The sequence below is a fragment of the Artibeus jamaicensis genome, unplaced genomic scaffold (genome assembly GCF_021234435.1).
Source record: "Artibeus jamaicensis isolate MK-2021 breed Jamaican fruit bat unplaced genomic scaffold, CSHL_Jam_final contig_64, whole genome shotgun sequence".
Classification (NCBI taxonomy): Eukaryota; Metazoa; Chordata; class Mammalia; order Chiroptera; family Phyllostomidae; genus Artibeus; species Artibeus jamaicensis.
Window position 1 is genome coordinate 9,963,982 of NW_026521911.1, and position 63,329 is coordinate 10,027,310.

General features: G+C 43.0%; 2 protein-coding genes across 2 annotated transcripts; one reads left to right on the forward strand and one right to left on the reverse strand.

The window, feature by feature from the left end:
• Window positions 1-19,769: 19,769 nt before the first annotated feature.
• Window positions 19,770-21,711, reverse strand: FAM181B (family with sequence similarity 181 member B). The gene has a single exon (XM_037130472.2). It carries the CDS (start codon window positions 21,508-21,510, stop codon window positions 20,233-20,235), a length of 1,278 nt encoding a protein of 425 aa, XP_036986367.2. The 5' UTR covers window positions 21,511-21,711; the 3' UTR covers window positions 19,770-20,232.
• A 9,188-nt stretch (window positions 21,712-30,899) lies between these two features.
• Window positions 30,900-60,510, forward strand: LOC119038061 (calponin-2-like). The gene is given in 4 exon segments (XM_053670733.1): window positions 30,900-31,044; window positions 59,752-60,048; window positions 60,051-60,266; window positions 60,269-60,510. Coding segments are annotated over 4 exon segments (900 nt in total).
• The last annotated feature ends 2,819 nt before the right edge of the window (window positions 60,511-63,329 follow it).

Sequence of the window (63,329 nt, forward strand, 5' to 3'; positions counted from 1 at the left end):
ATCCAGCACCAGCACATCTTACACATCAAGGGCACACCAGCCTCTCTGGGAAATATTCTCCCCCTGCCTGACCACATGGCTCTCATAGAAGTTGTCACGTCAGCACAGGATTTCATCTCCTCCATCAGCACCATCTCTGGGAAGAGACTCCCTGCTAACAAAAGGAGTGTGGCTTTGCCAGACCCTGAAAGAGAACCATAGTGGAATTCACCTTGGTAAGAAATAAATGTGTGAAGTAGTAAGGGACAATCTGTTACACTGTAAACAAGTCACTAGCTGCTCTCGGCCTTTGTCATTTGCAACAAGAGATAAAAGAGCAGCCATTTGGTGGCCTACCTTGTGTCAGGTGCCATACTTGGCCTTTTACACTACCACACACACTTCTCTCAGCTACTCAGTGAGGCAGTTATTATTTATTCTCATTTTTCAGATGAGGAAGTAGAGGCTCAGAGAAGTTAGGAAACTTGCCCAAGGTCACACAGCTGGGAACTGGCAGAGCTTAGAGTTGACCCTAGGTTTGTGTAACTCAAAAGTACAGCCCCTATACCCCACACATTGTGATCTCTTAGAAGTACCACACAAGTTCATGAAAGAGCACACGCGAAAGCCCCTCCTGGCACAGCGTATCACATTGCAGGCACTGACTAAATAGAGGAAAATGAGACTACAGTGGAGGAGTGGCCGTTGGATGAAAACTTGCACAATGGATTGTGCAGCCCACTGCTATCGTATATTCTAGCCTGTTAGCAAATATGGTTAACCTACGGCGAACGTGGAACGTGCTCCCTTACCTGGATCTGCTCTCCCAGAAAGATCCTGTTCAAGAGGCAGTTTCGGGCGCTCGTAGACCCAAACGCCCGAGGACTGTTGCGTGAGCACCCTTGCTTCCTCTGTCTCGGGTGAGAAGCTCACAGGCCCTCCTGTATTTTCATCACCCCCTTCTGGTCTGTGATGTATGCTCTTAGAATAAGCTATCTGTTCCTGGGCCACTAACTGCCTGAGTTTCAGGAATTTCTTCTGTGGTCACAGGAAAGTCGATGAGTGCTCGCTCACGCCCGCCTCCACTTCCTTCCCAGGTGCAACGGAGGCGGCACGGCCGGAGCGCTGGCGTTTTGGCCACAGGTTTATGTAACCGAAGATAACGAAGCTTCTCTGAACTCACCAAAGAAAGACAGTGAAGGGAATTATCTTAATGGCCCACACCAGCATATCTGACACCTGGAGGGAGTCATTTTTCAACAACCCCTTCTCCACAAAATAAGTGCATTTCCAAAGCTAATCATAAAATTTTTTTTTTTAAGTGGGACGATCACACAAGGAGGGCAAGCGGTGGGACCTTTCCTTTCTGGCACGATGTATGTACATTCATGACAATGAAAATTAAAACTGAATTACATGTTAACGTTAAAAAGAAGGTAAGTATGAGTTAACTCTATAATCACCCCGGCTACTTTGTAGCGAGGGCCGTGAGCACAGGCAGAAATGCGTCCAACAGCGTGAACTCCACAGCCCTTCCAAGGATGATTTGCACAGAGAAGGACAGAACTGAAGTACCCCAAGTTCTGTTTCTTTGTCTTTCATTCATTGTGCTGCCTACTGTTAGTGTGAATCTACTGCTTAAGTGCAGAAATCCGCAGGACGGTGGGGAGCTGTGCCCAAAGTAGGCTAGAGCCATTTCACACCATTATGAATTTCCATTTGGGGGGAGGGCTGACTGAATAATTGAAAGGTCTGGGAATTAACTTCCATGTAAACTACAATTTTTAATAAAGGATAAGGAACAAAAATGTACTAGATGAAGCATATATGTGTGTGTGCTTATTAAAATGATTCAAACTCCACAATACGCACAGCAAAAGCCTCCCCCTTTCCCCAGGGACAAATACGTTGTAACTAACGTTGTTTAGAATTGCTAGTTTATGGTAGCAATAAAAAGCAAACCAGTGTCCACATAGCTTTAGCGCTGTTTACAAGTCCTCCCCAGAACAGCGCACCCTTTATTGTTTCCACAGCGGAGGCACCAACAGCTCTGCCTCCTTACACCACTGTCCCGGGCTCCTGCTGTTAGATCCCTGCTTTGTGCCACAAAGTGTGCTCATGCTTCGTATTAGCTCAGTCTTGTTAAGGGACTTCATGTACTCAGGACTGCACAAAGCACACAGTGAGGCCTCAATAATCATTAGTTCTCATCTTCATCACCATCATTAATCTCAATTAATCACTTAAAACTGGGCCTCGGAGAAGCTAAGTAACTCACGCAACGTGACCAAGAAAAGAGCAGAATCAGAATTTAAATTCCAGTCCCCTGCCTTCCAAAGTGAGCTCCGTCCACAATGCCGCCGAGTAAACGTTTGCAGCCTTGACGTTGCAGAGCAGAAAGAGGAGCTGCCCACCTGGGGTTCAGTCGGTTCCAAAAACTTCCGTCTGCAGTTAATTCCTTCTCACACTAACGTTTCATCACTCCCGACTATGGTATTGTGCTTTCCGGTAAGAAATAGGTTTTTGGTCTTCCTCCAGTTTCTGGCGCAGAGCGCCTAAAACTCCAGGACCGTCTTAAGTGCTGAGAGTTTATCAAGGTGTCTTTTGTTATGTTAATGAGGTGGCTTTTGGAAAGCACTCAGGGAAGGGAGCTGGTTGCCAGGGGAACCCCACCAGGCAATTAGAGGGTTGGAACTGCAGTCCCACACCCTGACCGCCAGGGAGGTAAAAGGAGCTGGAGGTTGAAAGCTTCCCCACTGGCCAGTGACGTAATCAGGTGTGCCCATGTGACAGAGCCTTCCTGAAGACCCAGAAGGACGGGGTTCAGAGGGCATTCGGGTTGGTGGGCTCGTGGAGATTCGGGGAAAGAGATGCACACGGACCGGACCTGGAGCCTCTGCACCCTGGCCCGCAGCTCGCCCTTTGCATCTCTTCCTGAGTTATACCTCTTTATATTAAACTGTTATTCCAGTAGGTTAAATGTTTGAGTTCTGTGAGCCACTTCTGTGAACCCGAAGGTGGGGATTGTGGAAAGCTCTGATTCAGTCTGAAGTACAGGTGACAACCTGACCACAGGGGGGTTACAGGGTTGGGGGGAGGGTGTCAGCCTTGTAGAACTGAGCCAATAGCCCGTGGCATCTGATGCTATCACCAGGGAGATAGTCCCAGAATGGAGTTCAATCGCAGGATACTCACCAGGTCCCAAGAATTCCTTGTGGATGTGGGGAAAGCCACCCCTCCAGTTTGGAACTGGTACCAGAACATATCGTCTGACATTCAGCCATTCATCTCTCTTTTTAGTTTTAAGAAACATGCATAGCATTTATTAGAGTTTGGCATTAAATATGCCTGTGATAACTGAAAAAATGTGTGTCCCCCGATTGGCTGCCAGCTGCCAGATGCAGGGTAGAACCACACCTGCCTTGCTCCCAGAGGGTCCCCAGCACCCCCATAGGTCCCAGAACATCATGGGCACCAAAAATGTATAAATGGCATGAAGAAGGACTGATGGCTGGAAGAGTTCTTTCAGATACATTTTCAGATTAAACTGGGTCCTCACAATAGGATCACGAGGTAATGTTTTTAAATGAAAAATAAGGAAATGAAAGATCCCATCCAAGGTTCCTCACTCAAATCACTGTCTTGGTGTTGCCTGCATTTCCAGGCCCCTTTGACCTTCCTTCAGACCTGCCTCGCACCCTGCATTAGTGCACTGCCTGCCTCCTTGGCCTCCATGTGTTTAGCTGGGGTTTCCTTGTCTGCATTCCCATCCGAGCTGAGAGCTTCACTCGGGCAGGAGCAGTGTCTAGCTGACTGTCTAACTTAGTACAATATTTTATGAATGTATTATATGTTACATATAATATATGATGGGGGATCCAAAAAATGGAATTATCTTCTGGAGAGCAGGCCCCTTGTAGTACAGGGTTCCCCCACCCAGTGAGTGTTCTAGGAACCCATCTGTAGCAGGGTACCAGCTGCCATTGTGAGAGGCTGCATTCAGCTTCGGTGAGTTTATTTTCTGAAGACTCTCACAGCAGTTGCCCATTTCATGATGGCTGGTTTGCAAGTGCACCTGCCCACAATATGCTGCGTGTTCAGCAGTTTCTGACCCAAAACAGCATGACCCCCATATCCCCTCCCTATTCACCTGCTCTGACCCCAAGCAACTTTTTTTGGTTTGTTTTCCCTGATGAAAAAGGTCCTCAAAGGGAAACATTTTGCCGATGTGGAAGAAGTGAAACAAAAAGAGGCAGAAGCAGTAAAAGCCATCAAAGTTGACAAGTTCAGAAATTGTTCTGAGCAGTGGAAAAAACATCTCAATAGGTGTACTGCATCAAACAGATAGAAACTGGAGTCTAAACATGTAAGAGTAAAAGCACAGTGTTTTATAAATAAATTCTGGGTTTGGGGGTCTTCCCTCATATATAAAATAAATATGTGCACAATAAATACGTGTATAATAAATAATAAGATAGTCTGAACCTGAGTCTCCTGTCTGCCTGCTGTTGGCTGTGTGTCCTCGAGAAATTCACACACTCAGAGCCCAGTTTGCTCCTCCACAAAGAGGGATGATAATGCCTCATTTGCAAAGTCACCAGAAGGATTAACAATGCTAGAACGTCTAGAACAGAGCCTGACACCCAGTGAGAGCCCAGCAAATGCTCAGTGCTGATTTCCTCACCCTGCTCAGCTGCAGGCACACAGGATCTTCTAACGGGAGGGTCGGAGCCACCAGTCCCTGAACTGAGGCTGGGAACCTCTGCCCCGTGTAATGGCCTTCTCCCCTCCTGGGGGAGGTGCTGGAGTTGCTCTTCCTTCCCTAAGCCTGGCAGCCTGTGCTCCCAGGGGAGTTCCGGACCCAAGTCACTAGACAGCCACTCTGTGTCATACCCTTCAATGCCCTTTTTATCCTCTTTTGCATGCCCCTGCTGATTTTAGGTTTCTGCTGACTCTTACAGTTTCTGCTCTACTCAGCTCTCTGTGTGTCAGGAGATTCCCACACTGAAATGGGGATCCATTTACCAAATCTCCAGGCAGACCTACCTGTGCAAGCTGCCAGGGAGGGGTAGAAAGATGAATAAAGCACAGGCCTGTCTCTGAGGAGCTCACACCCTGGTGGTGGAGACAGCCATGTGTGCACACAAAGACACCGCAGTTCAGACGGTGAGGGCCAGGATGCAGGATGCAAAGGCACCCTGAGGACCCCGAGGCCAGGGCGACCCACAGCCTTCTGACCCTCCTCTGAGAACTCCGTGTTGTAAGCACACTGAAGCTTCGGGAGAGGTGGTGTGAACTTTGCTCTTTTTAATGAAGAGAGGAAATTTCTGATGGGAGTCCAAGCTGGAGAAAGGATCCCCACCCACACCTGGTAGAAACACAGCACAGTTGTTTATATATCCACACAGTAGCTCCAGGCTTTGGTCCTCAACCCCAGTCTGTCACACTCCCCAAGAGGAGAAAGAGCCCTGATGGGGGACAAACGCTGCTGAATGAAGACTTCGGGACATAAATAGACCACCAGCACAAAAAAGATAGTGTCTGATGGGACGGGACAAGTCTTTTCCTGGCCTTGTCCATACCTCTGTGTGTTTCCAGTCTCTCTCTCGCTCTCCCTCCCTCCCTCCCTTCCCCTCTCCCAATGCCCCAGGTAGCTGGTGTGACGTGAGGGGCCTGGTGCCTCGTACAGCTCAGGTCCTACAGAGGTGGCGACATGGGAGAAGCTAGAAGGAAGGGCTACTCGGACCTGCCTCTAGTCTGGACAAAAGGAGACCTCACACTGTTAGGCAGTTTGACCCAAGCAGGGTAGATTCACAAAGGAATTTAGGGACCACAGCTCAGGTAGTAACAAGACTATTAAAAGAGCAAGAAATAAATATCTACTGTGTTGAATCATTACATGTTGAAGACATTACGTGGTCTTTTTGTTACCAGAATCTGGCCTGCACACGCTCAGTGTAAAACTGACACAAGGCAGAATGAGGTGAATGCTAGGCAGAGATAGGAGTCCTGTGCTTAGAAGAGAACAGATAAGGGGATGATGATATTTTCTTCTTAATATGTATTGCTGAGTGTTGGGAACCACTCCACTTGGTTTCAGGAGTTGTGACTGCCCCCCATGGCTAAGGCTGAGTGAGCAACCTCCAGAATGGGAACCACTAAGGAGACAAAGTTTGTCTCTGGCAGCAGCACTGCTTCTGCTTCATTCCCTGTGCCCAAGGCTTGGTCGGTTAGTCAGTGACAGGTATGACCCCTCAGAGGAGGGGCGACCTAAACCAGACACAATCACTTGGGAGGCCATCATGGAAGGACGGGGGGGGGGACAACCAAGAGGGAGCCATGGACCCTCATCCCCCGGCTATTCTGACACAGCCCGAGTCCCCATTTCCATCTGGGAGAAGCACTTCCTGGCTCTAATCCACTTAAGCCTGAAAACCTTGACTGGGAAGGTGGGGCAGCTCTTTGCAGGCTAGAGGGGGTTCCCAGTGATCAGGCATAAGAAAGAATATGTAAAATCCTGTGAAACCTGATTTGTTTAGAAGGCTCTCATTTAAATAATAAGGGTCCAAGCAAGAAGTTTGCTCCTCAAAGTTTTATGGCTCTTTAGCTATCAGACCCTGACTGAGAATAAGGCCTCATGAATGCTATCTATTGTTTGATCCTTACCTGTATTCTTGTGCAAACAAACCCAATAAAAACCATTGAGGAAGGGGCACATGGCCCTTCCCCTTTGAGGGATCGACCACCTTTTCTCCCCAAGCAGATCATGTCTTGGTAGATTACTTTCATCTGTGGAGGGTAGGGGGCGGGGGCGGGGACACCACAACACTTTACAGGCAAAATTGCCCCCACAGACAAGCATAACAGATTGTATCCTCACAATAATACCCTGCTTTCTATAGCTCAGGAGACTAGGCTTAGAAAAGTTAAAGAACTTACACACATTACAGAAGTAACTATTAAGAGCCACCGCAAAACCTATATAGTCTTTCCAATAACACCATGTCATCCCTTGCAGTGGAGATCAGAGACGGTTTGACAGGGGCTGGTATTTGAACTAGACCTGAGACAATGAGTAGGGGGAACAAATCAAGTATTATTGGAAACAGCCTAAGGTAGCCTACAGCTATCCCACTCTTATGCAGATTAAACTACACAGCAGTGACCTGGAGTTATAACATGGTGGCTACAATATTGGAAACAAAATTTGTTTAACTCACAAAGTGACTTTCGGGAGAGCTAACTAATATTCTTGATCTGAGCATGCTTTCTTCCTCTGTAGGCAGGTATGCAAGTCACTGCGGTGATGGGCCCATCTACCATCTGTCTGAGTAAGCGACTGCCAAAAACCAGGGGCCGAAGCTCTTAGCAGAGTGAGGACACTCTGCTCTTGGCAGCTGGCTTCAGCTTCCTCATGCAGAACACACCAATTAAGGGGACTATTAGGCTTCTGTTAGAATGCAGTGGGATTCATTAGAAGAAAATCTTGTAGACTATTTCATCCCAGAACATGTATTTAAATAACCCAGAAGAGTAATTTAATCAGAGAATTAAAAGCTCATTGAAGTAGATTCCAGAATAAAATTCTGTCAAAATTACATGGAGATCGCTGTCCTGGGGAGGGAAAGATGCCGAGTATCCTCTGCCCTCCTTTTTAATGGCCAGATGTCTGCAGTGATTCGTGGCTTAATCACTTTATGTCCAAGCATATAAGACTAATTTTCATTGAGTCTTTCTTGACATGATTGAACTATAGTCATATTATAGATCTCAATTCCCCCTCCCAGGGTTGCAAAACCATAAGGTCACCGGGGGCCTGGATCCCAAAACAACATCGATGACCCGTGTGGCATCAGCAGTAGCAGAGAGTAGACAGGCTCCGACTCTGTTGCAGGGAGTGTACAGGACGGCAGCTGGAGGTGGGAAGAGGCCTGGGGGAGTGACCCAGAATGAAGTCACCGTCCCTGCTCTAGAGCAGTCCAGAGACAGCTGTGGAGACCCACGGTGGGACGCGGTGTGGCCGGGGAGGACAGGTGGTGGTTCCCCCACGCCGGGTGCACCAGGCAGCTGGAGGAGGTGTGGTAACAGGCTGCCAGCCCCAGGGACTGTGTATGGGTTTCCTGCTGCTGCTGTAACAAGTCACCACATCTGGTGGCTTACCCTGCCTTGGGTATGATCTGAAAAAACTTTTAACTCACTTCTTGAAGTCAAACAATTTTTACTATTTTCCTCATCTTATTTATTGCTTTTGCTTGATATTCTATTATCTTTATTGATATTTTCTTTGGAAATAACTAAATGTAAATTTGTCAAAATAAGGTCAAATCAGAAGTCTGTCATTTTCCCTTTATTGAAATGTTCCAAAATACTTTTGGAAGTGCAGTTTAAGTACTGTATTAAATTTTATCCATTAAGCCATTCTCATCAAAAACGGGGAAGATACATGTTCAGAATTATATAGGCTTTAAAACTACTAAGTGTATTTCTGACAGGAAAGAAATTCAATTTTGACAAAGCATCAATAAGAAGTAAATGCCCTGCTAATAATTTTATACATCTAATGGGCTACAAGAAATTTCTACAGAAGGTTCTACTGTGGTACAAGCTCTGACCCCATCCCTTCTTTTAACAACAGTTCCGTGAGTGTTATGGCCATTTCTGGAAACCTTTCCTATGCTGAATAGCTAGCAATAATTTATCTCTTTACAGAAGAGACAAAAAAAACCATAAATATACCCACGCAACTCAAAGAAAAAGTAACCTCATGGAACTGACTTCCCATTAGCTGGACAAGAAAACATGGCCTCTCCAATGGAATCCAACATAAAGGAAAGTGTGATGGCCATTGAAGAGGAAGGAGATGTTCTAACCAGTTGCTTGGAGCTGAAAGTACCTTGCTTTTTGGAGACAACAGAATGGTGGTTTACCAGAGGGGAGGGGGGGGGGAGGGCACACTGGGGAAGGGGTCGAATATGATAATGGAAGGAAAGTACTCTTTCGGTGTAGTGGTGGTGAGGATGCAATAGAGAACACAGATTTTGAATTACGGTGTTGTATGACTGACATGTATATGATGTTATTAACCACTGTTAATACATTTAATTTTAAAAATAATAAAAATGAAAGTATCTTCTGCGATTTTTTAAAAACATATGAACGCATTGCCAGGGGACTGACCACATACCCACACACGCCCTGGGCCTCGGAAAGAGGCCTGAACTAGCAGGGAGCCCTAAAGATAGAGCTTCCTTGGCTTCGTGGTGAATCTGTCTCTAATTCACGTTGTTGGTCTGATTAGCCACAACCCACACCCGTGCAGGCTAAGGTAACTCTAACTCCTGAAACAAACCAACACGAAGATGCGTAATGGCTGGAGCATGGGGTTGGTTTCTTGCTCAAGTAAATTCCAAAAGAGGTTTTCTGCATGAATAGACACATGCCCTCCTGCAAATGAGGACCTGGAGACCCAGGTTCCTTCCACCTTTTGGCTCCACCTTCCACACCTGAATCCCAAGACTGCCAGGCCCATCTGTATGGAACCACAAACGGAGAAAAATGATGGGGAATCACAGGAGGGAAGTTTCATGGGCCCAGCCCACAAGCAAAGCATATCACTTCCACTCATGTTCTATCACCTGACACTTGATCACGTGGACATTTCCAAATGTAAGCCAGGAGCTAAGAGTGGAAACCCTGACTTTGTAGCAGTGCAAGTCTGCAGAGGTTCTGGTTTTCACCCTGTATCACTCTGAAGTCCAGTTTACAAGCAGACAAGATAGTTACATTAATCTCTGTTTGGTGGTTGCTAGGGCAGGCACAAGTTTCAAGAGAGTAAGAAAACAAATCCATTCCTGTTACCTCTATGCCAGCGAAGTGACCAAGAAAACATGGAGTCATTCTCATATGTCACCACTAGATGGCTCTTTAGATCTTTGTATTCCTCAAGTTCTGATGTGAATTGCCTTTCAGTGGAGCAGGATAAAAAGATTTTCCAGTCATCTGAGCAGCAATATAAATACCACTATTCTTCCTGGCCTCACCCAAAGAACGGGTCTGGGCCTGCCTCCACCTCGGGAAGATTAACAACGGAGAGAAAAGAGAAGTCAGCCTTGTTAAACAGAGCATGAGGGGTGCTCACTGGAGGCGGAGACCAGGAGCACTCAGGGCCTGCCTGGCCAGAGCTTCATCTCTGCCCCAAACGCTCAGCGGGACACGGCCTCACACAAACTCTGTTTCATCATCTGTGAGATGGAGACTATACACAATTGTAATTTAAGTTTCCTGCTTTTTCAAGTTCTTTCACAAACACCATCTACTTCTGACCCCTTAGCAGCCTGGTGAAGCCAGTACTAGGTGTATCTGTCCTTTGGCAAGTGGGAAAACTAAGGAACTAAAATGAAAACTAACCTGCCTAATGTCACAAGACAAGCTGGGCGTAGATGCAGAACTCAAGATTCTTCACATTGTTCCGCGATTTGCTGCCTATACAACATGGACAAGGCTTTGTCTCCCTTGCTCCTCACTAGGGTGTAATGAAGTAAGCAGGACAAATAACGTGATCAATATATTCACTTTATATAAAGGGAAAAACAGAGATTCAGGGAGGTGTAAGCAACCTGTCCATTTTGGCAGGACTAAGGCTATAACTTACATGTGTCAGATTTCCTCTTAAAGTCAGCGTTCAAATTTTAATAACAAACTGTTATTGCCCAAAAGGACTGACTTTGTTCAACTGCAGCCACAGAGAGTATAAATATTAGAAAAAATTTAATGTGTAGAACAGACCTTATTCCTCTCTCCCAATCAAACATGGTCCTGCGACTTGGCCCGCGTGGTACAATTAACCCTGCCTTTTGCACACTCCAGCTAGATGTCTTGACAGCTCTGTGGGGGCGGGGAAGGCAGAAAACTCGGTGAGAGCAGAGGAGCGAGCAGCCAGTCCTCCAGCGTCTGTGCGCCAAGACCTGTCACAGGGCACTACTTTTCACACCGGGCCCCTGCCCGGCCGCTGCCCCAGCCACTCCAGGGGTGCTGGGGAAGCGCGGGCTGTTTTTCAAGCCCTCCCCATCGCCTGAGATGATGCTGAAAAACAGCCAGAACTGAGGACTATTCTTCTCTCCAGGGTGTAAGATCAGGCCCAATTCTATGATTTACTCTTATGTCTGAAACTTTACCTTAGCCAAAAAGAAATGAAAATCTCACTCAGAAGAAATTATGACAAGCTGACTTGGTTTAGGATTGGAAACCATTAAATAACCAGTGGAACTTTGATCCACCATAGAGTCCAGATGAGACGAAAAGAAATCCACAGCTGAAGAGGGCTTGTGTGCTCCAGCCGTGCGACTTTCAGATTCTCTAATATTTGCTAATGCCTTGCACGGGGCAGATGCTATGTGAGAAGCTATTTAAATTGCAGTTCCTCTCTCGACCACCAGGGGAAGATACCAGGGCCCTCATATTAGAGATGACAACACTGATGTTCCAAAATGGTCAAATGATGACTTACCCAATGCTGGTAAATAGCAACTCTTGGAAATAACAACATTGACTATTGCCTGTGAGTCTGCTGTGTGTCTGGCCCATTGCCTGTAGTGTACACATGATTTCTAATCCTCATGCCAACCCTAAAATGCAGGGAATACTGTTATCCCCACCGTATGGAGGAGAAAACCCGCACTTAGAAAGGTTCAATGACTCTACGAATGGCATCGCTAGAAGAAGGCATGCCGTATGGCAATGCCAGGTCCAGGGGTCACAGCTGTGGCTCTGACAGTCTCCCCATTTTCCAGCTGGCTCTGGGCAGTTGGTGTGTGATAACATACAGGAGCGCTGGTAAGACCGTCCCGGATGAATTATGGCCCTGCTCAGAGAGAGGACAGCAATTAAAGTCATGCCGCAGCACTTCCTGTTTCCTCATGCCATTGTGCGGACTGGCTTTGTGGAGAATGGCTTTTCTTACAATGTTCTGGCAGCAACCCACGACCCGGCCTGTGCCAAGGTGATTCAAATTCTGTCCAAGTTCTGGGCTACCATTCAAATGTGTCCTGAGTTCCTCTGGGCCACTTTATCTCCTGACATGCATTGAAATCCTGTTGTTATGGGCAGAATCGATTAAGAGATCGGATTCTGAGCAGCCCTCTGCCCCCCTGGCTCGGGTTTGGGCCCAGGCTCAGTGGCCTGGGACTCCCTTCAGGCCGCCTCCTGCAGAAGGACCCAGAGCACAGGGAGCTGCCCAGCGCCTGCCCGGCCACTGAGTCCTTCGTGCAGGGTTGTGGGGGTTGTTTTTCTTTTGTCTTCTATGGTAAAGACTCACTCCACCAGTGCTCCTTATGGAACAGCCCTGGTGAAGGGGCCAGCTAGTCACAGATTCCTAGTCATTGTCAGCGGGGTGGGGCATTTTCAGTGCCAGAGCTTCCAACGACCTTTAAGTCCTGAGATTAAAATCCTGGGGCATCCACATCACTTCCTCCCTGGAGGCAAACAGACAAGGGAGCTGACCAGGAAGCCCAGGACTCTCCCTGCTCTCTGCCGAAGCCTCTCTAGGCAATGATGGTAACCATATTGGCTTCTGTTAAAAGGGTCTTTATATAATGCTGGGGTCTTTATACATGTCATCAGTGCAGTCACAACCCTACGTGATGTCACTACTGCCACTTGACAGAAGAGAAGACTGAGGCTCCGGTGTAGTCATCTGCAACATCCAGACCACCTCACTAACGCAGGCAGGACCCACCCACAGTGGCCTCTTCCAAAGGTAGGCAGTTCTTGGCTGGTACCAAGTTCTTGTCTGGTCTAGTCACCACCTGGACCAGGATAGTCAGGAATAGGAAATAAACTGGGGGCTGAGGGAGCCTGCCTTAGAAGTAAGGAGCCCCGGAGTCTTGGTCAGTGTGGGCTGCTACGACAAGAGCACAGCTGGAGGTCTCCAACTACAGACACATATTTCTCACAGTTCTGGAGGCTGAAAGTCTAAGGTCACCATGCCAACGTGGTTAGGTTCTTGGGCAGGGCCCTCTTCCTGGTTTATACAGGGCTGTCTTCTTTCTGTGTCCTCACACGGCAGAAAACTGACCTAGCTGTCTGGCCCCTCCTTATAAGGGCACCAATCCCATTCTCCACCCTCCATCCTCCTGACCCCAAAGGCCTTACCTCCAACCATCATCACGATGGGGATTAGGGTTTCAACATATGAATTTGGGGGGCACACAAACATTCAGCCCATGATACCCATAGCTCAGAGACAGGATTTAAAAGAAAAGGCTGAGGACTCAGGGAGATCCTTTGAAAGGGAGGAGGAGGTGCACCGGTGATGCTGGGTGTCTAAGGTGACAAGTGCCAGAACCAGTCCTGACCCAGTGCTCCTGGGCCCTGGTCCAGAGGGAGGTGATCACCTTCCCACAGAGCACATGGGCCCTTCTCAGCAAACAAGAGCTGCTGCACCAGCACGTCTATTCTGAGTAGGACTGGTTTTCGGGGGTGAAGGTCAGGGTCACAGCTACCTATACCGTATCTTTGTGCGAACTTTAAAGCCAAGAAGTCATCCTGCTCCTTGTGTGCACGGCTTGGCAGCATCAAAGTGAGCAGAGGTTAGATTTCAGTTCCCACTCCTCTCCTTGGCTGTGCAGGCTGCACAGTGTTCACAGTCTGTGCAACTCTGTGACCCTGCGTGGCATCATTAACAATGACTGTAGCAGATCTATCGGACCCCAGGTCTAGACTCACTTGAATGGCAAAGCTGGCCTGAGTCCCCTTTTCGGTCTGCATGTCTTTTGGACTGTGGAAGCTCTCAAGACTCTGGCAAGCTCTGGGAGGAGAGGGAAGTCCCTAGGGGCAGAGATCCTAAGACTCTGTGCAACTAAGACAGTAGGTGCTTGGGCAATTAAAAATAAAAGAAGCCTAGCCATAGTCGTTTCCAAATTATGGAGTTATTTCTAATAATTATACGACTTCTCCTGCTCGCTGCATGCTGTTCTGATTTTCATGACTTCTATGTTAGGTAGACACCAGAAATTCTCCTGGTCAGGCATAACTAATTTAGGTTTAGGGGTTTTTTTTCCCCTGCATAGTAGGAAGAGGACCTGTGGTTTATGCGTGGGACTCAGACAGTATGAGTCGTCTTCCAGCATCAGCTCAGTTCTGGGACACTGACCAAATAAATGTCAGGTAGGAAAGCAGTTTTAACCTGGGCCAATGGTAGGAAACAGAGCTAAATTTGGGCTCAGAGAGCAGGAGTAATAGCAATACCCTCCACGACTGCAGGCGTGGGTCCCTACCATGCCTTTGCCAACCCTAGCGCACATGGGCTCCCTGCAAACTCCTGCTTTGTCCGGCCCCCTCTTTTCCACAGGGCATCTGGCCAGTTGCTCGCACCTTCCTCGCACACTACTGCTGCTCTTTGAAGCTAACCAGAAGCTCTGTTGGGCAGAGATCCTGCATATTTCTATGTCCATCTTTCTCATCATCATATCCTACCATTTAGCACAGGGCCTGCCTTCCTGGAGGACTTCACAAAAATGTGTGACTGACTTTTCCTGGGACTGAGGGATTTCTTAGTGTGTGGAACCCTCAGTGGTAAAAATGGACCATCCTGGCAAACTGGGATAGTTAGCCACCCTAAGATTCAACACAGTTAAGGTTTGAATAGCAGGGGAGATGGAGGCAAAAGATGTGGATTCTCTTCCTGAGAGATTCGACTCTAAAAAGAAAAAGATAAGACTTCCGCCAAGATGGAGGCATAGGTGGAAGCACTGCGCCTTCTCACACAACTAAGTTTAAAACTAACAAAGTTTTAGCAACAAAAACGCAGCCAAACCACAGAAAATTGAACTACATGGAAGTCTGACAACAAAGAACCCTTCAGCCAAACTGGTAAGAGGGGCAGAGCCAGCAGCAGAGCAGGATCCGGTAGGAAAGATCCACCGGACTGACCCAAGCATGCGACCCAGGTGCGCCAGCAGCCATGGGCGGATCCCAGGTGTGGAGAAGCGGGCGGACCCACTGAGGGCACAAGGAGGTGGACCCACTGAGGGCTGATTGCAGTCACACATTCTCATGCAGATAAACTGGTGAAGGAACGAATAGTGAGATGGACCTCACAGGCCCCAGTGGCAGGAAGCAGCAGAGGGAACTGCCATTGCTCCCTCTCTGACCCCGCCCCCACCTACAGCCTCACAAAACAGCGACCTGGGTGGCCCCGCCCTGGTGAACAACTAAGGCTCCGCTCCTCATACATAACAGACACGAACAGATCAAAACATGGTTCAAGAACAACTCAGAGCCCCAGAGCCCATTAATCTAACCGACCAAGAAATAGCCAAACTTTCAGATGCACAGTTCAAAACACTGGTGATCAGGATGCTCACAGAACTGGTTGATTTTAGTCACAAATTAGAGGAACATATGAAGGCTAAACTAATTGAAATGAATGTAAATGCACAGGAAATCAATAGTGATGGAAAGGAAGCTGGGACTCAAATCAAAGGAGTGGACAAGAAGGAGGAAAAAAGTGACCAAACAGAAAAGGAAGAAGGAACAAGAATTCAAAAAAATGAGGAGAGGCTTAGAAACCTCCAGGACATCTTTAAACTTTCCAACATCCGAATTATAGGGGTACCAGAAGGGGGAAAGGAACAGCCACCAGTGGAAAACTTATTTGAACAAATAATAAAGGAGAATTTCCCCAATCTGGCAAAGGAAATAGACTTCCAGGAAATCCAGGAAGCGCAGAGAATCCCAAAGAAGTTGGACCCAAGAAGGAACACACCAAGGCACATCCTAATTATATTAGCCAAGATTAAAATGAAGGAGAGAATCCTAGAAGCAGCAAGAGCTAAGGGGACAGTAACCTACAAAGAACTTCCCATCAGACTGTCAGCAGATTTCTCAAGACACCTTACAGGCAAGAAGGGGCTGGAAAGAAGTATTCCAAGTCATGAAATCCAAAGACCTACATCCAAGATTGATCTATCCAGCAAAGCTTTCATTTAGAATGGAAGGACAGATAAAGTGCTTCTCAGATAAGATCAAGTTCAAGGAGTTCATCATCACCAAGCCCTTGTTATATGAAATGTTAAAGGGACTTACCTAAGAAAAAGAAGATAAAAAAGATGAACATTGAAAGGACAGCAAACTCACAGTTATTAACAACCACACCTAAAACAAAAGCAAACTAAGAGGACAGCTAGATCAGGAGCAGAACCATAGAAATGAAGATCCCATGGAGGGTTAGCAACAGGGGAGTGGGAAAAGGAGAAGGGGGGAGAAGGTACAGAAAATAAGTAGCATAGGCAGTAGGTAGAAAATAAACAGGGGGAGGGCAAGATTAGTATGGGAAATATAGAATCTAAAGAACTTGAGACACGTGGTCATAAACTAAAGGGGGGAAATGATGGGGGAGGGGTGTGCAGGGTGGAGGGGAATGAAGGGGGAAATAGAACAATTGTAATGGCATAATCAATAAAATACATTTAAAAAAAGAAAAGAAAAAAATGAATATTGCCTAGGAAAAAGGTAACAAGGTTGAGAGAGCTTTTCAATTTTTTATTTCCCCTCTTCCTTATTTTTAAACCATGCTAAAGGAGTACTTCCAGGATGAGAGGAAAAAGTGAGGGGTAGTGAGAGATAGAGGGGACACAGGATAATTGAAGGAGCAGCATCTTGTCCCCATGAAGCGGGAGGACGAGAGGCCAAGCTATGAAAGCAGAAGGTCCTGCCTGCTGGAGAGAAAGCCTCGTGTGTGAAAGTGGGGCTGGGAAATGGAGAGGGATTGGACAGGTGTTCCTCACACTGCTGGGTCATGGAGTGAGGAGAGGGGAATGGTGGCGGCTTGGCTGAAGATGAGCAAAGGCTTGGGACAACCACTAGAAGCTACAAGAAGACACCAAAACACACTCCGGGCACCAAGGGATGCCCAGCTGGGCTGGGCTGCTAACAGTGTAATTACCAATGAGGCTAAGATCCCTCGCCTGTCCAAAGTGACACAATGAAAAGCTTATTACAACGTATGTCTGGTCTTGAAAAACATCTACCATTACACTTATAAAGAAGAGCCTGTGGGCAAGTATGTGGCTAAACAAGAGATAAAAATACTTTCTAAGAGGCTGCAGTAGAAAATGACAAATGAGAGGAAGCAACACTAGGTTGAGCTCTCGGCAGGACTATTATCAGTGGGCGCTACTTACTGTGCGGCGGCCAGCGGCATGGTCAGGCACACACGCGCTCAGACGGCAGAGCAGCGTGGGGAGAAGATAAATCAGAGATAGGCAGCCGGGAGGCCACCTGGGGGCCGAACACCTATTATCGCCGTCCTGGACAACAGGGTGGTTCGGAACCTCGACATGAAGCCAAGCCTTGGCCGCCTGGGACTAAGAGCTACTCTCCTGCCGTTGGTGGGGATTTATACACACTCCATTCCAAATCCCCACGAAAACCCTTTGTGATAGTTACCAATGGAAAGACTAAGTCTTCATACAGTTAAATAATTGGTCTATGGCCGGTAAATTAGCCGAGATGTAGCTGAGGAGATTGACTGAGCCCCTTCCCTTGTTCTTCTTACTTTTCACTCATATACCAGTACGAATAATAACAATACTGAAGCACAAGCCTTAGTAAGAATTAAATGAGATCATGTATGTGAATGTTCCCGGCATTCCACCGATGCTGCTTATATATTCTTCCAGCATAGTGGCACTCAACTGGCAGCAGTTTTCCAAGGGACGTGTAGTAATGAGATGTTTTTGATTGTCACAACTAGAGAAGTGCTATTGGTATCTAGTGAGCAGAGGCCAGGGATGCTATTAAACATTTTACCATGAACAGCTTCCACAACAAAGAATGATCCCACCTGAAATGTCAACAGTGGTGAAGTCCCATGGTAGCATCATGCAAGGAACTAGGAACCACACAAACTAATAAAATACAGCAGAACCTCACAAGTAACAGGCGGGTGTTAGGACACTTGTAGATCCGGATTTTGAACCCACTACTTGCTTTTACCAAGTTATTTAACCGGACTGAGTTGTTATTCCAAATAGGAATAACAACAGTACCTACTTCATGGGACTGTTAGGAGATCCAGTGAGTTGGTGCTTAGCTCAGCGCTGGCGCCTGGAAACATAGTATTGGCATCACCACTATTAATGAAAGGCATGCCAGCGAGATGCTGGGACTGAGATCCTTTGTTTTACTAAACTAGGAAAGAAGAGGAAGTTACGAAACATTGCAGAGACATTGCAGTGGCCTTCATGATTGTCACAGGGTTACTTTTTTCCTACTGTGCAATTCTATCTCGGATAGTACTCATCACCAATCGATTTTGATAAATTAAATGATTGTTCAATAATACTCTGCTAACACAATGGAATTCATCAGTTTCACCATTTTGAAAGAAATTCTGTAGATACAAGTCTTCTGGAGTTGCAGAAGTTTTTTTCATCATTAATAAGACTCATTTGCACAGGCTATATTTCCCTGTGATGCCTTCTTAATAAATGTTTTATTCAGAAGAAAGCAATTTAGTGATACCACCTTAAGTCATATGCCATGGCCTGATATCCATCCCCCCTAAAAATTTTTTTTCTGAAAATATTTCAGTACTTTTGATTTGGGCAAATACCAACCTGGATTTTAAAATCCTCTGTAGTAACACTGAGGTTTTGCCTTTCTCACATGTATCCTTACAGTCTATACCTCGGCTGCCTTGAACAGAGGCAGCTCTCCTCTGCAACGTCATCAACGAGTAACATCTTTCATTTTCTGGGTGTTGGTCCCTCCCTGCGTGTTCATCTGCAGGTCTGCAGAGCTGAAGGGCTCCCTTTTCCTCCTCTGCCCCTCAACCATCCTGGTGAGGCTGTGGGGCTACTCAGCCACTTCAAGGCTGGGTAAAACATTTCTATGACTTTCCCCAAATCTCTTTGAAATAGCAGATCAGACTCCTCTCCCCAGGCCCCTGTAGATTCCACTCATAAAACCTGCTCTTCAGGGAACTTCACGGCCATCACCGTTCCTTCCATTTGGGTCAGTGTGGGAGTGAGGAAGCACGGGAGGGGGGCAGACATGAACGGAGGGAAGAACAGAACAGAAGGAGGGGGGAGGGGGAGGGTGCACAGCTTATAAAGAAAAGGGCAATCATCAGGCACACCGATGAGCGAAAAAAGGGGCACGAGACTTACAATTCTAATGGCTTCCACATGGGGGAAACCGCGAACTCATGTCTATAAAATACACTCGTAGAACCAATCCAGCGCTGCAGCGGCTTCAAGACATTTTATGCATTTTTCTCTCTGAGCTACCCAACAAGCCGCGAAGGGAGAATGGAGGAATACTGTCATCCTCATCCTCTCCCAGAAGAGACCTTGATGCAAAGGGTTATAACCTGCACAGCCTGCCTCACCCAAAGCGGCTGCAGAGTGAGAGGCGGGAAGGAACGGATCCCAGGTGCGACAGACGTAAGCCTCCTGTATGAGATTTGCAAGGAAAACCCACAGAAACAAAACATTAGAGGGCAGAGAAAGAGAAGCATAGAAAGAGAAGCATAGAAAGTAAGCAATGGCACTCATCAGAGCGGGAAAGGATGAAAGAAGGAGAAGGAGACGGAAAAGGGGGCGGAAAATACCTCAGAGGAAGAGGGACAGAAAAGAGCCGCTCGCCCAGGGACCAGCAAAGGCAGATCAGCCGGGGGCCGCCGGCGTCCAGTCCTCGGTAACGCTCTCACCCGGCAAAGCGAAGGGCCCACACGGGAAGCCGTCCTCTAAGAACACAGCCAAGTAAATAACATAACCTTCACTCCAATCTTTTCAATATAGGCTTTAATTCATGATGGACGCAAAGGGGAGAGAAGGGGAGGGACCAGGGCACCGTTTGGAAGGGTCAGTTACACTAACATACACTGACCTTTTGCTGAAAGGCTGGAGAGGAGGCAGGTGGCCACGGAAGCCACCTCGCGCCCCCGCTGCCATCCCCGCCCCATCACCCACACCCGTCTTGGTTTCTCGGCTCGTCTGTTCCAGGGAGAACCTACCAACGGCTTAAAAAAAACAAACAAACAAAAAAAAAAACACTTGCCACAGTGATTAAAACAACCCCCAACTCCTCTTCATTTCTTTTTCCGTTTTGTTGGTTTTTTTTTTTAATCAATTGAAACTTTGAATCCCGTCTCTTCTCCGCGAGCGCTTTCCCAATCGTTCTTTGCACTTAGGAGGGACCCGGCGGGCCGCTCCCCACAGCGGCCTGTAAGGGGAGCGAGGACGCCCCGCGTCAGTGCCGGTGCGCTCCGTCCTCCCCGGGGCCCCCTTCCCAAACCCCCTCCGGCCTCCAAGGACTGGAGTAAACCGCGCGGCCGTAGCCCGCGCTGTACTCGTACGACACCTGGTGGGGCGTCGGCGGCGGGGGCAGCGCACAGTCTGACAAGAAGGGGGAGAAAGAGGCCAGAAGGCCCGGCCCGTCCTCTCCGCCCGGAGAGTCCATCGTGGCTGGGTACAGGCGGCGCAAGGGCTCGGTCAAGGTCGAGCCGCCACGGGGGGTGGCCAGAGACGGCTTCTTGGTCGGGGGACAGGCCGGGGCGCTCCAGGTCTCGGGGTACAGTAGGCTTCCCACCATCGCTGGGGGCGGCTCAAAGAGGCCGGGCTCCATCTCCGGAGGTCCCCTCAGGGCCGTAGCTCCGGTGGGAAACACATCCAGCGGCTCCGCGGCGAGCAAGACACCCGCCTCGGTGCCAGCGCCGTAGTCCGGCCCCAGCAGTTCCAAGAGCTCCAGGTTCTCGGAGCCCTTCTCCAGGTCGCACAAACTCAGGCAGGGCCCCGACGGGCCGCACCCGCCTCCGCTCGCCCGGGGCTCGGTGAAGAAGGACGGGGGCAGGTTGCGGGCACGCAGCGGGACCTTCCTGGAGCCGGGCAGCGCCGAAACGCCCGCGGGGCCGGCGGTGTCCCCTACCGCGCCCCCGGCACCTGCCCCGCCGAGCCCCACGGTAGGCGCGGCCACCGAACCCCCGGTGGAATCGGCGGCCACGGGGATGTGGCGCAGTGAGTCGAAGAGGGCGGCCAGGCTCCGGCTCTGCAGGCTGGCGGCCGCAGCCGCCTGCGCCGCATCCCGCCGGGGGGCGGCCTTGCCGTGCACCGGCACCGCGACCGCCTGCGCGTTGGGAGCGCCGAGCGCCCGCTTGGCCGGAGTGTCGGCTGCGCCCGGGGAGGACGGGCCCGGGGACGTGGCGCCCATAAGACCGCTGCAGCGCTTGATCTGCTTCTGTAGGTACTTGCGGTGGTTCACCTTCCGCTTCGACTTGCCCGGCTTGTCCAGCGCAAGCTTGATGTTGCTGGACGCCGAGTCGATGAAGCTCAGCAGATCGCGGGTGGCCTCTCGCACGTCCCCGCCCTCGGTGCCCGCCAGCAGCGCGCCCGCTGGCGTCCCGGTCTCATCGTCCTCGAAACAGCAGCCCTTGTCCAGGGCTCCGAAGGCGCCCCCCAACCCATCTGGGGAGCCCCCGAAGCCGAAGGGGACGAAAGGATGCGTGCTGAGGAGCGCCGCCTGCACCGCCATCGCTGCGTCTCTCCCGCGGCTTGGAAAGCGGCGGAGCGGCCGGTGCGCCCCCGCCCGGTTCCCGTCGCCTTCTCAGGCCCAGACGCCACCCGGGCACCGTGCTTGTGGCGCAGCCTCCCTGCTCCGGGCCGGGTTCGCAGCTCGGCTTCCCGGGGGAGCTCATTAGATCTTGTAAGGGAGAGGGGGAGGGAGGGATCGCGCGGGCGACCGCCCCGGTGGCGGAGAGGAGGGGCTTACTAAATCTGGCCGGTGGGGGGGTGGCGTCCGCTTTTCTAATTTTCTGAGCTTTCTCAAGCTCATCGTCTCTTAACCCCTTAGTTTCCCTTCGCCCCGCGCATTACTCTCATCTACCTCCAGTCGAGAACAGTGAGGTTGGGAACTCCAGCTTCTTTACCAGGACGCCCTGGTTCGGAAGACTCTCCCTGAGGCTCAGAAAGTAAGAGTTCGGAGACCTGGGTTTCACTCCCAGCTTTGGCAACAACAGCCTCAGCTACCGGGCGCTTGCTTAGGCCTTGTGCTGTCCATACACGCCTCGTTTAACCTTTGAGCAATAGCCCTGTGAAGTACGCGTCATCATGCCCACCTAACAAATGAAGAAACTGAGCCTTGGAGCGTTTCCGTGGATCGAAACCACATTCAGCCTAGTCTGACTCAAGAGCTATTCTAAGCCCTTGACAACTCGTGATCCCTCTTGGCCTTGATTTTTTTTTTCATCTATAAGTTGGGGGGACACTTGTGTCTTTCAAGCTCTAGACTTGGTGGTAGGATTCTAACTCCAGTTTCCACCGGGCTTCCAAGTTCAATGCTCTTTCTTCGATCCGTTGATTGTCAGAAGTAACAATTAGCTGATAGTAAATTGAGGCCAACACGTGGTTCAGTTTTTATTAGTAGTAGATAGGAGGAAGCAAGGGAGAAGGGGGCTGACCCCACTAAGCCAGCTAGTGCTGGAAAGAGAGCACTAGCATCTTAAAACTCTCAGCATCTTAGACAAAAGGCGGATTGGAATCTGTAAGTCATACTATCTAGATTGTCCTTCTGGAACCTCTGTTGCATTTCAAGAATCACCTTGAAGTTCAGTTAGACCCAATTTCACCTGGGCGGTCCTCGTGGGATAGAGAAAGTGAGCGATATGGTAAAGCACAGAAGATGATTCAGAAAAGACTCGGGTTCTGGTCTTAGAGTCTATAGCCCCACCCTTGCTCTGATGAGGATGGATGTGGGCAAACCAGCCAACCTCTCCCTGTCTTAGCTTACTCATGTGAAATGCAGGTAAGTTTGCCTACCTCCCAGGGCACTTGTGATATTAAAGGAAACATCCTATGAAAAATTCGTATCTGCTGACTGTCCCATAACCTGTGATGAGTATTTGCCTTTATTTCTCTAAAACACAAAAAGGAGATTACATTCCCTTACACGTCTTCTCTATCACTAGGTGTTCATGAGGATTAGATGAGATAATATATATGATGACATTCTTTGTGTAATAAAGTGTTATCTGAAGAAGTTTTTATAGTTTAGGTGCAGAGTCTGTGTAGGAGAGATATAAATAAACCATCTCTTTCAAAACTCTTTTCTTTAAGCCTCATTTTTCAGTATGTAGCAAAGCCATTAGTGAGCACCCTGAAGGCAGAACCCTACCAAAGAAGAAAGGCTAGATGTACACTCTTCAGGAGATGAAGCAGACACTTCCCAAGTCAACACAGCTGAAACACACTCTTTATTCTTTAAATTCAAGTTGGCTCAATTATAATGTACCTTTCATTTGAATTACGCACACAGGATTTTGTCCCCCATGATTGGACTGTCCATTTATTCTTGGCGACATTTGCACTCAGAAAAACCGTGTGGGCCTATCCTTGCCTTGTATTTCTCACCCCTCAGACGTGGATGTCAGCTTTTCCCTCCCCCTTCCAGACCATTCCGTAGGGCTCAGGGTCTGGCAGCGACGAGCACTAACTCTTCTTCACCTTCTTTCAATGGAGCAGCTCTTACAAATCCCTAGCTACCGATTTCATGGGACAAGACATTGAATTCATATCTTTATAGTCTGAAAGTCTGAAATATCTCTCTCAATCCCCAGGGAATTAGTGAAATTCTAACATAATCATATTCAAAATCAATGAACTATAAAAAGACTCATATGTAAAAGTTTCTGTGTTTTCTGATCAGTAGTGTTCTAAGCATCGGAGTTGGAGGCAGGTGAGGCGAGGCTCAAATTCAGGCACGCCACCTGCTGGGTGAGTGTGCCTGCATGAGGCTGCTCATCCTCGGAAAACTCTGTTTCCTCGCCTGCATGATAGGAATGGTCATAACTGTTCTCAGAGTTTTGTGACAATTACATGGCATGACAGGCAAATAATACCTCTGAGTCTTACTTTTTCTGTCTGTACAATGAAGATGATCACAGCTCCTCAACAGTGTTCTGAAATGGTATAGGTGAGCACATACCAATCCCTCACCAACACATTAACCTATAAAATGAGCATCAATTGTTCTTTCCCCTAACAAAGTGAGGGACTCTTTTCAAATGCGAAAGAGCAACTATACCTGCCCATTGTAGACACTTAGAAAAAAGCAGTGTAAAGTATAGAGAGAATGATGAAATTAGAGCCAGTGATTGAGACTGAAGAGCAATCTACCCTCTTGTCATCCAACTGACTAAAGAAAAGTCACTTAATCCTCTGGACCTCAATGTTCTCATGTATAAAATGGGAATCATAGCCTGAGTCTATTTGATCAGGCTATTGTGAAAAAAATCATTGAGATAGCAGAAGTAGAAGTTCTTTGTCAGTCATAAAGCTCCATGTACAAATATAAGTTTTTCTTGACTTAGAAGTTCTGTAGCTTGATTTACAAAATTGATTCTTAATCATAAAATATCTATCCAGTCCCTGATCCATTCAACTGAAAGATGTTGACACCAACAATGGGCTCAGCACGGTGCTGGGACCACCAATAGAGAAGAAGCCATGATTCCTACCCTTTCCAATGCAAAGACAGACCTGCAAACAAGCCACTGTAATACAATATGATACTTTGCAATGGAACTAAATTAAAGGTACAGTAGTTGATGGAGTAAAAGGACCAGCAATTCAGCCCAGAAAACTTGGAGAAGGCTGCATTTGAGCCAAGACTTGGTGCCGGCAAACAAGCAGCATCTCTGGGAATAGCCTGGGCAGAAGGGCATGGACCTATCAAGAAAATGGTGTCTATGGAAACTACAAACAATCAGGCAAACAAAGAACACTGCTTGAAATAGCTTCACACCTAAGACCAAAATAAATTCTTAAAGTTTCCAATAGCTGACTACATTGTACATGTAGACCTCAGCTCATGTTCTCAATTGCTTTTCTCCTTGATCTTTCCGTTCTGGGCAGGCTCCATTTGGCATGAAATTAGGTTTGACAAAGTCAGTGGCCGGCTCCTGCAGGGCCCAGAGCCCCTCCTCCCGGACCCGGAGTGAGCACAGTCACTTGAGAGGCTTTGACACCAATACATTTCACTTCCTATGAGGCAAAAGGACCCTGCTTCAGGCTGCACTAGGGCCTCTCCACAAACCTCCAAAAGAGAGCTCTTTGGCTTCAGTGATACCTAATGCTGAGCAAAGGGGATTAGTCTCCTTGGGAACCAAACCCCCCAGGGGGCTCAAGGGCTAACCGGCCCCAAACCATTTGGGAGAATTGAGATTTCACATTGTTCTTTTAGACTTGGAATTCAGGACATTACTTAAACAAAAGCCCACCTGAGAGCTGCCCTCCTTTCTTGTGGGTAAATATAGCAGCAGGATCAAAAGCTGACTTACTAATTTTGTTTTCCTTTTTGTAACTTTAATCGTATTCCTTACAGGACACTCTTAGTCCTCAGAGATGTCAGGAATGCACATGCTTAAAGGGAGAAATAATTAGGCATCGTTTTTTTCCCTCACTCTCTCCCCTTAACAGTTCGTTTCCTGTCACTCACGAGTGTGAAGTCTCAAATAAAACAAATTCAGTTCCTCAGTTTCACTACACAACTTATAAAGTATCAATTTCATCAAAAATGTTACCTTACAAATTGTACACACCCCAAAAATGTATCTCTTGGTTTTTTTTTTCCTCATCCTTTCCTCGTGCAAACCAGATTCTACTACCACTAGGTCTTATTTCCCATCCTGACCTATTGAATGTTATTCTGGTCACCTATAGTTGTATAACAAACTACTCCTAAACTCGGTAGCTTAAAATAACAGCTATTTCATAATAACTCACAGTGTTATGGGTCAGTTATCTGAGCAACGCCTGGATGGGTAGAGAAAATACTATTAAAGAATTATTATTTTTTAATTGTAGAACCGAAGGGTTCATGGTCAAATACATGAGGAAATCTGTTACTTGCATTCATTTTTCTTGGAGTCATCCTTTCTTCTCCAGCGATGCTCCATTCTCCTGCTTCGATGTGGACCGATTGTCACAGGCCTACTGTACACTATCGTTATGACACTTCTCTTGGTCATTTTGCAGGGAATCATCTCCTTCTCTTCCATGATACATGCCCTGTTACTTGGATGCCTCTTCTTTCTTTCTATTTTCTTTATAATTCAGTGGGTCTAGAAGTATTTCCAGCTTGAAAGATGCATACATTCTTGGCAAACAAAGGGGAAAAAAGATTCACACAAAAGCACATTATTTCGAATTTTCAGAATTCAAATAAACACAAGATTCCAGGTGGAAATAAATGTCATGATGTAAAAAAAATCAGAATAACATCAGCCCTCTCGTTAATAACACTTGGAAAAACATGGAGCAATGTCCTTAAAAACCTGAAAGAAAAATTTCTCCTTAGAATTCTATACAAAACCAAAGGATCAAAGTTGAGGGTGGCATACTAATTATTTTTTAGACACGTGACATCTTAAAAATTGCCTCTCAAGAAACCTCCTCAGTGAACCACTGGACAGTGTGCTCCATAACTGCACTGGGAGGACTCGGAAAGGGAAGCAGGCAGCACCCCACGGAGGAAAAGGTGTACGTGCCCTGTAAGTAACAGAGTGTTCAGGGCAAGTGGTGTTTTGAGGGCTGGCACTTATGAAAGACAAAAGAGAGAGACAGGGGAAGTGGACCAGGAAAGCTTTCAGAGTACAATGCAAATCTAAGACTTGTGAAAGGACAGAGGAAGCCAAATCCAGCAGGGAAGTCCTCAGATTTGTAGCTCTGACAAAAGTCTCTACAAGCCTACAGGGGACACTAGAGCGAAGATGACTCAATAAGGGATCCTACGACTAGGCAGCAATGGCTAGACCTCTGCAGCACCACCTTGCCCAGGCACAGAAGGTGCTGCTACTGAACAGAAGTGTGGGGTTCTGCGGCCTGCCATCACCCTCTTTGTTGTATCCGCAAATACCAAAGGCAGAGGTTTGGTGGAAAAGGGATGAAATTGTTTATTCAAAAGCCACATCATTTTGGAAGAATGGCAGACTTCTGTCTCAGCACCCATCCCCTCTAGAAGAGCCAGACAAAGACATTGCCACCCTCTGCCAGACCAATCCGAGGCTGTGCCCCAAGTTCCTTTTCCACCTTAAAAAGATCCTTCTTTGAGGAATTGCAGGCGGGCACTGCCCGGTCACCCAGGCAGCTTAGCTTGTTCCCGGTTGCAGGCCAGCTTCAGGCTCTCTGAAGTCCTTGCGCATTCCCCAGGCTGCCATGCCAAGCCCCAGCTCCACACACCAGGGGCCTGGGCAACCTCCACAGCCGGCCTCAGAGCTCCATCCATTCACCCGGCACCCGCTGCCTAGCCACTGGCTTCCACGGTGTGCCATGTCTCCTGAGTGCTCTGGTCCCTCACAGAGCGAGCGAGGGGGTTAATAAGAATGTGTTTTTCCCCTCCATTTAAATCTCCCAGCCCCAAATTCCATGCACTCTGCAAGAGTTCAGCTCCCCATCCAATCCCTATGCTTTTACTAGGCTAGACTGGCAGGTCAGCACCTCCCCCTGCTGCCATGTTCTGGAAGGGAGCAGGAGGGCTTTTCACTAGCCTTGGGCACGCTCTGTGAGGGCCTCCTCCTTCTTGTCTCCGCCCCCGGGGTAGGGAAATCTGTCTTCAGGCCCCATGCTAGCAGCACAGCTTCACCCCTGCTGCTTTGGGTGTTTGCTGCGACCCCTCTCTCACTCTGGGCCTGAGGAGGCCGTCTGGGCAGATCTCCCTGTATCAGCATCATCTCAGGAAGAGTGAGGCCTCAGCTTAGAGGAGGAAGGAAACCTGAACCAGGTAACACCTGGAGGCTGCCAGCTCACCACACTCGTGGCAGCTGGCTGAAGAGCTCTTTCTTGAAGAGAAATCAGAACACTGCATCCTCTGTGTCTGCCATGTAAGATTATTTTCAAACATGCAGGTAAAAATAGAAATAAGAAGTAGTTTTTACATGTTTGAAGTGAGAGTCAGAAATAGAGATAATGAGGAAGAAAATTGTAATACACCGCTATTTTCCTTTTTCTAAACTGTGCACATATTTACTTTAATAAAAAATCTAAATTTAAAAGGTCATTCTATAGGAGCATTTTTACTTTCTTCACAATTACTTTATTTCTAATAGGAATAATGACACTATAATGCTAATAAGGACATTGTAACAATGTCAAGGGTATTTCTCAAGCGCCTCATCTTAGCAACATAATCAGTATCTTAAATAATCAGGACTAATCACTTTAGGGATGAAAGTTTAACACTGTTTTATGTTGCCCTGACTGATGTGGCTCAGTAGAGAGGGCATCATCACAAACCAAAAGATCGCCGGTTTGATTCCCATTCAGGGCCCGTGCCTGACTGAGTTGCGGGCCAGGTCTCCGGTGGGCGGCATGTTTCTCTCACACGCTGATGTTTCTCTCTCTCTCCCTCCCTTTCCTTCTCTCTCAAAATGAATAAATAAAATATTTTTAAAAGATTGGTTTATGTTGAGGATAAAATAACAAAATTTCTAGGAATAGAACTATGGTGAAAGCAACTTGGTGACCTAAAGTTTAATTTTTTTCCTTTCAGGTTGATGATTCCCACATATTCAAAAAGGAAATTAAAGGCATATTATTGAAAAATTTTTCAAAACCATATAAACATACTGCCGTGGAGCACTGAAAAATGCTTCCTAGAGCTAAATGCAGCCAAAAATAGAATTGGAAATGCATTCACAGCCATCCCCCAAATTACAATATTCAAATGTGTTATGTTTGTAAAATTAATATCTGATGGAATGAGAGTTAGAAATCTTTATAATTGGCTATTGGTCATAGAAAACCAGGTAGATGGTTACATACACAGATGCATACATACATACATACATACATACGCCTACATGGCTAGATGGACAGGTGGACAGAGAGAGAGATCCTAACGTGAGCAATTTCTGGCATACGTTCATGTGCCCAGACTCTATTTTTATGCTTCATTTCCTTGATATGTTAGTTATTTTTATCTGGATGCCTCATGGTTGCAAGATGGTACATCCACTTCCAGACATCTCACCCCTGTTCCAAAAGGGCAAAGAGCCTTTTCCTCGGGATGCTTTGATTTTATACAGAAAGAGAATTCCTCCTCAGAAAAAAAAATCTCATAGACAAAATTGTATTATATGTTTACCCTCCCACTACTTAGCAACCAGGGGGAAGGATATCACCATCATTTGTTTAGACCAATCAGAATCTACCCCCTGGAGCTGGATAGGTATCTGCACTTACTGAGATGGAGGGATCTCTGCCCCAAACCTAAACAGATCAGTGTTGATTTTTTGGGAAGAAGTGGGAAGGATGGCTGGTGGTCATACAAAGAATAAGAAAACTTGTTTGATTCAAATATCCAGAACTGTCTAACAGAACCACCAAACATCCGCTGTCCTTCCCGGCCACCTGTAACTGTGAGGTAGAACACGTAACACAGTATGAATGGGCGGTGAGAAAAGTCACCCAGTTACAGCATGTGACCTGCAGCTGCAGCAGTCTGATACTGATCTGGAGAGCTGCGTACAATCCGAAAAACCACACACTATTTTATTAGTTTGGTATGAAATATTTCTGTTACTATTTAAAGATGTGTTCTCTCGCTATAAACTGGTTAATTTTTTAAATTGCATTTCATTTGCTTAAATCGGTAATCTGTGCTAATGGTATGGCACTTCTTTTTAGGTGTTAAAAATGTTCTGGAACTAGAGAGGGATGATGGTTATAAAACCTTGTTAATATATTAAAAAACACTGAATCACACACTTTAAAGGGTGATTTTCATGGTACACAAATTATATCTCCAACAAAAATTGGTGGTATGCATGTGTGCTGAGTTCTCATTAAGAGGTCTCAGATGTCAAAAGTTTGAGAAACAGCCTTCTAGGCAATCGAGAGGTGAGCACTAGATCTCCGGAGAGATGGAGTCAGCAGTGAGGTAGCAGGTCTCCCGTGCCTGCTTCCTTCCAGGCAAGTTTCAGACAGTGTAGAGACAGACCCTGATTCATGTGGGCTGTTAAAACTGTTCTACATTATGCTGGACAACCAGCGTTGTTAAGCAAACGAGCAAAACTATCAGTTTGCTATCTTAAATTCCTCTCTTCACAGAGCACAACACTGTTCTGATCCTATAACTTCCCAAAGGGTTTGGGCATTATGCCATTCTCAAGGCCCTCAACATCCAGTTTGTAACTAAGGGAAGTATAGAGGCTGTGACAGCACAGAGGACTGAGGAATAACTGGCTAGGAAGTGAGAGAAGGCTTCACACAGGCTTGCAGGCAGGAGAGGAACCTACCATGAAGGAAAAGGGGCAACTAACATTTCAGGAGAGGGCACAACCAGGTAGGAATGCAGAGAAGGAGGAGATGGAATGTATTAGCAGAACAGTGAGATATTCATGTGAAATATGCTTCGTGTTGATGGGAAAGGCTGAAGATGAGGCCATAGCCAGAGGAGAAGGTACTGAATGGCATATCAAAATTTTGGCATTATTATACAAGCAATGGTGAATTATGAGGGATTTTAGGCACAGAAAATGGTCAGTTCTTTATTCTAGAAATATTGCTCTGTGATGTTATGGGATGGAATACATTTGGTCATGTAAAAGGTACTACCAAGCAACAAAATGGATGAACCTCATGAACATTACGTTGAGCCAAATAAGCCAGACTTAATGGAGCACATACTTTATAATTCCGTTGGTACTATATCCTGGAACAGGTAAACAAATTTATGGTGCCTGAAATCAGAATAGTGCTTTCCTGTGGAGGAAAGGATCGTTGGAAGGGGGCACATGTTGGTTACATGGGTGTATGCGTTTGTCAGGACTCAAGGAACTCTACCCTTAACATCTGTCATGTCTGTATTTGTGCATTATAGATAAAACACAAAAAGACAGGAATCCTGCTCTAGTGTTAGTGCAAAGCATGGACTGGCAGAGAGCAAGGCTGAAGAAGGTGAACCTGCCTTTCAATTATTTTCTCTTCTTGTTATACTTCCATCAGGCCCGGCTTAGGCATGTGGTCAGTCTGCTGCAAGCCCGAGCAGATGGGTCCAGGGGGAAGCTGAAAGGTAATTTCCAAGTAGTGATTGCACCCCTTCCTTTTCCTAAAAATGGGAAAAATTACATAAGACCCTCCAGGTGGAATCTTTTTTGTTCAAACTTCATTCAAACACCTGGTATCTGACACATCTTAGAAACACTAGACTTAAGTTGACTCGCTGGAGAACAATTCCATCAGAACACAGCGTGGACACCAGAGAGACCCAGGGCTTCAGGAGGGAAGGGTGACTTGAGCAGTTCTCAGCCCAATATCCGGTGTGGCAGACAGAAATGCTTAAAGTCCTAGATCCTATTATATGAGGTTGAATTCATTCAATTAAACAGCTAAGCAGCTCACTCGGCTGCTGGGACACTTCTCTGCAGAGTGCTGAAACGATGGCCGGAGGGGCAGCTGAAGTTTGCTTTCTCCTGTGTGAGGCCAGCTGGAGTTGCCCAGCACATGGCCAAGCTGGGGGGGGCTAACAATCGCATAATTGCATTAAAGCTGCCTCTTCTTTCAGGAAAGCACTTCCTGGCCACATCAAGGAGGAAATGAGTTAAGAGTGAGCTTTCCAATCTTACAATACCACACCTATCTTTTACTACCCCCTGACTCAACTCATCAAAAACACTTTAATGAAAAGAGAATCTGAATTTAGACTCCCATGGCTAAGGTTAATTTTACTATATTATACTGGGTCTTTCCTCGTTATTATTAAACTGACTTTTGTTGGGCATAGAATTTGGGGCAGAAGGAAACGGATTCCATTTCTGTAAGGTAGAATCAGAGTATCTGTAATTCCACTGTACTCTCTGAGGATACTGTTCTGCTTTCAATTCCACATGAAGTAGCTCCGTCTCTCAAAGCCCTCCCAAAGCTCACCAGCCCAGGCTGTCACGTCTCATCCCTCGTGCGTCCCTGACACTTTAACTTTTTTATGGCACTTCTTCATTCAACTGTCCACCCACTCAACAAGCATTTACTGAGTTCTCACCTTCTATTTGAAGCTGAATTGGGCACTTTCACATATTATTCACTTAATCCTCACAATAACCCTTTCAGGTAGTTAATATCATCCCCATTTTTACTGAAGACACCTAAACTCACAAAGCTTAGGTTGCTGAAGGTCAAACAGCTGATGCCGACAGTACTTAGCTTCAAGTCTAAATCCTATGCCCAGTCTGCTTTGAATCAGCTAGTTCTTGTCTATCATTGTCATGACAGACATAGTACATATCTATTGGGGCCTACTATGTGTTAGGCACCATCCTAAGCACCAAGGATACATACATAGTTAAGTCCTGGTCCTAAGAAGGTAGACATGTTCCTAATGATCTATTTGAGCCCAACAGTCATGACATTTATTTACTCATTTACTGAGCACCTGCTATATCCTGTGAACACCATGCTCTAGGCATAGAGGAATGATATAGATGTGCTTCCTCAGAACAGTGTTTTTTAAGTATATTTTATTGATTAGGCTATTATACTTATTGTAATTTTTCCCTTTTTGCTCCCCCTGTGCCTGGTACCCCCTTCTCTCCAGCATTACCCTCCTTAGTTCATGTCCATGGTTCATGCATATAAATTCTTTGGCTTCTCCACTTCCTATACTATTCTTAATGTCACCCTGTCAATTTTGTACATACCTATTATGCTTCTTAATCCCTGTACCTTTCCCCTCATTCTTCCCCTTCACCTCCTCCCCATTCATAACCCTCCATGTGATCTCCATTTCTGTGATTCTGTTCCTGTTCTAGTTGTTAGCTTAGTCTGTTTGTTTTTGTTTTTCAGGTTCAGTTACTGATAGTTGTGAGTTTGTTGTCATTTTACTGTTCATGGTTTTGGTCTTCTTCTCTTTCTTAGATAAGTTCCTTTAACATTTCATTTAATAAGGGCTTGGAGATGGTGAACTCCTTTAACTTCACCTTGTCTGAGAAGCACTTGATCTGCCCTTCCATTCTAAATGATAGCTTTGCTGGATAGAGTAATCTAGGTTGTAGGTCCTTGCTTTTCATCACTTGGAATATTTCTTGTCAGTCCCTTCTAGCCTATAAGGTCTCTTTTGAGAAATCAGATGATAGCCTGATGGGAACTCTTTTATGAGTACTCTCTTTTTTTCTCTTACTGCTTTTAAGATTCTCTCTTTATCTTTAACCTTTGGCATTTTAATTATGATACGTCTTGGTGTGGTCCTCTTTGGGTCCAACTTGTTTGAGACTTTCTGTGCTTCCTGGACTTGTATGTCTATTTCCTTTGCCAAATTAGGAAAGTTTTCTTTCATTATTTTTCAATTAAGTTTTCAATTTTTTGCTCTTCCTCTTCTCCTTCTAGCATCCCTATGATTCAGATGTTGGAACTTTCAGAGATGACCCAGATTCTTCTTATACTAGCCTTGTTTCTTTGAATTCTTCTTTCTGTTCTGGATAAATGTTTATTTCTTTCTTATTTTCCAAGCCATTCATTTGAGTCCCAGCTTCCTTCCCTTCACTGTTGGTTCCCCGTGGATTTGTTTTTATTTCACTTAGTGTAACCTTCATTTCTTCCTTTATGTTGTTGCTGTACTCAGTGAGTTCTCTGAGCACACTGATCACCAGTGTTTAGAACTGTGCATCTGATAGGTTGGCTGTCTCCATTTTGTGTAGTTCTTTTTCTGGGGTTTTGTTGTGCTCTTTCATTTGGACCATATTTCTTTGTTTCCTCAATTTGGCAGTCTCCCTGTGTCTGTTTTTGTGTATTAAGTAGAGCTGCTTTGATTCCCTATCTTAGTACTCCTATTAAGTTACACAGAGTATAAGTTTAGGTATTGCCCAAGGTGGGGCAACTCACTTCACTGCTTTGTGGCTCTGTGGAGCAGGGGAGGGCTTAGAGAGGGGACAGTGCCACTGCCTGGCTTCTGGAGGTTTGCCCAGCACTTTCCCTGTGGAACTGGCACCCTTCCAGCTGTTGCTCTGGTGCTGAAACCCAGAGGTGGCAGAGTGGGGGGTCTGTATATATTTTAAGTCCTTACAGGCCCTTTGTACAGAGTCTCCTGAAAATCTGGCAGTTTCTTCCACCATCACAATCTCTGGATGGTTTTTACAGCCAGAAGTTATAGGAATTTATCTTCATGGTGCTGGAACCCTGGGCTGTGCCACTCTGGCTTGGGGCTGAGAATGCTCACCCCCAAGGTATCCCTCCCAACTTTTATCTACCACATGAGAATGTGGTGCTGCCCATTTTGCCACTGCCTCCTCTCCATGCCACATCATATCTCCTCTCCTCTCCCTCCTGACTTCACATCTCTGCCCCTCCTACCCTTCTGGATGAATGTGGCTTCTTTAACTCCTTGGTTGTTGGACATCCATACAGTTCAATTTTTTGGCAGTTCTGGGTGTAATTTGTTTTGAGGTTAGTTCTAATTCTTCCTGGTGGCACAAGGAACCTAAGTGTGTCTACCTACACCTCCATCTTGACTGTAAGTCTAGGAAAGTGTTTTAATAGAGGCACAAACCAGTTGTCACTGGAACACACAAAAAAGAATAATTTGTTATGTATGGGGAGTTTGGAGAAGACTTTATACAGGAGGTGCCATTGAGTTGGGCCATAAAGGATAAGAAGCATTTCTGATAGGTTAAATAAAAGGCGGGGCTGGGGAGGGAATTCTAGAGAGTCCTTATGAGCCAGGACATGGAGGTATAAAGCTACAGAAGGGTGTCAGGATAATTTGAATAGTACTATGTGGCTGATATGCAGAGTGTGTGACAGGAAGTGGAGGAAGATAAGATTGGACTGGGTGTCTGGAATGTTATGCACATGAGTTTAGACTTGGTCTCATAAAAATGGGCAGAATCATGTTCCATGGCACGTGGCACACTGCCTTATCCCTGGTGGCAGTTTTTAGCATTTGTCACTTTCCTGGCACCAGAAAAGACTCTGGCCCCCACCCTGATGCCATGCTCCATTCACAGGCAAAATAATGCCCATGCCCTTGCATATAACAATTTTTTTTGCCAGTTCCACTACCAAGGCATCCCAGATCTGAGGGCAATCCTTCTCTTTTATTGAAGGCCAAATTGTTGCCTTCATATTATTTTCAATGCTCAAGACTCTGCTAATTTCTTCTTGGTCCAGGGGAAGGTAAACTACACTCATAGGTGTAAGGAACCAGGACTCTGATCCCTGCTCTACAAGAACCTAGACTGTAACCTTGGCTTGTCTGTCATCTATAAAATGGGGAAATTATCTCTAAGTTCCCATTCAAAATAAGAGCCTCTGATTTTAATTTCAGGGTCAACATGTTTTCAATTAGGCCAGTCAGTGCCTCTATCTGCAAAGTCCTGCTTTAACATGTGGCAAAATAATTTTCTATGGTTATAATCTGTTTTATTCTCCCTGAAATTTGCCTCACAATTCCTTGTCCATTCTAGAAAGGCTGTCAAGGATGTTTGCTTTGATGCCACAGGAGAGTTTTGCGTTGCTAAGTAGGAACAGAACTTGCTAAACAAAACCTTCTCTGCCAAAGAGGAACTTCTTTGACATCCTAAATACAGTGAAGATACCAGGCAACTTGTCCCAAACCTGTTCCAGAAAGAAAACAGCACTTTTCAGAAAAGAGAGGCAGGGCTAGTAAGATTGAGAACTTCTTCCTTAGGATGACCACAAAATTGAATCTTTTGTGGGAGGATATTTTGTAGATAAAAGTAACATTACTTATTAACAATTACCCTGAAGCACAGGCATAAACCAGGGTGGTCCAAGGCACACACTGTGTGATGTAGTCACCCTCCACCACCATTAAAGCCAAGAAGGAATGTGGCAGCAACCCCACCCTCCTACAGAAATCACTGATCCATCCCCACACTCCTCTGCTGAGCCCAGATGAGTCTAGAACCCTTTCAGCACAGTGCTCCTGGCATGACCAATCCATCAGTGTTGGCCTTTCAGTTAAAATCTTTTATTACAGTTAACTTTGTAATAAAAACAAGACACAGTGGATACTGTAGTGCTATGCCCAGCTCCCTTCTGAGGCTGACGAAGCCATTCCTTGGTGGCTAAATCTACTGTCTGCTGATGCTCAACAGCTTGACCCCTCACTAAGTACTGCCCACAGCTGAAGGAAACTGACTTCTTCGAGGTCATATTCTCTCCCAAGCACACCATAACTGCCTGGGTGATGCAGGGATACAAAGCCTAGACCCACCTTGCTCCAATGTGGGTCAAGTCTGAAAGGCCATTCCAACTCCAATGCTTCTCATAGGATCAGCGGAGGCTGATGGTTGGTCAGCTTCTCCTTCTACCCAACCTTGACTTCCTCACTTTCCTACAGACGTGTCTCCCAAGAGTCCTTCTCAGTCATCCTTCTGCACACAACTGTCATCTCAAGGTCTGTTTCCAGGTATCCCTATCTAAGGAACCAAACTAACCACGTGCTGTTAGTAAGAAGTAAACCACTGGATGTACAGAAGGTGCTCAACATCACTAATCATCAGGAAAGTGCAAATTAAAACCATAATTAGGTATCACCTCACACATGTCGGAATGGCTAACATGAATAAATAAACAACAGGTGATGGCGAGGATGCGGAGAAAGGGAACCCTCATGTACATTTGGTGGGATTGTAAATTGGTGCAGCCCCTATTTAAAGCAGTAGAAAGGTTCCTCAAAAAATTAAAAATGGAACTGCCATATGACCCAGGAATTACATTTCTGAATATTTATCTGAAGAAATCCAAAACACAATTTGAAAAGATATATATCCCCCTACGTTTATCGCAGTGTTATTTATGATAGCTTAGGTATGGAAGCAACCTGAGTGTTCCTCAATAGATGAATGGATAATGAAGATGTGCTATATATACACTAGGGAATATTACCTGTTCATGAAAAATAATGAAGTCTTGCTATTTGTGAAAACATGGTTGAACGTAGAGGGCATTATGTTAAGTGAAATAAGTCGGACAGATAAAGACAAATACAATAGATTTCACTTATATTTGGAATCTAAAAACACAAAATGAATGAACAAACAAAACAGAAACTCATAGATACATAGAACAAATTGATGGTTGTCAGATAAGAAGGGTTTGCAGGATAGGTGAAAAGATGAAGGGATTAAGAAGTATAAATTTCCAGTTACAAAAACAGCCACAGATATAAAGTACAACATCGGGAATATAGTCACTAGTATTTTAATGACTATGTATATATCAGATGGGTACTAGATTTATTGGGATGATGATTTTGTAAGTTATATGTCTAATCACCATGTTACACAGCTGAAACAAATATAATATCATATGTCAGCTGTTACTGAAAAATATTTTTTAAGTAAACCCCAATGTTGACTTCCTGATTTGTATCTTAATACAGTGGGTAATTTTCTTGTTCTCACATTCAACCGATCCTCCTATAAAAGCTGCCCTGGGAAATACCTGTTCCTTTCATCTGTCCAATCAGAAAATACAAGTTGACTCCTTCTCTAGACTGTAGTAGAATAAACAGAATTGCTATTTGGTTTCACAGCAATAAGTGGAACAAATGTTTTTAGGGAGACAGGAGAGCTGGGTTTTGCTTCTGGCTTTGCCAACAACTCACTATGATGTGGGCAAACCATTTACTTTCTATAAATGGGTCCAAATTTACTTGTCTACAAAATACAGGACTTACCAGAACAATCATCCAAAACTAGGAAATAAGGCAGAAGGGTGGGTGCCATTTTTTTCACCCTTATACAGAAAAAAGACCAGAGATTTTCCAGAGAAATATATTTAATTTCTCTCACAAACTGCAATTAATTAAAGGTGTGAGATTTAGTAAATATATACTTTCCAGTATATATGAAAATAATTTCTGCTTATGAGATAACAACAAATATTCATAACCTAGTCTTTAAATGTAATCCAGTAAACTTATCCTTTCCATACTTAATATATATAATCAGCTTATCAGATGTTCTTTGAACCAATCATCATCTTACGGATTCCTCAGGGAACTTATAGCTTTAATGTAGCACAAAGGCATCTAGTATTCCTTCCAGAGTAAATCCTCTGGACCATGTTACCCTCCAGAGTACTCAGCAATAACAGAGTAACCAGCTCTACATCCCTGATCACTGTGAGACTAGGGTAGAGGCTGGGAAAAGAGCAGCACAGTCAAGGCTTAGTGAGAGAGGCTTTCCCAAGGTCTGAAAGGTATGAAGGTTACATATTGTCAGAGCTGGGACTCACGGAAGGCTTGTCTTGCACTGAAGGCAGGCCCATAGCTACACTCCTCACACATTCATGCCATGTCTCAGCCGCCTATATATCACATACGCCTAGTACATAATAGGCATTCAATTTATACTCTATGCAATTAAAAAAATTTAAGTATTCCTAGTGACTAGTACTTACATGCTTCCAAAAGACAAAATCTATCAATTAGCCTCCCTTCAGGCCACTAGCAAAGTCAGACATCAGGAGCCAGACAGGCATATGTTCTGTCCCATCATTGCCATTTCACGGCCAATTAGCAGTGTAAACCTTGAACCTAAAATAAAAGGGTGTGAGTGTCAGTTTCCTTCCCCATCATGTGAATAATCCGCATATGATCGATTATATCCTTGTGATGAGGATTGAAGTAGAAAAGAAATGTGAAAGCACTTAGCACAACGCCTAGCCCAAAGGTGTCCCTCCACAATGGTCTTTTGGTCTTTCCTTCCCCTCCCAGAGGCCCCTGGGAGGCCTTGAGGCCTTGGCTGTGCGGCTGCTTCTACCAGCCACACAGGGGTCAGGGGATGGGAAAATCACTCTGTTCAAACAGGTGTCACTGTTCTTAACCCACAGTCTCGTTTCCTGATCATGTCTTAATCTGCTTGTCGGTGGTGAAAGTTGATTTCTTGCACATTCTTGCATCAGTGGGAATTTCTGCCCTTGGCTGACAGGCATTATGGGCTGGCTTTGACATACAGCCCTACAGGGCCTGAACAGCCCCTATTCTTTCCCAGTCCTGAAAGGGCGCTTTGTGCCAAGGATTCATTAAACTGCACTGCACAGCCCCTTCAGAAATGGGGCCCAATAGTGAACAGTCGATTTAACTGGAAAAGCTGCTGGAGCTGTTAAATTAAAGGGAAATAAAATGCACTTTGGACTCAGTCTGCCAGAAGAAATGGTGACCTAAAAGGAAAATCTTCATTTTTATTGAATTGATGTTCTTATAAAGTTTAGTATGTCCTGGAAACTTCCTCATGACAGGCAAAGAGATGGATAGACTCAGAACACAGGCTTGAGAGAGTGGGCTGTTTATTCACCATCATTGTCCCAAAGTGAGTCTCGGGCTCTTAGAGGGTGCAAAGGAACAACCTGACTTTGAGAGAAATATCAGGGGACTCTGCAATGTGTCACATAAAGTGGGTTTTGAAAATTATTTTTAAAGTACTTTAAGACCAGGCTTCTCTTTCATTCTTCGAACATTTGAAGGACCAAGAGCTATTCTTTTCCATTTTTCTGCTGTCTTTCAGGGAGGAGACCCAGCTGTTTCTCCTCATACTGCAGTGCAGACATATTTGAGTTGAGCACTGTGCTCTGACATCTGGCTCAGCAGCCTCTCTTTTAGGTTTGAGATTTCAGAAGTACGCGCAAGTGCTCCAAATGACTTTCTCTTCAGCTTCACCTTCTGAGTTATAGAACTTCTTAGCATGGTAAGACAGAACTGCTACTCACGTATGCTGGGGTACTGTAATTTTCACCAAGTCCCATGTGCAAAAAGCAAAAGCCACTGCCCTTTCACAGGTAAAACGTAACCATGTGGTCATCTTACCTTTTCTCTGCTAAGCTGCTGTGAGCTAAGAAATCTTAACTTGTTGTGCATTTCTCTTGTTTTCAGATCTTTATACAGAATCTGCTCCTAGATATGTTACAGATATCAAAATCCTAGTCAAGTTCTTTTTGGGTTTTCATCTGAAGTATCATTTTACCGAAAATGACAGGGTCACTGTCTCAGAATTTAAAGGGAAATATTAAAGGTGATGTGAAATAAATAAAGGCCCACTTCTACCCTCACTAGTCAAGGTCATTAGAATCCAAACACAGATTTTTGGTTGCAAAGAAAAGGCAAGTCTTCCTAAGAAGTTTTATGTTTTCTTCGTGAAACCATTTTATATTAAACTCAAAGCCATTAATTAATTTTTTTAAGATTCTGCATTAGGCAATTCAAAGCCACCTTGAAAATACCCTGAAGTTGGAAAATAGAAATCTCTCCATGTATTTATTTTTAATCATAACTATGGCGTCCCACTAATTAGTATTGTTTTATTCTTTGTCCATCTACCACTAATGAGTTACACTCAAACAAAATAAATCATGTATGGGCTCTCCACACCAGAAAATTCTGGGTTCGTAATGAAACTGCAGCCTGTGAACATTTCTAGGATGGACTGTGCCCACGGTGAGCCCTGATAGTAATTAGGGTCCACACCTGCAGCAGAGCAAACACAGTTCCATCCACCTTCCATTAAGGATCGTCAGAGTGCGAATTGGCCATGCCATTCTGTGTGGATTGTGTGGGTGATTACACTCCACTACTTGGCAGTAGGGTAAATACTCATTAAGAAATACATGTTACACCAGTCCAGCTTTTACACATGGCATCAGCCATTCAAATGCACTCTTCTACTCATGAGTTATCCCAACACAAACAATTATAACCTGTTCAAAATATATTTAGCCCTAAAGATGGGACAGAAGAGGACTTTCTGGATCTACATAGATATGACCACAGGCAGACTACCAGTGAAAGAGAACGTGAATTTATTACAGCTTATCTAACAGAGAATGACCAGGAAAGGGAGGTGATCAAAATTCAAGTACAGGAGGAAGCATTTTCCCAAAGAATTCAGAACAGTCCTTAATTCTTCTGTTTGTTTAAATGACTAAAATTTGATGGGCCTTTTTTCCTACCAGTGTGTAATCTTTCTGAGGAAAATAAAGAAGTTATTCTCAGTGCTTGTGAGATCATTCTGAAAGGTATAAACATATGCATAATGGGAAGGACCAGAAGGAGAAGAAAGGGAGAAAGAAAGAGAGGAAATATTTGAAATAATATTTGAGGATTTGTCTCAAAATAATTTCAACTTCAAATCACAGATCCAGGAAGATCAGAGAACACCAAGCAGGATAAATGCCAAAACAAGAACAACAAAGATACTACACTTAGATCTTTTATTTTTGAAATTACAGAAAATGAAAGATAAATATTAATTCCTGAAAGAACCCAGAAGAGAAAAGCACTTACTCTGCTAACACTAATCAAAAGAAAGTGGAAGTAGCCATATTAATTTCATGCAGAGTGAACTGACAGGAGAATCATTAGGGGTAAATTGAGGCAGTACATAATAATAAAGGGGTCAATTCTCTAAGAAGTCAGGACAGTCCTCAAAACCTATGCACTTAATCACAGAGTGTCAAAATATATGAGCAAAACTGAATAGTATTGCAAGGAGAAAGGAATAAACCTATTATTCCTTTGAAAGTTCAACACCCTCTACCAGTAATCAACAGATCCAGCAGGAAGACATAGTTGAACTCAACACCATCAATCAATTGCCTGTATAGAACATCTATAGATTACTTATTTCAACAATAGCAGAATGCATATTTTTCCCAAGCATTTATGAAGATAGACCATATTATGGGCCATAAAATATACCTTAACAAATTTAAAAGAATAAAAATCATATAATATCTGTTCTTAGACCTATTGAAATTAAACTAAAAATCAATAACAGAGAGATAGTTGGAAAATCCCAAAATACTTAGAAATTAAACAATGCATTTTTAAATAACACATGGACCAAAGAAAAATCTCAAGAAAACCAAAAGAATATTTTGAAGTGAAACATGGTCTATCAAATTTGTAGTATTCAGCAAAAGTAGTGCATGGTAGAAAATTTATAGCATTGACTGCATTAATTAGAAAACAAGAAAGATCTAAAATCAGTTATTAAGTTTTCACCTTAGGAAACTAGATATAGAAGAGGAAATTAAGTCCAAAGTAAGTAGAAGGAAAAAAAACTATATATATGCAAAGAAACCCAAAACACTAATTTGAAAGAATATATACACCCCTATCTATGATCATTGCAGTGCTATTTACAATAGCAAAGACGTGAAAGCAGCTCAAGTGTCCATCAGTAGACAACTGTATAAAAATAGCTGTGGTACATTTACATAATGGAATGCTCCAAGCCATAAAAAAGAAGGAATACTTACGTTTCATGACAGCTTGGATGGACCTAGAGTACTATGCTAAGTAAAATAAGCCAGTCAGAGAAAAACAAATATCACATGATTTCCCTTATTGTGAAATCTAATGAACAATATAAACAAACAAAAATAGAAACAGGCTCATAGATACAGAAAACAAACTGACAGTTGTTGAGGTGGGCAGGGAGGACTGGGTGAAATAGGTGAAGATATTAAGCAAAAAAAAAAAAAAAGAAAGAAAGAAACTCATAGACACAGACTCCTGTATGGTGATTACCGGAGGGAATGGTGTGGTAGCAGATAGAAGAGCAAAAACAGGGGATGAATGGTGATAATAGAGGACTGTGAGTGATGAACAGAATACAATATATAGGAGATGTAGTATAGAATTAAACACTTGAAACCTGTATTTTATTATTGTTCAAGTTCAGTTATCTTCATTTTGCCCCAACATTCCACCGACTACACCCATCCCACCTCCTACCCTTGATCCTATCCTGCTTTTGCTTCCTCCATGTGTCCTTTATACATGTTCCTTGATGACCCTTCCTCTTTTTCCCCTGTAATTCCCCCTCCCTTCTGGTTATTGTCAGTTGGCTCTTTATTTCAGTGTCTCTGGTTATTTTTGCTTACCTGTTTGTTTTGTTGATTAGGTTCCACTTATACATGAGATCATATGGTATTTGTTAAGCTCCCTAGTGAGGATACACAGAAGATTCTGGACAAATGTAATGAAATCATCAACTGGCTTGTTAAGAATCAGATTGCAGAGAAGGAAGAATTTGAACATCATCAGAAAGAGCTGAGGAAAGTCTGCAACCCTGTCATTCCCACAGTGAACTAGATCATAGGAGGTGAGCTGGAGGAAGGGCTGGGGGTCCTCGAGGAAGGGATCCCCTCCACGTGATGGTGCCTCTTCCGGGCCCACCATAGTGTTGGAGAGGACTGAGCAGGGCATTCGTGGAGGAGAAGGGGTGGAAACAGAGCTGAGAAACTGGCTTCATACAGGAGGTTTGATTAAAAAAATAACTATATTAAAGGTCACTTTCATAAAAGAAACAAACACTAAGGGGGCGGGGGGGAGGAGACTAATATGAAATCACTAGTTGGTGATTTCTGTGTAGCCTGAGTGAATTCCCTGAAGTGAATTCCCTGACGGGATCTACCAAGAACATCAGACTGATATAGCAAAGTTTGATTGACAGCTAGCACAGTGGCCTAAATCTTTGCTTTTACAAAGTAAGACCCCTAACTGGAGCTCATGTGCTGCTTCTTGAGAGATGCCTGAGAGAACCCCAGTTCACTACATCATCTTCCAGATCCTCCTGAGGCTTTGTAGAACAGTAAGTCTTGTTCTTGCTTTCCTTTTCACAAAACTATTTTGCCTGGATTCCACCATAAATATATCATGTGGGATGTGGAAGAAGTACAAAGGAACTATTGGAGAAATTGTATTGGACATTATATTATTGCAGTGAGTTTCTTTTTTAATTAATTTTTTTATTTATGCTGTTACACTTGTCCCAGTTTTTATCCCTTCCCCCCTCGAACCCAGCCTGCTTCACCCTTCTGTAGTCATTGCCACACTGTTGTCATGTCCATGAGTACTCCATATATGTTCTTTGACTAATCCCTCTACCTTCTTTCAATCATTCCCCACATCCCTTACTGCTATGATTTTATGCCTCTGTTTTGCTCACTAGTTTATTTTGTTCATTAGATTCTTCTTATAAGTGATATCATATGGTGTTTGTCTTTCACAGACTGGCTTAGTTCACTTAGCATAATGCTTTTTACATCTAACCATGCTGTCACAAAAGATAGGAATTACTTCTTTCTTTCTAGTGTATAGTATTCCATTGTGTAAATGTATGACAGTTTTTTAATCCACACATATACTAATGGGCACTGAAGACCTTTTCCAAATCTTGACTGCTGTGAACAAAAGGGTGCATAAATTCTTTTGAACTGGTGTCTCTGGATTCTTGGGGTATATTCCCGGCAGTGAAATCACTGGGTCAAAAGTCAGTTCCACTTCCCATTTTTAATTTTTTGGAGGAAATTTCATACTGTTTTCCACAGTGGCTGTACTAGTCTACACTCCCACAAACAGTGAGCTAGGGTACTCTTTTCTCCACATCCTCGCCAGCACTTGTTGTTTTTGATTTTTTAGTAGTGATAGCCATTCTGACAGTGTGAAGTGATATCACATTGTGGATTTAATTTGCATCTCTTTGATGGCTAATGATATTTGGCATTTTTTCATGTATCTATGGGCCCGCTGCATGTTCTCCTTGAAGAAGTGTCTATTCAGGTCCTTTGCTCATTTTCTAATTGGATCGTTTGTCTTCCTGGTATTGAGTCATATGAGTTCTTTATATATTTTGGAGATTAAACCCTTATCTGATGTGTCATTGGCAACTATGTTCTCCCATACAGTTGTTTTCCTTTTCATTTTGTTGATTGTTTCCTTTGCTGTGCAGAAGCTTTTCAATTTGATATAGCCCCATTTGTTTATTTTTTTTCTTTATTTACCTTGCCTTAGGAGATTTGTTAGCAAAAATATTGCTATGTGAGATTTATAAAATTTTACTGCCTATGTTTTCCACTAGAATTTTTATGGTATCACAGCTTATATTTAACTCTTTTATTCATTTTATATTTATTCTGCTGTATGGTGTCAGCTGGTCATCTAGTTTTATTTTTTTGCACGTACCAGTACAGTTTTCCCAACACCATTTGTTAAAGAGACAATCTTTACCCTATTGTATACTCTTGCCCCCTCTGTCAAATAGTAATTGACCATAAAGACATGGGTTTATTCCTGGGATGTCTATTCTATTCCATTGATCTATGTATCTGTTTTTATGCCAGTGCCAGACTATTTTGATTATAGTGACTTTGCGGTATAGTTTGGTATCAAGTATTGTGATCCAACTTTGTCCTTTCTCAAGATTCCTGAAGCTGTTCAGGTTCTTTTCTTGGCTCCTTATAAATTTAAGGACTATTTTGTTTGAGATCTGTGAAATATGCTATTGGTATTTTAATAGGAATTGTGTTGAATCTATAGATTGCTGTGGGTAGAATGGACATTTCAATGATGTTAATTCTTCCAATCTATGAACACAGTATATGCTTACATTTATTTGTACCTTCCTCAATTTATTTCTTCAGTGACCTATAGTTTTCTGTGTACAAGTCTTTTACCTCTTTGGTTAAATTTATTCCTAGGCACTTTTTTTGTTGTTGCTATAGTAAAAAAGATTTTTTCCTTAGTTTTTCATTCTGATAGTTCATTGTTGGCATACAAAAATGTCATCTGTTTCTGAATATTGACTTCATATCCCACTACTTTGTTAAATTCACTTATTAGGTGAGTAGCTTTTTGGTGGAGCCTATAGTGTTTTCTATGTACACCATCTTCCTTTCAAATTTAGATGGCTTTATTTCTCCTTCTTGTCTCATCAAGTGGTTAGGACTTCTAGTACTAATTTGCCTAAGAGTAGTGGAAGCAGACACCCTTATCTTCTTCCTAACCTTAAATGAAACACTTTTAGTTTTTGCCCGTTGGTAAGATGTTGGCAGTATGTTTTTCATACATGACCTTTATTATGTTGAGGAATGCTCCCTCTATTTCCACTTTGCTAAGTGTTTTTTATCATAAATGGATGCTGATTTTTATCAAATGCTTTTTGTGCATCTATTCATATGATCATGTGATTTTTGTCTTTCCTTTTGTTTATGTGATGTATCATGCTTACTGATTTGTGAATACTGTACCATCCTTGCATCCCTGGAATAAATCCTATCTTGATCATGGTGTATGATCTTTTTAATGTATTTCTGGATCCAGTTTGTTAATATTTTGTTGAGGATATTAGCATCTATGTTCATCAGATATATTGGCCTGTAATTTTCTTTCTTTGTTGTATCTCTACCTGGTTTTGGAATTTGGATAATCCTGGCCTTGTGAAAAGAGTTTGGTCCTCTTCCCTCTTCTTAAATCTCTTGGAATAATTTGAGAGGGATGAGTTAGCTCTTCTTTGAATGGTAAAATTTGCCTGTAAAGCCATCTAGTTCAGAGCTTTTGTGTGCCAAGAGTATTGTGATTACTGCCTCAATTTCACTAGTTGTCATCTAGTCAGGTTTTCTACCTCTTCCTAACTCAGTTTTGGAATATTGTATGTTTCTAGAAATGTATCTTGCCACCCAGGTTGTCCAATTTCTTGGCATATAGTTGTTCATAGTATTTCTCACAACCTTTTGTATTTCTGTGGTATCAGTTGTTACTTCTCTTTCATTTCTTATTTTATTTATTTGGGATCTCTCTTGTTTTCTTGGTGAGTCTGGTTAAAGGCTTGTAGATTTTGCTTATATTTTCAAAGAACTAGCTCCTGGATTCATCGATCATTTGAATTATTTTCTTAGTCTCTATTTTATTTATCTGTTTTGATCTTGATATTTCTCTTCTTCCAGTAGCTCTGGACTTTGTGTTGTTGTTCCTCTACTACTTTTAGATGTAGGGTTAGGTTGTTTGTTTGAGATTTTTCTATCTTCTTTAGATAGGCCTGTAATGCTATGAACTTCCCTTCTGGGACCACTTTCACTGTGTCCCATAGGTTTTGGGTTGTTGAGAGTTCATTTTCATTTGTTTCCAGGTACTTTTGAATTCCTTCCTTGATCTCATTGTTAACCCATTCATCATTTAATTATCTGTTATTCAGCATCCTTGTATTTGAGTGTTTTAAGTTTTTTCTTGAGGTTGGTTTCTAGTTAAGCCATCGTAATGCAAAAAGATGCTTGATAAGATTTCAATTGCTTGAACTTTTTAAGGCTTGTTTTGTGTCCTACTATGTGGTCTATCTTTTAAAATGATCTATATGCATTTGAGAAGAATGTGTATTTTGCTTCTTTCAGGTGAAATATTCTGTAAATATCAATTAAATCCATTTGCTCTAGATTGTCACTTAATGTCTCTGTATCTTTACTGCATTTTTTCCAGTCTGTTCATGGTTGTCAGTGGGGTGTTAAAATTCCCTACAATGACTGTATTGATCCAGATGCTGGCCTGCAGGATCCGTGTATGTTGTGGCTTCTAGTAAACAAATACACACAGACAACAGAAGTCCTGTGGAGAAAAAGGGATCGCATGGCCATTCTCTCAAGGGGAGAGTGCCCCGACCTTGCCTTGACAAGCTTTTTTTTTTTTCTGGGTACATTACATGGAGGGTAGTCCTCATTTACTAGGCACAGATTTACTGAAGGGGGCTCCCTTTTACAGATAACAAAAGAAAAAATGCTGCTAATTACTTCAAAGAGAAGGATGTTGCAGACCAAGGGGAAAAGTTGAACTGGTCACACTCCATATTGGGTGGTTTAGCTCAGATTTTAGGAAGATGAAATAAGCCCTTTCTGCCTCAATTCAGAGTGAGAGAGTTTTAGCAAAAGCAAGCCTCATAGCAGCCTAGGTACAATGCAGGCCCTATTCCCCATGGGAAAACCTCTCTGTGGATGTGGTCCTGTGAGCCACTCTCTCCCCACTGAATGGAGGCTGAGCTACATTCCCATGACATGCAGAATGGCTCCCTACACTGTATTGCTGTCAATCTCTTTCTTAAAATCCTCCAAGATTTTCTTTGGTTCTGCTCTCTTCATTACATCCTCACTAGCCTTGCTGCCAGGACCCAAATTCCCTGGTTTCTATCTTCTCCCATCCTTTCCTATTAAAAATTTTCAGTCTTCACCTTTTTAACCTCTCCATGGAATTGCACCTTCTTGTCTTAGTCCATTCATGCTGGTATCACAGAATACCACAGACTAGATGGCTTATAAACAACAGACATTTATTTCTCACAGTTCTGGAGGCTGGAAGTTCAAGATCAGGTGTCAGCACAGTCAGCTTCTGGTCAAACCCCTTTTCCAGGTTTCAGACAACCAACCATGCCTGTGTTCTCACAGGCACTGTGGAAGGGGATAGGGAGCTTGAGGGGGGGTGAGGAGAGTGCTCTCTTTTATAAGGACACTAATCTTATTCACGAGCTTAGGAGTTCACATTGGGCATTGGGATTTCAACTTATGAATTTTAGGGGACACAAACATTCAAACCATAGTACTCTTCACCAAACACCACTTCCAGACTTTCTCCTTACTAGCTCTCCAATGGGCTAATCTCTCCTGTTTCTCATTTTATAAATTTTTTCTCAGCCTTTTTGTGTCTGTGTGGATTCTCTCTCTCTCTGTAGATGATGCACACATCAGTTCCTGAGCCATTTGCTACAAACAAGTACATAGTTTTTTACCTTTATGGTATGCACTTATCTTCGCTAAGTATATTTTGCCAGTGCTTTCTGATATTTGCCAATTTATGGCCTTCTGACCATTCTCCACACCTCTTCACTTCCTCCCACATGGTTTTTGTGTGATCATAGCTGCCTTAGCAGCTTTTACAACTATTTTACATTATGGTGTTTGTAGTTGTTTTATTTGGTTGGGTTTTTTTTCTGGTAATTTATTTTCAAGTAAAGAAGAGGGAACACTGACTAATGAAGCCATATTTATATCAGAAATTTAAAAGTTTAAATTTAAATCAGGTGTGAACTCAATCTAGGTGATGACAAGTCCAGAAACGGCCATGAGAGCGAGTGGAGAAAGCTGGAGTCAACGTGAGGACCCTCTCTCTAGGTCTCTCTCTGTCTCTCGCCGAGCTCTGGGCACACTGCCTTGGACCAGGCCTTCAAAGGTTCAAAGCTTTGTCTGACATTGGGCCTTTGCATTTGCTGCTCCCTGGAACTGGAACTCTCTGTTCTGGCTTTCTTCTTGGTAAAATGTATGTGTAATTTGAGAGGGTGACATGATGGGGTCAAATCAAATCCTGCTGTGCCCATAGCTCCAGTCTCCCTGTTTTCCCCCTATACTCACTCTTCATTGCTCCATCCCCTTCCTCCTTCACGGTGTCTCTCACACACACTGGATTAAGTACTTCTATTATAAAGGAAAATTCAGCTTTCTTTAACTCCTACCTCCAAGTTTGCCTATCCAGACCCATCAAAGGCTCAGCTAAACATGAAAAGGTATTTCCTCTAGTAATCACAGTCCTTAGATGGAAGCTAAAATGAAAATGCAATGAAAACAATGTGTATCTGCCAGGGCAATTCCTCAAACATTCCAAAGAGAAAGTCAGAGGAAACTGACATGTAGAAAGGGAGCCAGACTTACCTACAGCAATTTGTCAATCCAAACCAGGTGTACCTGAGCACCAAACTCAAGTTCTCAGTCTCCTAGCTCAAAACTATTTTCAGAGAAAGGGACATTAAGTGGAATAAAGTCTGAGAGCTAGAGAGGGCAAATTACCCAGGTCTTCACTCTGACACCACTTTTCTCCACTTGCCCTCATGGCCATTTCTGGACTTGTCATCACCTAGAATTGCCCCACAGCTGACTCAAATTCAGACTTTTAGATTTCCAATATGAATATGGCTGAGTAAGTCAATGTGTTTTCCTGAACACTGTATCCCATTTCTATGTGGTACTCTTTCAATTATTCTCTCTATTCTTCATCTGGATAACTACTACTTATACTCTAATGTTGGACGAACTATTACTTTCTTAAAGAGTCTTTCTTTTACTGCCTCTCTGGCTGAATTAGACTTCAGAGTTATTCTCTTTTACGGTACCCTGTTATTTTCATAACATTGGTACTAATACAAATACCATTGTACATCTATTTCCCTGTGCACTTATGTTTATTGTCAGTGTCACTCAGTTTGCAGTGGGTTCCTTGACAATGGGGGTGGGCATGATTAATTTTAATGCTTCTAAACTCACTGCCTAATACAGTACAGGGAACAAACAAAGCATTGAATAAATATTTGTTGTTAAAGAGTTCAATAAAGAGAAAGACAGGCATTTTGAATGGCTCATCCACATGGATACTGAAGTCACTGAAGTTAATGACAGAACTTGGTCTGGAGAGGTGGCATAGTGACAAACCTGTTGCTGTCAATGAATGAAGAGAATGACCATGAGTCCAGACAGGGGGAGATAAAAGATTGTGCTGTGAAACAACACTCATAAGACAAAGTTTTTATATCATCAAATTTTAAGTTGCGACACAGGCTACTCGCCCCCATTCTTCATCTAATTTAAATCCGTCTCCCACTGTTCCCAGTACCCCCAACCCAAACATTTCCGCTGGGCCCTCTAGAAACTTGTTCAGTTCAGAATAACTCCCGTGACATCTTCCATCTCTTCCCTCAGATTCCATCTACCTACCAGCCTTAGTTAAAACCAAAATTTCCCCTAAGAATTCTACTTTTCTGGCATTATACTCGATTCTCAGGACAAATTCTAACCCTTTCTTCTTTTTCAATCATGGAAATAATTCCTGTTTTTAAGCTTTTGTTACAAGCCAGTTTCTTACAACTGAGTTATAGACTGGCTCTCCACCCCAATACGTACCATCACCTTAGAATTATTTCCAGTTCAAAGAGACAGTTCATCTAGCAAACTAGCATCTCAGTTCTATGAAGGCCACATTTCCACTAATATACATTCATCCACACAGTTACCCAACAAATATTTATTGAGCAACTTTTGTGGCCCAGCACAGTACTTAACACTGAGATGCCATCATAGCTAAGATACAGACTATACTCATGAAACTTATAGTCTAGCAAGTAGAAAAGGCTATTTGTACAAAAAAGAAAACCTCTGAGGGACAGACGACTGTGTTCGCTTGTTCACCACAGTATCACTAACACCTCTCCCTGTATGTGGCCCTAAGAATATTCAATATTCTTTGAATGAATTAAACTTAATTATGATGTAATGTATAGAGCAAGCACAGGATGCATTAAAAACACAAAGGAGAGATAGATTATAAAAAGGGAAAGAAAAGAAACCAAAGGACAATTTTCAAAATGTTAAAATCATAATTCTCATAAAAATATACAGGAATCAGGGGCCATCATTTTAATTGACTCTTAAGGGAGATAAAGAGTGGATAACACAGCCGTTCAAAATCAGTGAAAAAAACTGAATCTTAAAGTAAGACTGCTAACTTAATGTTCTATAGGTCAATAAAACCACAAGAAAGTTTTATTTCCCAAGTCAAGTGGTCCCTTAACAAATTTATCAGATGTTTTAAGCATGACATTGAAAAGACATGAATTTTGGTTTTGCCTTATTTCTGTTATTTTAGGCACTTTTTTCCAACAAAGCCTTCTCTGAGGTAACATTGCACCTGATGACTGAAGGGTGAGTGGAAGTCGGCCAGTAAGAACGGTGAAGGGAGAGGCATCAAGTGTTCCAGGAGCAGGGAGAGTGCAGAGCCCCACTTCACTGCTGTTGTCAGACCTTGGCCTTGATCCCAAAGAGAAAATGTTTACATTCTAAAACATTAAACCCCGATATGTCACTTTTTGAGCACAACTTTTAATACTTCCACATTACACTTTATCCCTTTTTATACAGGATTTTCAGCTTCATACAGACCTCTGATCCCTTGTTTTTTTCATTCTACCCTAGGCACTGGCTTCAGGTCCATCTGAACTCCATGGCTGACCACTTTACTTACTCATCTGTCGATACTCTCAATTCTGTTACATACTGTTAAATGGCCAGTCTTCCATGGCAGAAATAAATTTATTTGCTTAAATTTATTTTCTTAGCAAGTAAATAAAGATGATATTTGAATGGATGCTTGAACTTAGTAATTAAGCATAATTTGAAATGGAAATGGAGAATCCACAATGCATTACTCTTAGAGGAAATATGACTGGGGAGCAAGAAGTGGGTGAGGGAACCCTTGCCTTTAGAAAAACTCATTGGGGCACATCTATATTTTAGCTGCTGAGTCCAAAAGTAAACTTGCCGTGGTTTCAATTCTCATATTGCTGGTTTTGAGAGTCATTAGATTTTGTTTCTGCATAAACCAAAAAATTGGCACAAAAACAGGTAAAAGTATTTTTTTTCAGTATGCAAATGTACCTTCTCAGAGGTATCTGTCCTTCACCCTTCTGCTTAAGAACAAGATCAAAATCAACAAAGCTTCTGGTCTGCTCAAAGGAAGTCACACCAATGAGACTCAAATACCCAACCATAAAATATGGAAAATAGTACCCTATGTATAGAACTTTTGTATGGATTAAAACAATTTACATGAAAAATCCTTGCCTTGCACCAACACAAAGACATACAAGGAAAGGCTATTAATATTGTTATTATTGTTATTATTATAAAGTTGTGGGAGAAGGAGGAGGGAGATAGAAAATAATGGGAAAGTGGTAGACCAGATATTCATGATACAGTAAATATGCATGAGGCATATGAAGCACTTGCTTATCAGGTCTTAAATCGACTACCCATGGGTAATACTCATTTTGGCATCATACATCTTTGCCCAAGAAATAAGGATAAAATTTATAACTGCTCACTAGGTCAACGGAGAGCTACAACTATGCTAGGTGTGCTTGCCCTGCAAATATGCCTGTTGGCTGAGGTAACACATTGCTGAGCCTCCTGGTTCAAGATCACTTTAGTCTTTAAAACCACACAATCAGGAAAGAGGACTGATGAGGCAGAGAAAAACAGGACATACGAACTCTGCTTAGTACAGGATTTACATAGTGTGCTTGCAGGCTCCCCTGATTGTGTTCATCTAAATCATCTCTTGCCCTTTGCTTCTTGCTATATCTTAAATTGATTCAATAAACTCTGTATTTTTTAGCTTCTTAATTTGGCAGAGCTTTTTAAAACATTTTGTCATTTCTCTTTTAATGTCTGAAGGATCTGTAGTAATATATTCTCACTCCTAATACTGGAATTTTGTACATTTTATTTTTTGCCCCTGATCAATTCTCCTAGAAATTTATCAGTTTTCTTAATCTTTTCAAGAACTATCTTTTTAACTCACTGAATTTTTTTATTATTTGATAATCATCTTTCATTGACTTGTGCTCTTAATTTAGTTATATCCTTCCTCCGTTGCATTTAATTTGCTTTTCTTTTGCTAGTTCCTTGAGGTAAAGACTTCTCAAGTGATTGGTTTTTGACTTATCTTCTTTCCTAATATAAGCATTTAAAAATTAATACTCTATCCCTGGCTGGTGTAGCTCAGTGGATTGAGCACGGGCCTGTGGAGCAAAGGGTCGCCAGTTGAATTCCCAGTCAGGGCACATGCCTGGGTTGCAGGCCAGGTCCCCAGGTGGGGGACACATGAGAGGCAACCACACATTGATGTTTCTCTCCCACTCTTTCTCCTTCCCTTCTCTTCTCTCTAAAAAATAAATAAATATTTTTAAAAATTAATACTCTAAATTTCTCTCCAGTAGTGTATTATGCTAAGTAAAAAAAAGTCAGACAAAGACAAATGCCATATGATTTCACTAATATGTAGAATTCAAAGAACAAAATAAATAAACCAAACAGAAACAGACTCATTGATACAGAGAACAAACTGATGGTTGTCAGATGGGAAGGGGGTTGGATAGATGGAGGAAAAAGATGAAGGGATTAAGAAGGAGAAGGGTCATCAAGGAACTTGTATAAAGGACCCATGGTCAAAGCCAAAGAGGGAGTAGGATTGAGGGTGGGGATGGGTGGTGTGGGGGAAAGTGGTGGGGAAATGGACACAACTGTACTTGAACAACCATTTAAAAAAAGAGAAAAAATTAAAAATTTGCACCACCAACAAAAAAGTACAAACTGGTAGCTACAAAATTGTTGCAGGGATGTAAAGTACAGCATAGGGAATATAATCAATAATGTAATAATTATGTATGATGTCAGATGTGTACTAGATTTATCAGGATGATCATTTTTTTAAGCTCGTTGGCTTATTTATTTATTTATTTATTTATTTATTTATTTATTTATTTTTAGAGAGAGGGGAAGGGAAGGAGAAAGAGTGGGAGAGAAACATCAACGTGTGGTTGCCTCTCATGTGTCCCCCACCTAGGGACCTGGCCTGCAACCCAGGCATGTGCCCTGACTGGGAACTGAACCAGCAACCCTTTGCTCCACAGGCCTTAGCTCAATCCACTTAGCTCAATCCACACCAGCCAGGGCTCAGGATGATCATTTGGTAAGTTAAATAAATGTCTTAACTAGTATGATATACACCTGAAACTAATATAAAATAATATCAAATATAAAATATACTTTAACATTGGGACTATCGGTACCTTCCATATTAGATGAGTTTGTGAAAAAATTAGGCTATTCCACAGTGGCTGACCAATTCTTCTCTCCAATATCCACAACTATCTTCTGAAGATCTATCATTAAAAAAGTCTTCAAAGCCAATTCAAAATAAAATGTGTGATCTCTAGTTTTTAGTTTATCATTAAAAATCTTTGAACCATTTAAAAATAAGGTGAATAAAATGTAAAACTAAAATTTTCCCTGGAGACTGCTTTAGCTATATCTCATGAATTTTACTGTATTATATTTTTATTATTCAGTTCAAATATTTTCTATTTTTTTGATATTTCTTCTTTGATTTCTTCTTCCATGGATTATTTATAAATGTTATTTACTTTCCAGATATCTGGGAATTCTCAAGATATTTCTAGTTTAATTGCACTGTGGTCAAAGAACATGATTTTCCATTGCTTTATAATCCCTTGAAGTCTACTGAGACTTGTTTTCATGCCAGCATATGGTCTATCTCAGTAAATGTATTATGTGCATTTATAGTGAATTTGTATTCTGCTATTTTGGGGTGCAATGTTGTGTAATATCTGTTAGGTCAAATTGGATGATGGCATTATTGAAGTTTTCAAAATCCTTTCTGATTTTTGTCTACTTGTTTCAGCAATTACTAAGAAAGGAGTGTTGAAATTTTAAGTGTAATTGTACACTTGTCTCTGTCTCCTTTTCAGTTTTGTCAGTGTGCTCTATTTTGTTCTCTGCTATAAGGCATATACATATTTAGGAACTTGATGTCTTCTTGATGATCTGACTTTTTTTGTTATAAAATATCCCTCTTTATCCCTGGTAATATTTCTAATTCAATTGTACTCATTTAATGGCAATATAGCCACTCTGGCTTTCTTATGACCAATGTTTACATATCTTCCCCCATTCTTTTAATTTTAATCTATACATAGAGTAAATTTCTTACAGAAAGTTTATATGGGTCTTACTTTTTTCTCTAGTGGAATGATTTCTGTCTTTTAATTAGATTGTTAGGTCAGCACTTTCCAATTGAAATAAAATGTAAGGCACATATGCAACTTTAAGCTATATAGCATCTACATTTAAAAATAAAAATAAACATTGTAAATCAATATTAACAATATATTTTTTGTTCAACATATCAAAAATATTTCAAAATTTATTAATATAATTTATATCAGTTTTATATCAAGTTTTCAAAATCCAGTATGCATTTATATTTACAGCACATCTCAATTCAGACACTAAATATTTTTCAGGAATAATTTACTTGTATTTAGCTTTCATAAAATTTATAGTTGAAAAAGTAGATTCACATACCCAAGTTGTTCTAAGCATTCTTAAGAGTTTTCCAATAATTGGAGTATCACTTTTAAATTTAAATTAATTAAAAGTAAATAGCCCTGGTTGGTGTGGCGCAGTGGACTGAGCACTGGACTGAGAAGCATATGGCTGACTGTGTAAGTCCCAGTCAGGGCACATGCCTGGGTTGCAGGCCAGGTCCAAGGCAGGGGGTGCTGGAGAGGCAACCACACATTGATGTTTCTCTCCTTCTCTTTCTCCCTCCATTCCCCTCTCTAAAAATAAATAAGGTCTACAAAAAATATATTAAAAAATAAATAAAAGTAAATAAAATTTTTAAATTTAGTCCTCAATTGCACTAACCATGTTTCAGATGCTCAATAGCCACATGTGTCTAGTAGCTACTATATTGCACACCAGGGGTTTAGGCCATTGATGCGGTTAGGCGTAAATGTACCATTGTGCTATTTATTAACAATTAGTTTTGTTCTTTATTTTCTTCTTTCCTGCCTTCTTTTGGATTAAGAATTTTTCTTATTTTATCTTTGATATTCACCTATTAATTACATATTTTTGTTTCCCTTCTTTAGTGGTTGTTCTGAGTTTTACAATATGCATCTCTAACTTATCCTATTCTACCCAGGACCAACCAATATTATTATATTATTATTATCATCATACTTTATGACTAGCGTAAGAATGTTCCAATGAGATGCTTTAATAACAATTTTTGTGTCATTTTTGTCATATATTTACTTCTATACCTTGTGTATATTATTATTATTTTTCCTTTAAACAGCCAGTTATCTTTTAAAGACATTTAAAAGTAAAAAATAAATAGCCTTTTTAAATCCACGCACTCTGCCATTTCCGGTACTCTTCATTCCCTTGTGCAGACCCACATCTCCATCTGGGGTCATTGTCCTGCCACCTGAGGAAACTTGAACGTTTCCTCTTCTGCACATCTGCTGGTAAAAATCCTACTGGCTTTTGTTTGTCAAAAAAGTCTTTTTTTCTTACTTTCTTTCATTTAAAGGCTATTTCCACTGGATATAGAGCAGGTTTAAAGTAGCCTTTACTCTTAAAGCTGGTTTAGTCCTATTACTGACACAATCTTTCTGGGCTCCCTACTTATTTTTCTTTTTTTTAAATGTGTTTTATTGATTATGCTATTACAGTTGTCCCAGTTTTTTCTCCCTTTTATGTGCCCTTCACCCTGTGACCTGCCCCCTGCACCATCATTTTTTCACCTTAGTTCATGTCCATGGGTCATACATGTAAGTTCTTTGGCTTCTCCAATTCCCATACTATTCTTGACCTATCATTTATGCTTCTTATTCTCTGTACCTTTCCCCCCATTCTCCCCTTTCCTCCTCCGCACTGATAAGTCTCCATGTGATCTCTGTTCCTGTGACTCTGCTCCAGTTCTAGTTGTTTGCTTAGTTCATTTCTATTTTTGCTTTTTTTTTTAGGTTTGGATGTGGATAATTGTGAGTTTATTGTCATTTCACTGTTTGTATTTTTGATCATCTTCTTTTTCATAGATAAGTCCCTTTAACAGTTCATATAAGAACTTGGTAATAATGAACTCCTTTAACTTGACCTTACTTGGGAAGAACTTTATCTGCCCTTCCATTCTAAATGATAACTTTGCCGGATAGAGTAATCTTGGATGTAGGTCCTCGCCTTTCATGACTTTCAATACTTCTTTCCAGGCCTTTCTTGCCTGCAAGGTTTCTTTTGAGAAATCATCTGACAGTCTGATGAGAACTCCTTTGTAGGTGACTGTCTCCTTTTCTCTTGCTGCTTTTAAGATTCTTTCCTTATCTTTAATCTTGGGTAACTTAATTATGATGTGCCTTGGTGTGTGCTTCCTTGGGTCCAACTTCTTTGGGACTCTCTGAGCTTCCTGGACTTCCTGGAAGTCTATTTTCCTTTGCCAGATTAGGGAAGTTGTCCTTCATTATGTTTTCAAATAAGTTTTCAATGTCTTGCTCTTCCTCTTCTCCTTCTGTCACCCTTATGATTTGGATGTTGGAACATTTAAAGATGTCCTGGAGGTTCCTAACCCTCTCCTCATTTTTTTGAATTCTTGTTTCTTCATTCTACTCTGGTTGAATGTTTATTTCTTCCTTCTGGTCCAAATTGTTGACTTGAGTCCTGGTTTCCTTCCCTTCTCTGTTGGTTCCCTGTACAGTTTCCTTTATTTCACATTTTACGCCCTTCACTTTGTCATCTATTTTGCAGCCAAACATACTCAACTGCTTCTGTGGGCGTCCTGATTACCAGTGTTTTAAACACTGCATCTGATAGCTTGGCTACCTCTTCATTGCTTACTTGTATTTTTTCTGGAGCTTTGATCTGCTCTTTCATTTGGGCCATATTTTTGTCTCAATTTGTCTGTTATATAGTATGGGCAGAGACTTAGGTACTGACCAGGGTGGGCAACCCACATCACTGCATTGTGATGTTATATGTGGGGGAGGCTTCTGAGAGGGGACAATGCCACTTGCTCAGCTCTCACACTGCTTTCAGTCACTTCCTCCATTACCCACAAGCAAATGGGGCCCTTCTGGTACTAAATCCCAGGTGGGTGTTTGTGTACATTCCAGGTCCCTATGGGTCTCTCAAAAAAACTTTCCTGTAAGGCTAGGAGTTTCTCCTTCTGCCTCAATCCCCACAGATTTTTGCAGTCAGAGGTTTTGAGGCTTTATTTCTCCCCACTAGAACCCTGGTTGTGCAGTCTGTCTCACTCCCCAGTTGTTCTTCCCAGTTGATCTGCACTCAAATGTGGGACCACTTACTCCACCAAGTGCTGTCTTGCCCACCCAGGTACTCCAGCCACCACCTTGCTGTGATTCCTCTCTACCCAAGCTGCTCTGGGCTCCCTACTTAAAAAAAAAAAAAAGGTGTCTCCACTCTCAACAGTTGGAACTCTAATGTTTTTCAGCTCTGAGAACTGTCCAGCTTATAGTACTATTAGTACTTTACCTGACCTCATGTACAATATAGTATTCAGCAACCAGTTCAAGAGAACACCTATGTCAATTTCTGGAGCTCTTTTTGCCTAGCTTCCTTTTTTCTGGTATTCTGAAGAAACAAAAATCAGAGTTCAACCTCCCTGAACTCTGATCACTGTCCCTTCATGGTAATAATGCAGCTCTGCCCATAGGACTCTCCTCTCTGCTAGGCAATCTATAAATAGTCTCAACACAGATGCTCTGAAAATTGTACTGTTTCTCTTTGTTGCAGGATCATAACCCTCCTGCAGGCTATTATTTAATATCTAAACATTTTTTAAAGTATTTGTTGTCTGATTTTATTATTGTTTATTCCAGGAGGGCATTTCTAGTGCCAGTTATTTTATTATAGCTGGAAGTATGTCTACTATTCTTTTTCTACAAATGAAAATTTTCCTTTGGCCTTATTAAATTTTCCTTGCTATGGCCTTATTAAAGGTCATCCCAGCCCTTAGATACCTGTGCTTTGAGGAGCAGTCTGTATTCTGAGTATCCAGGCACTAGTGCCAGGATTAAGGCAAAGTAAGTGAAGTGTCTAAGACACAAAATTTAGGGAGGCACTAACTCTCAGGTTTATAAAAAACGCTGCTCCTGTTCTTACATGACACAGAGAGTAAATGTCTCTTTAAATTTTGCATACTAATGTTTCACTTGCCTACACTAGTCCCAACTGTGTCCTGCATATTCTTGCTAAATAGGCCAAAAATGCATTGCCCTGAATTCTCTTTACTTGGATCAGTTCTCAAGTTTGTGTTTGCAGTAAGCAACCTTGAGAGATAAAATAATTTATTCTCTGGACAAAGTATAAATTTATACTGTCCTCATAAGAGCAGGAACTCCCAAGGCATCCCAGCTATCACACCTGCTCAGCCAAGGGACGTGCATATGCTACCATCCTCAACTATGCTGACCCTGCAGACCCCACCCATGCCCACCCTGCCGCTGGATGGATGGACGACCACGATGCCTACCCCACCTACGCCAACGACACAAACCACCCATCCCCACCTAAGCCTCTGCCGCAGCTACTGAAGACGATCTCAAGAACTGGGTGCAGTCCAAAGATAACCCTGAAAAGGAGGAACTTCACCTCTGGACCCAGGAACTTACAGACATATCTATTTGTCCCAACTTTCAAGAGGGTCTGAAGGACAGAGTTATCCTGTGCACATTCATGAATGAGCTGCAACCGGACTCAGTTGCTAGGGTTCAAGTCTCACCAATAAAGTTTTGCCAGAGAGACAACCTTTCCAAATTCATCAAGGCCATGGAAAACTACGGGTGTGGAAAAGGAGGACCTCTTCGGGCGGAATTCTGTGTGAGAATGAGGACATGCGTCAGGTGCAGCTGTCTCTTCTGGCTCTGAAAAGGAAGGCTGAGGCAAAGGGGCTGTGGTGTGGCGAGGACACCTGTGACAAGTGCTTGGAGAAGCAGGAGCAGAACTTTGATGGCGCCACCACGAAAGCAGGCCAGCATATCATCCAGCCTCAAATGGGCACCAATCAGTGGGCCAGCCAGTCAGGCATGACGCCAGTCAGACGGCTCCCAGCACCGAGCAGCACATCGATGACACCACACTGGGGACTGACGAACGTGACAACTCTTCCATTTCTGGGCAGATGGGCTGCATGCAGGGCGCCAACCAGAGTAGCCAGGACGTTGGCCTGAACCAGCAGATATATGACCACAAGTACCGCCCACAGGGCCCAGGGGCTGATGGGGCTCCAGGACTGGCAGATGAATGCTCAAGCCCAGAAAAGGCCCAAGAGTAACCCCACCCCTCCACACACTACCAGGAGAAGGCAGGCTACTGAGGCCACAGGGTCCCTCTCCCCATATCATTGCACTGTCTGGGATTTCAGGGTTTTCTCTTTTCATATGGTTTAAGTGCTTCCAGCTGAGGGTCTGTGAAAGCCAGATCCAGATGCCTGGGGGATGAGGGTTTCTTCCAAGGCACATGGGGTAGCAAATTTCCCAGCAGGCTTTGGGCCAAGCTGTGGCAGGAAGAGAGCAATGCAAGGAAGAGAGTTGGTCCCAAATGGCTTCCCTTGCTTATGCCTCTCTTCCCTTTTCTGTGCTGATTAGTTTATGTTTTCTTTACTCACAGAAGTTTCAGGCAGTTTTAACAAAACAAAAGTAATTTTTGCAGGGAGAATGGGGTGGGCATGGTGAAGGGGGTGCTGGGAAGGAGCTCCCCTAGGAAAGAGCCAGGCCACAGTTCCCAGGTATTTCAGGCATTGTGAGGGAATGGATTTCCCTCCAAGGGGCCCAGTGAGGAACCTGAGGCAGAGACAGGACAATGGAATTTTGAGTGGTTGAGGCGAAGCCAGACAAACCCCCCTTCCATATTTGTGCCCTCTCCCCCAACAAGCACTGCACAGAGGCCACACCAGGAGGCCTCCTTGAAACCAGCCCACAGAGCAGCCCTGGGACCAAGAGATAATGTGAAATACAAACAGCTGACCAAAAGCAATAAAAATCTCTTTTTTTGGGGGGGGGGAGAAGTAAATCCTCTAAATTTCATTTTTCTCTATCATAGTGCAACCACTGCAGATGCATAAATCCATTAAGGGCTCTTTGATTCACCCCTGGGGTACCCAGGGACATGGGAGATGGATGCAAATGAACATGAACTTGTGGTTATTACTTTGCTGTGCCTAATGAAGTCCTTTTTCTCTGATCCAGCAGCCTTGTTTCTTCTGTTAGCATCCAAGAAACAGTAGCAGGCTAACTTATTGGCTGATAAGTAAGCAAAATGCTAGGCCCTGAGCCATTCTTGAAAACTTTTATAGTAGGTGATATATTCTTTCCCTTTTGATTTTCACATTTCCCAGAAATTACTGGAGGAAACTCTGAGAAGAGATTTTTCTTGAAATAATAAAGCATAATATGCTGAAATCGTTGCCTATTTTCTTCCATCTTCAATATTAAAATGGCTGCACAAAAATTCAGCAATTTGGATGTTTTGTTTTAAAGCATGCTGATAGGACAGTTGTTACAATACTGACAAAATTGATTTGAATGAAGTTGAAGACAACTAAATGCAACTACAGCAACATATCTTACAGAAACAAACAAACAAACTTTTTGGCCAACACATTAGAAAAAATACCGCTAAGAGATATGTCATTTTTTACTGCCTATGTTTTCTTCTAAGAGTTGTATGGTTTTGTGTCTTACATTCAAGTCTTTAATCCATTTTGAGTTTATTCTTGTGTATAGTGTAAGAGAGTAGTCTAGTTTCCTGTTTTATTTGATATCTGTCAATTTTCCTAGCACCATTTATTGAATAAAATGTCTTTACTCCATTGTATATTCTTGCTTCCTTTGTTATATTAGTTGACCATATAAGCGAGGGTTTATTCCTGGGCTGTGTATTTTCTTTCATAGATTTATATGTCTGTGTTTATGCCACTACTGTGCTGATTTAATTACTATAGCCTTGTAGTATAGTTTATCAGGCAGTATGATACCTCCAACTTTGTTCTTCCTTAAGATTGAGCTGGCTATTTGGGGTCTTTTGTGGTCCCACATAAATTTTGGGATTATTTGTTCTAGTTCTGTGAAAAAATGTTTTGTTTTCTCTCTCTTTTTTTCTTTTTTAGATATGGATTGCATTGAATCTAGAGATTGTTTGGGATAGTATGGATATTTTAGTAAAGTTAATTCTTCTTGTCCATTAGCACAGTACATGCTTCTATGTATTTGTAACTTCTTCCAATTTTTTTTTTGTTTTAATTTTCTCAGTGTAGGTCTTTTACCTTTTTGGTTAAATATCTTCCTAGATATTTTATTTTGGGAGGCAATTGCAAATAGGAGTTTTTCTTAGTTTCCACTTCTGCTAGTTTATTATTGGTATATAAAAGCCCTGGCAGGCTTGCCCCTAGTGCACCCACCACCTCCAGCTGCAGCCTCACCCAGCTTGCCAAGGTGGCCCTGGTGCAACTTGACCCAAACTCTGTGTGACCCCTGCCAACTCCACCTCCAGCTTCAGCTGGCTAAAGACCCCGGGTGCACAATGTCTGCAAAGGGGAAGCTACTACACAAGGCCACTCAAAGATGGGGGAATGGTTGCTGTTGTGCCCCATTCATAGAAACAACAGAGAGAGAGCCAAAATGAGGAAACAGAAATATGTTCCAAGCAAAAGAACAGGATCAAATGCCAGAAAAACAACTAAATGAAATGGAGACAAGTAGAGTACCAGGTAACCAGTTCAAAACATTGGTTATAAAAATGCTCAGTGAACTTGGGGAAGAATAGATAAACCCAGTGAGAACATCAACACAGGTAAATAAATATGTATACAAATTACTTATTTATGGAATTTTTCATTTAATGTTTTTGTGCCACCATTGATCATGTGTAACTTAAACTGCATAAAACAAAACCATGGATAAGAGGGGGCTACTGAGATTCTTATTTATTGAGCACTAACTATGTGATAGGCAGTATTTACTTTCACAATGGTGAGAAAACTCTCTCTTCACTAAATAGTATTGGGATGGCTTTTGTGCAGTGAAGAAAAACATTAACAAGACAGAAAGGAAACCTACTGGTTAGGAAAAGATATTTGCAAATGCTATATTTAAA

Excerpts from the sequence above, each read along its gene's own strand:
- FAM181B (XM_037130472.2), bottom strand. The coding sequence starts at position 21,510 with ATGGCGGTGCAGGCGGCGCTCCTCAGCACGCATCCTTTCGTCCCCTTC.